The 72089-nt window shown below is 43.2% G+C and overlaps 1 long non-coding RNA gene and 2 pseudogenes across 1 annotated transcript; all 3 read right to left on the minus strand.

Annotated features, from left to right (window-relative positions):
* Positions 1–27452: 27452 nt before the first annotated feature.
* LOC118476798 (uncharacterized) lies at positions 27453–27978 on the minus strand (annotated as a pseudogene).
* A 932-nt stretch (positions 27979–28910) lies between these two features.
* Positions 28911–29825, minus strand: LOC109939367 (uncharacterized). The gene is made up of 2 exons (XR_002268373.2): positions 29628–29825; positions 28911–28951 (listed from the first exon to the last, which is right to left on the minus strand). It is a non-coding gene; the product is annotated as an uncharacterized lncRNA (long non-coding RNA).
* Positions 29826–29907: 82 nt separating this feature from the next.
* LOC103652017 (uncharacterized) lies at positions 29908–56655 on the minus strand (annotated as a pseudogene).
* Between the last annotated feature and the right edge of the window lie 15434 nt (positions 56656–72089).

Below are 72089 nucleotides of genomic sequence, written 5' to 3' on the forward strand. Positions count from 1 at the left end.
CTCTCCACTCCCATTGTGTGTTGTCTTATTCTGGTATTAGTCCGCCCGAGGCAAAGCTTACTCATGATGAGGCATGTGACCAGTTAAAAGGTCCTCTATCAGCAAGCCTACATCGAGACGGTCCTTAATCGACTCAGACGGAGACACTACACCGAGGCTCACTTCTCGTGCAAGTCACCCGCCCGGTCTCAGCTTTATCATTTCAACCCAAAGTTTGGTACCTGACAGAGGTACATCTTTTCCGATGTTGAACCCATCATGGCCATGATGGATCCACCATCATGTTTTATTTTTGAAAACATCCCATTCCACTTGAAGCATCATCTTTTGTCAAAACAAAACATTTTGTTTTCTAGAGCAAGACTAAGCATCAGAAAAACCTTTTTAAGAAAACATGTAATCAAGGAATGGTAAAAAGATTCAAGGAAGGAAATGCAACAATTGGTTTAACACCCAACTCCTATCACCTAATGCATCAGTCAAGTGATTAAGAGTTTAAAATAGCAAGGAGGTGGCAAATGCACTGGGGCTTGCCTTGAGTTGTAAGAGAGTCAGGTTCTGCTCCACAAATATCGAAATAAAAGCAGTTCCCGACAGGTGGGTCTTCAGGTGGTGGTGGTGCAACTCCTTCTTCTTCAACCACTACTTCTTCCTCGTTCTATATAAATAATTGTATATAACCATGAATGCTCATGTAATGCTTATGAAATGAAGTAATACAAAAGGTTTATCAAGTTGTATCTTGAATACAATTTTCCTTCATGGTACTCTAGGAAACTAGGGTTTTTGGAGTTAGTATTTTATTTCATAGAGTAGACACTACTTAGAAGATTAGAATTTTGGGGGTTTAGGTATCAAACATTGTCCAAATCATGTCTAATTTCTCTCATGGGTCCTAAATACCATATTAGGCTTATCCAAAAAGTTTAGTGATTTTTGGAGTTATTAAATAATTTCTAAAATTCCAGAGGTATAGATTTAAGCCCTTTTAAATACTACATAATTCCTTTTTTGGACTAAAAATCCTAAAACTATTTTTATTAAATACTATAGGAATTTAGGAGTCCAACAAAATTGGTCTCACATTTTAGCATTTTTCTAGAATTTTATTTGGATTTCCAAAATCTGGCAGAAAAAGAAAAAGAAAACTATTGAATAGTGTTGGGCTACAGACCAGCCCAAGTCAGCCCGTGTCTGGGCGGAAACGCGCCGGCGCGCGCCCGCCCCGGCTTTTTGCGCAAAGGTTCTGAGAAATTCAAAAAAAACAGAAACGCACCCACACACTGTTTCTATGTGTCGCTGACAATTACGAAAACCCCCTATACTTCTATTTCTTCATAGTTCTTGGTCCACGACAGGACCAAGCCGAACACCTGCCCGGAGTTGTGATTTCACGGTGATGGCGACCCGGACAGAGAGAAACAAGCTCAAAAACGTCAAGCACAAGTCTATCCGAGCAAAAACCCTCACTTAATTTGAAAGATTTGACCCTAATTGGAGCTTGTTCAAGGTCACGGCGGTGGAAAGACCCTGGTGATCGCGTTCTGGACAACTAACGACAGTGATGCTAAAATTGAAGCTCAGGTGAGCTTCACGGGTTCACCAGAGACTGTGTACACGTTTGAATTCGGACTTAACGGGGATAGGAAAGTGGGTCGACAGAGAGGGTGTCCGAGGCTGCGTTCTATGGGATGACTGGGTGTTCCAGAGTTTGGGCTTTGGTAAAGTTCAATTGGCTGACACCGTGAGCAACACGAGGTTAAAGGCAAGCTAAAACAAGAGGCAATTGGGTAGGTACTGACCCGAGGGGAGCTGGCCACGGATGGGACCTTCTTGGCGGCGGAAGTGACTGATCCCAGGGAAATTCGATGATCTCCAATGATGGTGGATAGAATAGGGTGGCAAGTGAGCTGTTAGCTTCATAACTAAGAGACGAAGAGCAGTGCATGGTCAATTTGGATGACGAGGGTGAGAGCGCGGTGAATTTATAGGTCTAGTGATCTATGGCAACAACCAAGATGAGAACCTTCACCGGAGTTTGCTGGCAACCAACGACGAAGTCGGGCGCGATACTTTTCTAGGGGTTTGACACGTCTTGCTGTGATAGTAACGCGGTCAAATCGATGATGCCGTGGATTAACGGAGGGAAGCAGCGCTGGTAACCAGGCACGGCCGCAAAGATCAGTGGTCGTGTGGCGGCCGGAATAGTTGCCCTCCACCGCTGCGATCTTACCCAATTCATGAATATTGTCATGAAGAGATGCCCGTCGAGCGCCTGACCGGAGCTTGGTGCGAACCACAACGCGGATCGGCGCCGGCGGCGAGGTGCTCTGCACCAGAGATATTTCTAGCACTGTAGCATCGCGATTGTTCTTCAGAGCAACTAACAAAGCACCATTAGGGGCAATTATCTCCACAATTTATGTGGCAACTTCATCACCCATCTGCATCAAAGTTGTGGATCTATAAACCATCTTCAATTTTGCTATAGCATCCCCAGCCGAATTCCTACTGGATGCTACTCAAATTTGATACTAAAATGATGTTAATGTCACTGATGGCCAAAATTCAGTTCGAGAGCTAACTGACAGCCCAATTTCAGGCCTATTTATATCTCATTTCTGTGCAACACTAGTGCTTGGTCACTTAATCAAATTTGTTCTCCTTACATAGCTCTACAAATTTGCTATACTGACCATTAGCAAAATCCTCAAGAATCCAAAGATGTAGAGCTCCAAAGTTAGCCCTATTCAACTGATTTTGGACTTAGGCACATGAGAGGTATAGAGTGTCTTTTTGCAAATAAGCCCAAATCTCATAATTTGATTTGCAAATCCTCAAATGTGTAAAATATATGATTTGAGGTGCCCTAATACCTTTGTTTTTGCACTTTTGTCCAAAAGTGCACCAATTTTACACTTAGCCCCCTAGGGTTTCAGTTTAGGGTTTTCCAGGGGTCTTTTCAGGGTTTTTGGCACTTTTAGGGTTTGGATGCCACCCAAGTCCTTCCAAGGGGATATCTTAGGGTCATTTGTAATAACTTTTGAAGTTTTCTCATGCTTGGGTTTCCCTTGTATCTATAAGCCCAGATTTTGGGTTAAGTACTTTTCACTAGAGTTAACCACACATCAAGTCATATCAATACAACATATTTGAAATTTTTACCTAGTGAATGCACTCTAGGTGTGATAAACGCATGATATGCTAATGCTCATGATGTCATGCTCAAGTTTTAGTGATAGTAACACCAGGGGTGTTACATCCTTCCCCCCATAAAGAATCTCGTCCCGAGATTTAAAAATCCTAGGGCAAGTAATGGAAAAGGAAACGCGTCATATTTTTATTTCCTTATTTCTTGTACAAGGCAGGGGATGGTATGGGGTCTACTCCTCTTTTACAACAATTGTACATATCTCACAAATTACATGAAGCTAAAAAGCCTGGGAAATTCTTTTCTAAAAAGTCTTGGGTTTCCCATGTAGCTTCATCTTCAGTGTGTTGATTCCATTGTATCTTATAGAATTTCATAACTCTTCTTCGGGTGACCCTGTCCTTTTGATCCAGGAATCAAATAGGATGTTCTGAATATGTTAAGTCTGGTTCCAATGTAACATCTGTCACATCAATAGTTCGATCTGGAACCCAAAGGCATTTCTTCAATTGGGATATATGGAACACATTGTGCATGGCAGAGAATGTTTCGGGTAGTTGGAGTCGGTATGCCACCGGTCCACATCTTTCAAGAATAGGAAACGAACCAATGTACCGGGGTGCAAGCTTTCCTTTTACACCAAAACGAGATACACCCTTCATTGGTGATACTTTCAGGTAAACATAATCTTCAACTTGAAAGTACAAGGGTTGGCGTCGTTTGTCTGCATAACTCTTTTGTCGAGCTTGTGCTTCTTTCAAATTATGTATAATTCGTTGAACTTTTTCTTCCATTTCTTTAACCATATTAGGTCTGAAAAACCACCTTTCCCCTGGTTCATACCAATTCAATGGAGTACAACACCGTCGTCCATATAAAGCTTCAAAGGGTGCCATCTTGATACTTTCTTGATAACTATTGTTATATGAAAACTCTGCCAATGGTAAATATTCATCCCATTTCTGTGGAAATTCTAGAACACATGCCCGTAACATGTCCTCGAGTATTTGATTTACTCTTTCAGTCTGCCCACTGGTTTGAGGATGATAGGCCGGACTGTGGAGCAACTTAGTATCCAGAGCTTTGTGGAGTTCTTCCCAGAATTTGGATACGAATTGCAGTCCACGATCCAACACCATTGTCTTTGGAACACCGTGCAAACTAAGAATACGGGCAATATATAGTTCCGCATATGTGGCCACTGTATACTTTACCTTGACTGGAAGAAAGTGGGCGATCTTTGTAAGTCGATCAATGATAACCCAGATGGAATCAAACCCTTTTGCTATCCTGGGTAATCCCACAATGAAGTCCATGCTAATGTCCTCCCATTTCCAAGTCGGGATAGGCAAAGATTGCAGTGGACCAGCAGTTTTCATATGTATGGCTTTGACATGTCTACAGGTGTCACATTTCGCCACATAGCGTGCAATTTCAATCTTCATCTTTGTCCACCAATAATGTTGCTTTAAATATTGATACATCTTAGTGCTTCCGGGATGAATGGAATAGCGACTAAGGTGAGCTTCATCCAAAATTTGCTTGCGGACTTCATCATTTTTAGACACAACTATGCGGTTATTAAACCATACTATGCCTTGATCATCCGTTCTAAAACAATTTGCTTTACCGGCTTTTATTTTCTCATGAATATATCTCATACCCTTATCACTTCTTTGTGCATCAATAATCTTTTGCAGAAGAACCGACTCAAGCTTCAATTGGTTTAAGGTTCCATGTTGAATCATTCCCAGGTTTAATTCCTCCATTTCTTGGCATAATGTGATGTTAGAAGTCATTACTATAAGACAATGGTAGGAAGCCTTGCAACTTAGTGCATCTGCCACCACGTTGGCCTTGCCTGGGTGATAGTGAATTTCTAATACATAATCCTTAATCAGCTCTAGTCATCTCCTCTACCTCATGTTTAGTTCTGACTGGGTAAAATGTACTTCAAACTTTTATGATTTGTATATATATGGAAGATATTTCCCAGCAGATAATGACGCCATATTTTAAGGGCATGAACCACACAGCTAATTCTAAGTCATGAGTTGGATAATGTTCCTCATGTCGACGCAACTGTCTTGAAGCATATGCTATAACTCGGCCCTCTTGCATTAAGACACACCCGAGGCCACTGCCCGATGCGTCACAATACACATCAAAAAAGGCTTGTCAATGTCCGGTTGAGCCAATACCGGAGCAGTGGTCAATAATACCTTCAGCTGCTCGAAGGCTTCGTTGCATCTTGAGGACCAGTTAAATTTTGTATCATTCTTCAGTAGACTTTTGATTGGCTTCACAAGCTTAGAGAAATCCAGGATAAATCTGCGGTAATAGCCAACCAGTCCAAGGAAACTTCGAACTTGATGCACAGTGGTTGGCGGTTTCTACTCTAGAATATCCTTGACCTTGCTGGGATCAACCGCAATCCCCTTTGCAGACAATACGTGTCCCAGAAATTGGATTTCATCCACCCAAAATGCGCACTTGCTGAATTTAGCATATAACTGATGTTCCCTTAAGCGCGTTAATACGATCCGTAGATGCTGAGCATGCTCCTCTTCATTCTTGGAATATATCAAGATATCATCAAGAAAGACCACCACAAATTTGTCCAATTTGGGCATAAATACCGAGTTCATTAGATATGTAAAGTGGGCAGGAGCATTCGTTAATCTGAAAGACATAACCAAATATTCGAATAATTCGTACCGCGTAGTAAATGCGGTCTTGGGTATATCTTCGGGTCGGATATGGATCTGATGATAGCCCGGATTGAGGTCAATTTTGGAAAATACTCGAGCTCCGGTAAGCTGATCAAATAAATTATCAATCCGGGGAAGAGGGTACTTGTTCTTGATTGTGACCTTATTAAGGGGTCTGTAGTCCATGCACATCCGAAGCGTTTGATACTTCTTCTTGACAAAGATTGTGGGACATCCCCAAGGTGACGAACTGGGCCGAATGAATCCCTTCTCCAGTAGATTTTGTAATTGAGTCTTGAGCTCTGCCAACTCATTTGGAGGCATTCGGTATGACCTTCTAGAAATAGGAGTCGTACCGGGCTTCAGTTCAATCACAAACTCTACATCTCTTTATGGAGGTAATCCAGACAGATCTTCTGGAAAGACGTCCGGGAATTCACATACTACCGGAATATCTTGGATTTCCGGTATGATAGCTTCATAGACACTGCCAAATGGTTTAGCTAGAATAGGGATGGACAGGAGAACCTCTTCATGGCCATAGCTCAACTTGATGGTTCTTAAATCAGTGTTGAGGATAGCTTTGTGCTAGGCTAACCAATTCATGCCCAAAATTACATCTATATCTTGGCCTTTTAGAATAATCATATTGGTGGGAAAATCCAGTTCAACCAATGTTATTGGCACATTGAAGGCCACTTCTTTAGTAAATATTTGTCCCCCGGGCGAATGAATAATAAACCCTTCCCTTGATTCAGTGCAAGGAATGCAATATTTTGCCACAAATTTCTTGCTTATGAATGTATGCGAAGCACCAGAATCAAAGAGAATGACTGCTGGGTGATTGGCCACAAGAAACGTGCCCATCATAACCGGCTCTCCCTCTGGTGTAGTGGCCACTTGAGTGTAATATATTCGCCCAGTCTTCTTAATATTCTTGCCCGCTGAATTATTTTCCATGTTTCCCTCGCCTTGATTTGAGCTCCCTAAGTTTTGCTGATTGTTGGATTTGTTCTGCCTCGGATATGGGCAGTCTTTGATAAAATGTCTAGACTTCCCACAATTGAAGTAGCCAGTTGTGGAACTAGGGAGGGCGGGGAAACGAGCACCAGGGGCACTCGGTTGATTTGTTGAAGTGGGGGCAGTGGTAGGGCGAATGAAGACAAGCTGTTTGAATGGGTAGGAGGGTGGACGAGGCGAAGAACGATTTTGATTGAAAGGTCAGATTACCAACCTCGTTCGCTTTTTAGGTCCCTGATTGGACCTGTCACCTCCGAATCCCTTCGATTTTCCTTGGCCTGTATTCTTAGCTTCTACTGCCAGCGCTGTGCTGACAGCCCTGCTGTATGTAAGATCTAGGCAGGTGGCCATTTTCCTTTGAAGTCGGTCGTTGAGGCCTCTCTTGAAGCAATTCTTCTTTTTCAAGTCAGTATTTACTTGATCAATTGCATAGTGGGATAAATGATTAAATTTGTTGAGATATTGCATAACAGTATCTCCTCCTTGCTTGAGTCACATAAATTCCTCCTGTTTCATGTGTAGCACTCCTTCTAGAATATAGTGCTCATGAAACGCTAACATAAATTTATCCCACGTGACCTGATGGCCGGCTGGTTGAATGGCCACAAAATTTCCCCACCAAGTACTGACAGGGCCTCTTAGATGTTGAGCAGCGAACAACGACTTCTGGGTTTCGGTGCAGCGGATTAGTCCAAATTTCTGCTCCATAACCCATACCCATTCGTCAGCTTCCAGAGGGTCTTTGGCTTTAACGAAGAGTGGGGGACGAGTTTCAGAGAAGTCCAAGTATGAAGTCTCACGCGGTCCCTGCGGAGGAGCCCTTCCACCATGTTGCTGGAATTGATTTCCCGCCATTTCGCATAAAAAGCGGGTATTGTCGGCGGTCGCATTCACCAAGGCAGCGATAGCCTCGGCCAACGTTGGCGGTACAGGCGATGGATTGGGCGTGTCTTCCCGACCACTGGAAGTACCCGCGTCGTCATGCGCACGAGTCCTTGATGGCATCTGAGGCAAAGAAATATTTGGAAAAAATATAACATGCTGATACATACCATCATTTTACATTACCAAGATGTAATGATACAGACTCAAATGTACAACATGACTTTATTACCTATTTTACATTAGTATTCTATCTAAACTATACTACTCTAGTATTTATCGTCTTTGGTTGCTTCACTGTCTGTTGTAGGGGACCGCTCATCAGCCAGGTTCATAGAAGGAGGGGGCTTAAAAAGGTCCAATTCCCCCACCAAGTCCTTCACCTGCTGTTCCTGAGGGTCCGACTCCCATTGCAACAAGGTCGGCAGGCACATCTGGGTGCAGTCGCGAATACAGTACATGGACTTCCTCATGTAAAGGATTGCAATACACCTGCAAGTTGTCAATGGCCGCACTAAGCTCTGCCACAAGAGCACGAGCTTTGGCTTCCCGGTCCCAAGCAATCGAACGTGAATTGACAGCCCAATCGATTGCCAAATCCCGTTCAGCAAGCTCGTCTTGCAGATGTCTGACGTCAGCTCTTAATTCATTCATACGCTGACCATCTTCTACCCACACCCTGTTTCAGTGACGTAGCTCCATCCGAAGCTGCTCCACTTGGGCTTCTAGGTCTCCGATGGGGTCATTACTGCCCCTGCTACTCCCTTCATGTCTTTGAGCCAACTGATGCCGAGGTACGCCAATAGGTCCAGTGGACTTACGCGCGGTTTTCCTCGTGCGCGGCGACATATGCCCATAAGGGGGAAACCTTTATTAATATAGTTTTTAAACATGATGCATGCATAATTACGGAATCAACTTTCGTTGATTCCCTACCTCCTATACATTACACTCTGTTACCTGGTTTTATAAGATGAGTACTTCAGAAAGTAGTAGGATAAAAATGAAAGAAATTTTCTTAGATAAGCCTTTGAAAATTCTTTTTGAAATGCCTCATAATATCTGAAGAGATGGGCTTCGCTCCGATACCAGATGTGACGGAACCTCCCAAGTCATTAGGCCCACCTATAGTTGTCCTTGTCCAGCAGACCTCTGACAACCCTGTAGATGCACCTGATCACTTGACAAGTTCGGTATCTGTATCCTTTACCATTCCCAAGAGCGTTTCACCCGTCACACAGATATTACAACACATCGGAGGAACGAATGAGCGGAAGCAATTACAGTAACTTAATTTACATTAAAATATAGAAAGAGTGTTGTTATTACAGACTAGCGGTATATAAGTGCAGACGTATTATTATTACAAACTCGGGAGGCAAAAACCCCTCCCGCTTAAAAGTATAATGTTTTTAAGGAGGACATCATCCTCCTGAGGCTTCACTCTTGAGATTCTTCCTTTGGCACCACCTTAGAGCAAAAGCCACAAAAGTTTGCTGCTTCTTCACCTACAACAACATGGGTTCGAAAACCCTGAGTACGAAGTGTACTTTCGCAAGTCTTACCCATAAAAATAAAAGACTCTCAAGGATATGCTAGCTTGAGGGAGTCAAGGTAAGGCTTAATCAAGAATCAAGACTCTGTTTGCAAAAATGCTTACTAATGGTAGATCCTTAAAATCCAGTTTTATTAACAAGTTAAGTCATTACCTGAATCTAGAGTTCTTTCTACCCTAGTTCAAGCACTTGGCCTATACTAGCCATCTTTTACCAACCCTTCTTGTTCACTGGAATGCTACGTATAGGGCAGTGACCAAGTCTTCATGTCTGAGAAGTAGCGGCGATCCGAATCGATTAATACCCAGCTAGGGATCTCCAATCACACGACATATGTAGCACTTAACCCTTGCATATGTCAAGTCGCCACCGGGGTTCTTAAGACCAGATCAGGTTCACGCCAACCGAGAGCACAAATACACCACCGTCCAGCCTCTTACCACGGAGGGTACACGCTACTCTCGCCATCTCTCCACTCCCATTGTGTTTTGTCTTATTCTGGTATTAGTCTGCCCGAGGCAAAGCTTACCCATGATGATGCATGTGACCAGTTAAAAGGTCCTCGATCAGCAAGCCTACATCGAGACGGTCCTTAATCGACTTAGACGGAGACACTACACCGAGACTCTCTTCTCGTGCAAGTCACCCGCCCGGTCTCATCTTTATCATTTCAACCCAAAGTTTGGTACCTGACAGAGGTACATCTTTTCCGATGTTGAAGCCATTATGGCCATGATGGATCCACCATCAAGTTTTATTTTTGAAAACATCCCATTCCGCTGGAAGCATCATCCTTTGTCAAAACAAAACATTTTGTTTTCTAGAGCAAGACTAAGCATCAGAAAAACCTTTTTAAGAAAACATGTAATCAAGGAATGGTAAAAAGATTCAAGGAAGGAAATGCAACAATTGGTTTAACACCCAACTCCTATCATCTAATGCATCAGTCAAGTGATAAAGAGTTTAAAATAGCAAGGAGGTGGCAAATGCACCGGGGCTCTGCTCCACAAATACCGGAATAAAAGCAATTCCCGGCAGGTGGGTCTTCAGGTGGTGGTGCAACTCTTTCTTCTTCAACCACTACTTCTTCCTCATTCTCTATATATAATCGTATATAATCATGAATGCTCATGTAATGCTTATGAAATGCAGTAATAGAAAAGGTTTATCAAGTTTTATCTTGAATACAATTTTCCTTCATGGTACTCAAGGAAACTAGGGTTTTTGGAGTTAGTATTTTATTTCATAGAGCAGACACTACTTAGAAGATTAGGGTTTTGGGGGTTTAGGTATCAAACATTGTCCAAATCATGTCAAATTTCACTCATGGGTCCTAAATACCATATTAGGCTTATCCAAAAAGTTTAGTGATTTTTGGAGTTATTAAATAATTTCTAAAATTCTAGAGGTATAGGTTTAAGCCTTTTTAAATACTGCATAATTCCTTGTTTGGACTAAAAATCCTAAAACTATTGTTATTAAATACTATAGAAATTTAGGAGTCCAACAAATTTGGTCTCACATTTTTAGCATTTTTCTAGAATTTTCTATGGATTTCCAAAATCTGGCAGAAAAAGAAAAAGATAACTATTGAAAAGTGTTGGGCTGCAGACTAGCCCAAGTCAGCCCGTGTCTGGGCGGAAACGCGCCCGCGCACGCCCGCCCCGGAGTTTTTGCGCAAAGGTCCTAAGAAATTCAAAAAAAAACAGAAACGCACACACACACTGTTTTTATGTGTCGCTGACAATTACGAAAGCCCCCTATACTTCTATTTCTTCACATTTCTTGGTCCACGACGGGACCAAGCCGAACACCTGGCCGGAGCTGTGGTTTCACGGCGATGGCGACCCAGACAGAGAGCAACAAGCTCAAAAACGTCAAGCACAAGTCTATCCGAGCAAAAACCCTCACTTAATTTGAAAGATTTGACCCTAATTGGAGCTTGTTCATGGTCACGGCGGCGGAAAGACCCTGGTGATCGTGTTCTAGACAACTAACGACAGTGATGCTAAAATTGAAGCTCGAGTAAGCTTCACAGGTTCACCAGAGACTGTGTACACGTTTGAATTTGGACTGAACGGGGATAGGAAAGTGGGTCGACAGAGAGGGTGTCCGCGACGGCGTTCTACGGGACGACTGGGTGTTCCAGAGTTTGGGCTTTGGTAAAGTTCAATTGGCTGACACCGTGAGCAACACAAGGTTAAAGGCAAGCTAAAACAAGAGGCAATTGGGTAGGTACTTACCCGAGGGGAGCTGGCCACCGATGGGTCCTTCGCGGCGGCGGAAGTGACCAATCCCAGGGAAATCCGATGATCTCCGATGATGGTGAATAGAACAGGGTGGTAAGTGAGTCGTTAGCTTCGTAACTAAGAGATGAAGAGCAGTGCACGGTCAATTTGGATGCCGGGGGTGAGGGCACGGTTAATTTATAGGTCCAGTGATCTATGGCGACGGCCAAGATGATAACCTTCACCGGAGTTTGCTGGCAACCTATGACGACGTCGGGCGTGGTCCTTTTCTTGGGGTTTGACACATCTTGTCGCGACAGTAATGCGGTCAAATCGATGATGTCGTGGATGAATGGAGGGAAGCGGCACCGGTGACCAGGCACGACTGCAAAGATCAGTGGCCACGTGGTGGCCGGAATAGTTTCCCTCCACCGCGGCGATCTTACCCAATTCATGAATATCGTCGCGAAGAGATGCCTGCCGAGCGCCTGACCGGAGCATGGTGTGAATCACAGTGCGGATTGGCGCCGGCGGCGAGGTGCTCTGCACCAGAGATATTTCTGGTACTGTAGCATCGCGATTGTTCTTCAGAGCAACTGACAGAGCACCATTAGGGGCAATTTTCTCCATAATTTATGTGGCAACTTCATCACCCATCTGCATCAAAGTTGTGGATCTATAAACCATCTTCAATTTTGCTATAGCATCCCTAGCCGAATTCCTACTGGATGCTACTCAAAATTGATACTAAAATGATGTTAATGTCAGTGATGGCCAAAATTCAGTTCGAGAGCTAAAAGGCAGCCCAATTTCAGGCCTATTTATCTCTCATTTTTGTGCAGCACTAGTGCTTGGTCACTCAATCAAATTTGTTCTCCTTACATAGCTCTACAAATTTGCTATACTGGCCATTAGCAAAATCCTCAAGAATCCTGAGATGTAGACCTCCAAAGTCAGCCCTATTCAACTGATTTTGGACTTAGGCACATGAGAGGTATAGTGTGTCTTTTTGCAAATAAGCCCAAATCTCATAATTTGATTTGCAAATCCTCAAATGTGTGAAACATATGATTTGAGGTGCCCTAATACCTTGGTTTTTGCACTTTGGTCCAGAAGTGCACCAATTTTACACTTAGCCCCCTAGGGTTTCAGTTTAGGGTTTTCCAAGGGTCTTTTCAGGGTTTTTGGCACTTTTAGGGTTTGGATGCCACTCAAGTCCTTCCAAGGGGATATCTTAGGGTCATTTCTCATATCTTTTGAAGTTTTCTCATGCTTGGGTTTCCCTTGTATCTATAAGTCCAAATTTAGGGTTAAGTACTTTTCACTAGAGTTAACCACACATCAAGTCATATCACTACAAAATATTTGAAATTTTTACCTAGTGAATGCACTCTAGGTGTGACAAACACATGATATGCTAATGCTCATGATGTTATGCTCAAGTTTTAGTGACAGTAACACTAGGGGTGTTATAGTATCTTTTGAGCCGAAGGCGAAAAACACCTTTCCTTCTTTTCGTACACAACGAAGCATGTCCTTGCACAAAATGTGTATGTTTGAAACGAAGCTTCTTCGTGTTCATCGAAGCAGTGTCATCGAAGCTGGAGTATTTCTGTTTGTGCTTCATGTTATGATGTTGGTGATCCTACGAATGTCTAAATGAATGTCTGTATGAATGCAATGAATGATGTAATGTAATGTGCAAATGAATGTGCCAAACACACACAAAGCCACACCCAGACTCTACATCCCCTTAGGAACGACTTAGGAGTCTTTAAGCTCTGCATCCCCTTAGGAACGACTTTGGAGCTTCTTCACCTTCTATTTCGGTGGTATTTAAGCTCTACATCCCCTTAGGAACGACTTTGGAGCTTGTTCACCTTCTATTTCGGTGGCATTTAAGCTCTGCATCCCCTTAGGAACGACTTTGGAGCGTCTTCACCTTATATTTCGGTGGTATTTGGCTCTGCATTACCTTAGGAACGACTTCTGAGCTTCGAAACTTACGCTGCGCTCCCTTAGGAACGACTTCTGTAGCTTCGAAACTTATGCTGCGCTCCCTTAGGAATGACTTTTTGCAGCTTCGTCATCCTTTGTGGTGATTTCAGCTCTGCATCCCCTTAGGGACGCCTTTTGAGCTTCTACTTGTTTTCTTTTGCACTCAATGGTGCAGGCTCTGATTTTACATATTACACCTTTGGGGGATTTTGGCCCTTGTATTCCGTAGGGCTAAATAAGAATGAAAATTACAAGCTATGGCCCCATTAAAAACCTTTCTCCCCTCCTGAAAGGAAAAGGGTGCCATAGGAAAAATAAAAAAGATTACATCAATTACGCATAGTACCGTCGAAGCTCATCTGCATTCCAAGAGCTAGGTATGTCGTTACCGTCCATATCCTTCAATCTGTAAGAACCGGGTCTTGACGAAGATACTACGAAGGACCTTCCCACTTTAGTTGTAACTTGCCCACTATATCTGGGTTGGCCACTCTCTGAAGCATCAAATATCCTGGCTTGATATTTTTCAATCGAACTTTCCTATCACGCCATCTTATTGTTTCGGCCTGATACTTATTGATGTGTTCTATGGCCTAAAGTCTGGTCCCTTCTATAGTGTCTTTTGTTGTTTGATAATCAGCTTCGTCCTCCACTGAAGCTATTGTTCTTATTGATCCTATCTTTGCTTCTTCTGGTGTTATTGCTTCGTCACCAAATAGGAGCTTGAAAGGTGTAAAACCGGTTAACCTTGACACGGTTGTGTTGTGGCTCCACACCACTTTAATCAAATCATCTGGCCACTTTCCTCTGGGCTGTTGAAGATTAACTTCATTATTCCTATCATTATAATTCCATTTGCTCTTTCTACCAACCCATTTGATTCTGGATGCCTTACTGATGCAAAATGAATTTTTGTACCAATTCGGTCACAGAAATCTTTGAACGTTTCAGCATCAAATTGAGTTCCATTGTCCACAATTATTGCCTTTGGCACACCGAATCGACAAACAATGTTTTGCCAAAAGAATTTCTGTACTATGGCCGAAGTTATTGAGGCTAAAGGCTTTGCTTCGATCCACTTGGAAAAATATTCCACTGCTACAACGACATATTTCAAATTTCCTTGTGCTGGTGGAAGTGGACCTAACATATCCAAACCCCACCTTTGCAGTGGCCAAGTTGGATGTATTAACTGGGTTAAAGACGAAGGTTGTTTCTGGTCTTTTGCACATCTTTGGCAATTTTCACATTTTTGAACCAGATCTGCTGCATCCGAAGCTGCCTTCGGCCAATAAAATCCTTGTATGAAAACTTTCCCCAGCAAAGGCCTAGACCCAATATGAGATCCACATAAACCTGCATGTATTTCCTTCATCAACTCTTGACCTTCTGTTCTGGATAAACACTTGAGTAGTGGAGAGCAGACTCCATATTTATATAACTCCCCTTCTATGATCACATATGGTCTTGTTCTTGCTTCCATTCTTTTATTATAAACTTCGTCATCCGAAAGACAGTTACCTTGGAGGAAAGATATAATTTTAGTCCTCCAGTCTTCACTATGTATAGGTGATATTGCAAGCACTGCCCTCTCCATAAGTTCGACTGAAGGTGCTTTTATTGTCTCAAAGAACACTTCCGAAGGCAAAGGGAGCCCCTGTGCCGCTGATTTAGCTAGCAAATCTGCATGCTCATTTTCCCCTCTTGGAATGTTTTTTACAGAAAATCCTTCGAAAGAAGCCTCCAATCTTTGAACTGCATCCAAATATTTTTCATGCTTCGGATCCCTTGCCTTGCTGCTTTTGTCTACATGGCCAGAAATAACTTGGGAATCAGTTTTAAGGATTGCCCTTCTTATTTCCATTGTCTTTAGCTTCCGAAGCCCTAACAGAAGAGCTTCGTATTCAGCAATATTATTTGTACAACTAAAGTCCAGCTTTACTGTGTAGCATGTCCTGAATTTAGAGGGCGCTACTAGAACAGCAGCCGCTCTAGCGCCGAAGGTTCCCCAAGAACCGTCACAGAATACCGTCCAGGCTTCGGCGTCTTTTGTTGCTTCTTCTCCTTGAGCCCCTGGCGTCCAATCAGCAATAAAATCTGCTAGCGCCTGAGATTGTATTGAGGATCTATGTATATAATCAATGGTGAATTCATTGAGTTCCGCAACCCATTTTCCAATTCTTCCTGTAGCTTCTCTATTTCTCATTATGTCCTTCAGAGTTAGTGATGAAGGGACTATTATATGATGGCTTGAAAGTAATGCCGAAGCTTTCTGCAGGCCATTAACACAGCATACAACACCTTCTCCAATTTTGTGTAATTTTTCTTTGATAAACTGAGTACTTCGGAGACGAAGTATACTGGTGCTTGTCTTTTTACTTGGCCATCTTGCTTCTCCTGTACAAGTGCCGCACTGACTGCAGAATGGGAGACAGTCACATACAGGAGTAACAGAGTTCCTAATGAAGGTGGAGTTAGAGTTGTCAAGTCTATCAAGTATTGCTTTAACTCTTTGAAAGCCTTCTGTTGAGCCGGACACCATTGAAAAACTTCGGCTGACTTTAGTATTTCAAAGAATGGTAGATTTCTCTCTGCTGACCTTGATATAAATATGTTCAGCGATGCCAGCCTTCCTGCCAATCGTTGGGCCATTTCTTTGAATTTGGCGGCTCCATCTAAAGGATAGCTTCAATCTTATTTAGGTTAGCTTAGATACCCTTTGTTGATACCAGACAACCAAGAAACTTGCCCTTCTTTACTCCGAAAACACACTTTTCTAGATTTAACTTGAGACCAGCTTGCCTGAAATTGGTAAACGTCTCTTGCAAATTGGCAATGTGATTTTCTTGTTTCGTGCTTTTTACTATGATGTCATCAACATAAGTTAGCACATTTCTGCCTATTTGAGAGTGAAGAACCTTGGCTGTCCTCCAGCATTCTTGAGCCCCTCGGGCATCCAAAGGTAACAATAAGTACCACTGGGAGTTATGAAGCTTGTCTTTAGCTCATCCTTTTTCTTCATCCAAATTTGGTGATAGCCAGAGTAGCAGTCCAATAAACTTATGAGTTCCAAAGAAGCTGCTGCATCTACAAGGGAGTCTATTCTTGGTAAACTCATCTTTTGGACATGCCTTGTTGAGATCTGTGAAATCAATACACATTCTCCATTTCCCATTAGCCTTCTTCACCATGACAATGTTAGCTTGCCATTCTGGATATGTTACTTCTCTGATGACACCAGCACTGAGAAGTCTCTTTACTTCATTCGGAGCACCTTTGGCTTTATCCTCAGACATTTTCCGAGGTCTTTGCTTTCTTGGCCTGAAAGATGGATCCACATTGAGTGAATGCTGAATGACATCTCTGTTAACACCACAGAGATCATTAGCTGTCCAAGCGAAGACATCTTTGTTGTTGAACAAATATCTTAGCAGAGTCTTTTCTTGTTCACCAGATAACTGAGATCCCAGCAGTACCCTTTGGTCTGCTATATCTTCACACAGGAGCATAGGCTTCGGCTAATTTGCCGAAGTAGCCTTCTCTCTTTTGTGCTTATATTGTTGACAAGCTTCGGATCCATCTATGTTATGGATCGCCTTTGAATCGGTCCAACTCCCTTCAGCCCTCCTAGCAACTTCTTGACTCCCATGAACAACAATGGGCCCTTGTTCCGAAGGTATCTTCATGCATAAGTATGTTGGATGAAGTATTGCTTCGAAGGCATTAAGCGTCCCTCGACCAATGATTGCATTGTATGGGTACTCCATGTCAACAATGTCAAAGATAACTTGCTTAGTTCTTGTGATGTGAATGTAACCGAAGGTAACTGACATTGTTTATTTGCCAAGTGCCACAATCTGTCTTCCTCCGAAGCCACAAAGAGGGTGTGTTGCATCATGAATCTTGTCTTCTGGTTCTTGCATCTGTCTAAAAGCCTTTGCAAAGATGATGTCCGCTGCACTTCCTATGTCAACCAGAACATTGTGGACCAGAAATGTAACACCCTAAAGTTTAATCATATGAAAATGAGGAAAATTCTTCGAGAGTTTTAAATCAAAACACCTTTCCATGAGAATATTCATAATTTCAAAGTTACTATTCCCGAAAGTAATATATTTTTTTACAAAAAAATACCTAGATAAACTAAATTATTCTTGGAGTGAAGTTATATGAACTATGACTAAACTAAATCTTAATATAATAAATCTTCCTAAAATTCATGGGATGTGAACTATTCTCTAGTTCATGATTGGAATCATGTATAAAAGAACCAAAATAAAACAAATATAAATATATATAGTTTTGCATCCATGCTGGTGTTTTATGTGTGCATCTAAAAGTAAAAAGTTTGGAATTCAACCTTGAGTTTGATTTGAATTTTAAATATAAATCAGGAAAAATAAATAAATAAAAAGAAAAAGAGAAGGACTCACCCTATGCTACCTAGGCCTCTTCATCCCTCGCGGCCCATCTCCCTGGATTCCACGCAGCCCACTTCCTTTCACTTCGCATCCCGAGCAGGCCGATCTCTCCAACGTGCCGCGCCGCTGAATTGATGGACACCTCTACGCGGGCCCCGCTGGCCAGTTCTTTCTGCCGCATGCGCTCAGGAGCATTGTGACTGCATGTGGGACCAACCTGTCGGACCTATCTTCTTTCCCCCCAACAGCTTTTTCGAATCCTCACGCAACCCACCGCGCAACGGACTCCAAATTCCTGGGCGCGTATTTGGCGGATGCCATTGACATGGGGCTCGGTCGTTCTCCCTGTGCGCCCTACATAAACTCTAGTCGTGCCGCCGCCTTACTCCCTCCTGTTCGTCCAGTTGCATCCAGTAGAAGAAAAACTCTCGTCCCCATTAGAGCTCAACGGTGCAGAGGAGAGAGAGGAAGGGGGAGGGAAGTGCGCAGTGGCCCGGTGTGGACAACAGTGCGGAGGTTCGCATAGGCAGGGCCACGGGGCGGAGCTCGTGCCTATTTGCCGCTGCGATACTCGCCGCTGGAGTTGCCCTTGCCGGGGGTGTTCCCTATGCGTACGACGTTGGGCGGACACAGCTCTACCACCGCGCGAAGAAGACCATGTGGGGCTGCCATAGTGCGAAGTTGTTTGTCCCTGTGCCGAACCACGGTATGCCACCATTATTTCCTCGCCGTTAGCCCCTCTGATGTTTTACCTTTCACGGCGGGAAGGCAGGGCGGGTCTGCCGTCGCGATGCTTGGCCAGCTGGGGCTGTGCGTCACGAGGAGGAAGACGCTAGGTTAGCGCTAGATCGTAGGATGGATGACTAGCTTAGGTATGGGGCATCTATTCGGCAGGGATCCGATCCGGACGGTTGAACTTAGATCCTAGGGCCAGGTATGCGTACCGGTTCACTCAATACGACATCTAATCAGGGCCCTCGGAATGAGATCTGATGGCCAGAATCCATCCATACTCTCAACAGCGACAGATTTACATATGAGACCCTCAGGATTCCCTAAATAGAACCCGCAATCCACCCAGGTGTTGTCAAAGTCTTGGGAAACTTTGCAAGTTGACCCTTGTGCTATTTGGTATTTGATGCGCAGTCCAGCAGCCAGGGAATTAAGAAAAACAGTATTAGAAGTTGATTTTAATACAAAAATAAATCCAGAACTTGTATAATTCATATTTAACTCATTTGAAGTCCAAATTAATCCATTCCAGCTCCTATAATTTTGTAATATTATTGTTTATCATCTAGTACCACTGATTTGACATGAAAGCCACTTTAAAATTTATTTCCTAATTAATCTTATATCAAATGCATAAAAACTTTGGAAATTCATAACTTTTCTGTTTTAACTCCGAATTGAACCGTTCGAGTTGCTTTAGTCTCATACAAATGTTTACTACACAGTAACAACATTTATTGTACCATGTCTCTTTCTTTTACAATTAGATCTTTATTCGACTTATGCTGGTTAGTGTAGTTAAACTGCTTATTATTATAATCCACTAGAATTTGATCTATGTTCAATTTATAACTTAGATTAAAGTTGAGATAATTATTTAAAGAATAACCTCTCATATGATTTATATTAACCAATTTATATAGTCTAATATTTTAATCACACATATCTTTTATAAGATCATAACCCTTTAATTGTAACTCCGATTTTAGTAGTTCTCGTTCCCGCGATCTGGTAGCTTCGCGTAGATCATTACTATTCAGTTTGTACTTATGTTTGGTGTGATGTTAATTTTGTCTATACCATGTTTGTTTGTATTGCTACAACTAGCATGTGGTTTTGAGGATCTGAAGAATCACCCTGGTAAATGGAATCTCAAGTGCCAGGCAAGTTGTGCCCTTGATCCACTTTTGTTACCCAATAATATTCTTTATTATCACTATTCATGCATAGGTTTAATTTTGATGGGACCCAATAGGTCACCCTAGACTGTTTATCTTTTAACCTTGTTTACCCCTGAATCATTGGATAGTTATGCTATTGCCTTACACAGTTTTCGGGTCAATATTTCATTATATCCATGTTCCTATTTATTCTGTTATGTTATTTATGTTCATGATAAGATCATTATGTTAATGGGAACATGGAGCGACCACCCGAGAAAACAGTGCTACCACAAGGGTTTAATGGGACGCCCTTGGCTAATTAATTAGGAAAGCAAGTGGATGACTACCTTACCCGAAAGGGGCAAGGGCAGTAGGGGAGTGGTCAGTGTAGGGAGGTCCTTGGGTTGATTTTGCTGCGATGGCGGTCAGGCGAGGGATTCCTGCACTGGAGCTTCCTATAAACTGTAGCGGGTTTTCTGAAGCTAGTGGAATTTTGTAAAGGCCTCGTAGTGTTACCCTGCCTCGCTTCCTTGGTAGAGGTGTATGGGATTCATGACCCCTTGGCAGATGGGTAACATGACTTGTGGGTAAAGATGTGCAACCTCTGCAGAGTGTAAAACTGGTATACTAGCCATGCTCACGGTCATGAGCAGCTCGGACCCTCACATGATTAATCTACGGAATTAAAACTCAATTTGTCATTTGCATCGCATTGGGATTATTTTATTATTACTTTTACTTATTATTACAAAGGTTTGGTATTTACTTATACTTAGTAATTGCTAATAAAATTTTGACCAAATAATAAAAGCAATGCTCAGCTTCAACCTTTATTTTGTTGATAAGCCTTACACTTCATGAGCTCCCACCTTTGGTGAGTTCATGCCACATTATTCCCCACAACTTGTTGAGCGATGAACATGTGTGAGCTCACCCTTGCTGTCTCACACCCCCCACAGGAGAAGAACAGGTGGTTCAATAGGAGCCGCATATCGAGGAGTTTGATTCGGTCTAGGTGGCGTCTCCTAGTTGACTTTCTAATGCCAAGGATGGATTTTAGATCCTTTTATATTATCTTTTATTTTGTAAGACTTACACTATGTAATAAATACTCTGATTATTGTGACATTTATCTCTATACACTCTGTTATTATACATGTTGTCTTCTTTGGCGCATGTATGAGATGCACCCGGCTTGGTCCCTTAAAGCCCGGGTGTGACAGAAGTGGTATGAGAGGAATGTTGACTGTAGGACGAAACCTAGATAGAACTGGACAACTATTACCTACTTACCTTACTCTGATTCTTTTCTAAACTTATCTTAATCTTTTCTTGTCTATTTCCGCTATACTCTGATTATTCTTACTTGTTCCTTCTAAAGACAAAAGTGGATTTCACACTTTGAGATCCTATGCCTAAAGTGACTTTAGGAATAGGAGACCTACTCTTAGGAACAAAAACAAAACTATTTTTATCTATACGCTTGAGTGTTTGTCCTTATGATATTTGTCCGAATTGGATCTTTGATTGAGTGTGATAAGTCGTGGAGTAACGTCCACAATTACATCTACATATAATTATAGGCATAAATATAAATAAATAAAATTCATAAGATAACTAAACAGCCTAGATTACCCTCCATTAAAGTGTATCTACTTTAATGGATCCCTCTTAACTTAAATGAATTTGTCTTATCCTCATAGGTTCATATTGTGTTAAAAAAATCTCTTATCCTCTAAAACTGTTTATAAGATAAACTAGACCAACTAAAAATACCCCATTAGCATATATCAAGCCTAATGGATCTCTCTTATCTTAAAAGACTCTTTCTTATCTTAATAAATCTATCTTATCTTAATAGATTCTCTCTTATCTTGATAGATCCATTTCATCTTAAAAGATTCTATCTGATCCTTAAAGATTCTTTCTTATCTTAATAGACCCATCTTATCTCGAAAAGGTTCTAGCCTATCCTCATAGATCTAACTAATCTCAAAAGATTCTAACGTACCCTAATGATATATATCCTACCCTGGTAGATCTATCTAACTTAAACTAAGTTTAATCTAGTTATATCCAATCTAATCGAGACCCTACCTAATCTAATAAGGTCTAATCTATGTTACAAGTATTAACTAAACCATATTCCTATAAATAGGTTTTAAATCTAAATTGGTGTCTTAGACCAACTCGTTCGTGAAACCATAACCTAGCCTATGTTATAGGTTTCCCAACCCATTTATCCCAAAAGCAAAGTAAAACTATGTTTAACCTGCCTACCCCATGTACCTACAATTGTTATCTCAAGTCGGATAATGACATCCAACACCATAACCGATGGTCCTCAAATCTGACCCAAGAAGAAGGTTAACCTCGACGATGAAGGATATGAGTAGAAATAGATCTTCAGATGAATCAAGATCCACCGCCCAGAATGAAAAGTCTCCCATGCTTTCCTTTACCCCCAAATCTATGTCTACACTTACGTAATAGCTAAAACCTGAGGTACCCTTGTTTTCTATGCCACGCATGTTAATGGCACGAAATTTTAGGTGTATAAAAAATACCAATTGGAAGTTCCACTTAGAAAAAAAGATACTAGAATTTCATAAGGACAAAGTCAGCTTGATATGCTTAACTAAATGAGATTCTTGAATAGAATCATGGAATCTAATGTGATCTAATCTAGTATGATCTAATCTAGTGTGGTCTACTTAAACAGATTAGTGATGCTGGTAGAAGATATTAGATCCTACTAACCAGGTGTTAACTTAACTTAGCACATTAAACCAACTCAACCATGAGCAAAAGAGTTAACCCAACCCATAGAGTCATGATGAATGGTATAATCTATCTATCCTCACCTAACATCAAACAGACTTTTAAACTACATCATGGAGTCTATCTCACCCATATCTATCTCATCTTGATAGGTTCTATCTTACCTTTGGAAATTCCCCATATACAACTAGATATCCCAATCTTGACATAAAACAAAGATTAAACCCTACTAAAGAATCTTCAGATCATAACCGGTTACTAGCCTATTCATTTTACTAACCAAATAATTTCCCTTGCAAAACTATTTTGCCATATGCTTCTAACTCTCATGGTCAATGCGAGGAAGAGAAGATTATCAAGCAACAACAAACATAATGAATCCTCCAAATCCTCCACCGGTTGGAATCGATCAAGTGGTTGCCACCCAAATGATGATAATACAACAAATGGCAAACATGGTTACCGAAATGCAAAATCAGATAAGACAAGAATGTGAGGAAATACGCCAGGACCGGCTAGAGATACGTCAAGAAATAAGGCAACCACGGTTGGAAAGACAACGACAACAACAACCACTACCTCCACCACCACCACCAGCTCCACCAAGCTACATAAACATATATATATATATATATATATATATATATATATATATATATATATATATATATATGTTACCACTATTTGTAGGATCTAAATGTTACTTTAGTTAGTAAATGGTTTGATACTATTTCAGGAGGAATAATAAGGTCTAATTGACCCCATGTGTTGCTAATAAAGTATGCATCATGCTGAGATTTTTGTTTGTGCATATGTTTTGAGATAACTTGGTTATACACCCTTTCCTTACAAATCTCGAGAACGAGATTTCTTCGAGGGTTTTAAATCAAAACACCTTTCCATGAGAATATTCATAATTTCAAAGTTACTATTCCTGAAAGTAATATTATTTTTTTTACAAAAAAGATACCTAGATAAACTAAATTATTCTTGGAGTGAAATTATATGAACTATGACTAAACTAAATCTTAATATAATATATCTTCCTAAAATTCATGGGATGTGAACTATTCTCTAGTTCATGATTGGAATCATGTATAAAAGAACCAAAATAAAACAAATATAAATATATATATATAGTTTTGTATCCATGATGGTGTTTTATGTGTGCATCTAAAAGTAAAAAGTTTGGAATTCAACCTTGAGTTTGATTTGAATTTTAAATATAAATCATGAAAAAAAATAAATAAAAAGAAAAAGAAGGACTCACCCTGTGCTACCTGGGCCGCTTCATCCCTCGCGGCCCATCTCCCAGGATTCCACGCGGCCCACTTCCTTTCACTTCGCATCCCGCGCAGGCCCATCTCTCCATCGTGTTGCGCCGCTGAACTGATGGACACCGCTACGCGGGCCCCACTGGCCAGTTCATTCTGCCGCATGTGCTCAGGAGCATTGTGACTGCGTGTGGGACCAACCTGTCGGACCTATCTTCTTTCCCCCAACAACTTTTCTGGATCCTCGCGCAACCGACCGCGCAATGGACTCCAAATTCCTGGGCGCGTATTTGGCGGATGCCTTTGACTTGGGGCTCAGTCGTTCTCCCTGTGCGCCCTACATAAACTCCAGCCGTGCCGCCGCGTTACTCCCTCTTGTTCGTCTAGTTGCATCCAGCAGAAGAAAAACTCTCGTCCCCATTAGAGCTCAACGGTGCAGAGGAGAGAGAGGAATGGGGGAGGGAAGTGCGCAGTGGCCCAGTGCGGACAGCATTGTGGAGGTTCGCGTGGGCAGGGCCACGCGGCGGAGCTCATGCCTATTTGCCGCTGTGATACTTGCCGGTGGAGTTGCCCTTACCGGGGGTGTTCCTTGTGCGTACGACGTTGGGCGGACACAGCTCTAGCACCACGCGAAGAAGACCGTGTAGGGCTGCCATAGTGTGAAGTTGTTCGTCCCTGTGCCGAACCACGGTATGCCTCCATTATTTCCTCGCCGTTACCCCCTCTGATGTTTTAGCTTTCATGGCGGGAAGGCAGGCCAGGTCCGCCGTCGCGGTGCTTGGCTAGCTGTGGGTGTGCGTCGCGAGGAGGAAGACGCTAGATAAGCCCTGGATCATAGGATGGACGGCTAGCTTAGGTATGGGGCATCTGTTCGGCGGGGATCCGATCCAGACGGTTGAACTTAGATCCTAGGGCCAGGTATGCGTACCGGTTCACTCTATACGACATCTAATCAGGGCCCTCGGAATGAGATCCGATGGCCAGAATCCATCCATACTCTCAGCCGCGATAGATTTACATATGAGACCCTCATGATTCCCTAAATAGAACCTGCAATCCACCCAGGTGTTGTCAAAGTCTTGGGAAACTTTGCAAGTTAACCCTTGTGCTATTTGGTATTTGATGCACAGTCCAGCAGCCAGGGAATTAAGAAAAACACTATTAGAAATTGATTTTAATACAAAAATAAATCCAGAACTTGTATAATTCATATTTAACTCATTTGAAGTCCAAATTAATCCATTCCAGTTCCTATAATTTTGTACGATTATTGTTTATCATCTAGTACCACTGATTTGACATGGAAGCCTCTTTAAAATTTATTTCCAAATTAATCTTATATCAAATGCATAAAAACTTTGGAAATTCATAACTTTTCCGTTTTAACTCCGAATTAAACTGTTCGAGTTGCGTTAGTCTCGTACAAATGTTTACTACGCAGTAACAACATTTATTGTATCATGTCTCATTATTTTATAATTAGATCTTTATTTGACTTATGTTGGTTAGTCTAGTTAAACTGCTTATTATTATAATCCACTAGAATATGATCTATGGTCAATTTATAACTTAGATTAAAGTTGAATTAATTATTTAAAGAATAACCTCTCATATGACCTATATTAACCAATTTATAATATAGTTTAATATTTAAATCACACATATCGTTTATAAGATCATAACCTAATTGTAACTCCAATTTTAGTAGTTCTCATTCCCTCGATCTCGTAGCTTCGCATAGATCATTACTATTCAGTTTGTACTTATGTTTGGTGTGATGTTAATTTTGTCTATACCATGTTTGTTTGTATTGCTACGACTAGCACGTGGTTTCGAGGATCTGAAGAATCACCCATGTAACTGGAATCTCAAGTGCCAGGCAAGTTGTGCCCTTGATCCACTTTTGTTACCCAATAATAATCTTTATTATCACTATTCATGCATAGGTTTCATTTTGATGCGACCCAATAGGTCACCCTAGACTGTTTATCTTTTTACCTTGTTTACCCCTGAATCATTAGGTAGTTATGTTATTGCCTTACACGGTTTTCGGGTTAATATTTCATTATATCCATGTTTCTATTTATTCTGTTATGTTATTTATGTTCATGATAAGATCAGTCTGTTAATAGGAACATGGAGCGACCACCCGGGAAAACTGTGCTACCACAAGGGTTTAATGGGACGCCCTTGGCTGATTAATTAGGAAAGCTAGTGGATGACTACCTTACTCGAAAGGGGCAAGGGCAGTAGGGGAGTGGTCAGTGTAGGTAGGTCCTTGGGTTGATTTTGCTGCGATGGCGATCAGGCGAGGCATTCCTGTACTGGAGCTTCCTATAAACTATAGCGAGTTTTCTGAAGCTAGTGGAACTTTGTAAAGACCTCGTAGTGTTATCCTGCTTCGCTTCCTTGGTAGAGGTGTATGGGATTCATGACGCCTTGGCAGATGGGTAACATGACTTGTGGGTAAAGATGTGCAACCTCTGCAGAGTGTAAAACTGGTATACTAGCCGTGTTCACGGTAATGAGCAGCTTGGACCCTCACATGATTAATCTATGGAATTAAAACTCAATTTGTCATTTGCATCGCATTGGGATTATTTTATTATTACTTTTACTTATTATTACTAAGGTTTGGTATTTACTTATACTTAGTAATTGCTAATAAAATTTTGACCAACTTATAAAAGCAATGCTCAGCTTCAACCTTTATTTTGTTGATAAGCCTTACACTTCATGAGCTCCCACCTTTGGTGAGTTCATGCCACATTCACTACAACCTTTTAGGCCTTCTGTGACATAATGATTATGTCACTAACTAGTGTTTATTTGTCACAAGTTATGTTTTGGTGACGTCATTGTGACGAAAAAGCCATCGTCATAGAAGATGCATGTTAAATAGAGTACTATGACGATGATCAAAAAATCGTCATAGATTATATGACGCATACTAGCTTCGTCACTAAATCTATGACACTCTATTTTGTCATAATTGCCCCTAAAAACATCACAATCGTACTGACATGCATTGCCACGTGGCTAATGGTGATGACGTGGTATGTGACGTGGCAAAACATTTATGACGAAATTTTTGTCATAGATTCGATGACGTGGCATAATTGTTGTGACGAAGAATTTCATCACAAATTGAAAGGTGTTGGCCGCTTATGTGGCAATACATTTGTGACAAAAAGTTTCGTCATAAAATGTGATGACACGACAAGTGATGTGCTGACAAAGCATTTGTGACAAATATAATCATCATCGCAAGGAATACATCATATGCATTCATATCGTCATAGAATATTACACATCAGAACCAAAATATCATATGAATTTGTTCGACATAAATATTTTATCTAGAAGAGAATAATATAACTTTAAAACATATATCTGTAAATCCTTTAACTTAAAATCCAAAACAAATCCAATAACTTCAACTCAAAGTATTAAACATTAAGCATAATTGAAAAATGATCCTATAACTTCAAATCTAGAGCTACTGTAACTAGCCACTATAACAGCCATAAGGCTGCAGGTCCTATAGTGGTCAACCAGACTTATGATGGAGGCACTTAGCCTCGATTGAAGCTTAATAGTTGACGAAGGAGGTTGTTATTTTCTTCCATCGACCTCTTCATACTATCAATGGTCTTCTGAGATGCTTGTGCTTGAGCCTTCAAGGTTTCCACTTCTTCCCGAAGGCCATCTTTTTCTTGCTTCTCGGTCTCCAGTTCATCCTGAAGTTGTTGAACCTTTGCAGAAACAGTCGTTGTGGAGCTTTTCTTGGAGGCGGACTTAAGACCAACATTGCGTAGGAACACACTGGAGCCTGGTAGCACATTAGAAACAACTTATATAGGAGATTTTGGTTGTTGTCCATCCTGAACTGGTGCTGCTACCATTTCTTCCAAGTCAACCTAATATAAGATTTAATGATTATTCATCAGTATAGTATACCACAAGTTGCAAGTTGTTAGTACAAACATGAAAGGAAAACAAGCACTTACAATAGCTTTATGAACATTTTCACTAAAACCTTTCGTTTTGCTACAATGCATCTCCGTGAAAAGATCTATTGCACTAGGTTCCGTGTCCTTATATTTTTCTTGCTTCTGAAATGATATAAAATGAGTTCGGTGAGAATGAAGGTCTTAAAATAAGGTACAGGTAGGTTTTCAAAATAACATATTAAAATGCATTTTAGATATGAACAGTGCTAAAGCATTTAAATAAAACTGTAAATGAAGCAATCAGGAACAACTATATGAGCAAACAAAGATGTTTCATTGTGCTTTGGTATACATAAATAGAAACATAGATGTTAGAGTCGATTACTGCATATCTAAATGCTTTAGCAAGCTATATATATATATTTAAATGCTAGAGAGATGTTAGAGTCGATTACAAAAACAGAGATGTTAGAATCGAATACAGAAATAGAAAAACAGCAAGCTATACATTCTCTGTTATTATTGTTCTATCTATCTAGTACTTGCTGAATATATAAATGGACTTTTTGCAGAAAGAGCATGAGGAACTGCACAATGCTCAAATAAGGAGGATTAGGAAACTTGTAGGTACCGTAGCTACAACCTAAAACATTATAGTTTGGTGGATGACCTGTTAATAAACTATTAACAATACAATAAAAATGATTTAGGAGACATGCTCTCTAATTAATGGAAGCAAGCACATATAATAACCACCTCTTTAAATGGTTATGGGTGTTCATTTGCAGCATTACACATTCATAGATTATTAAACTATGCACATAAAATAAAGGTTGTTGCATAATCAAGAAATGTAAGTGAACACAAATGTAATAACCAGGGGCAACTATATGAGGTAACATAGATGTTAAACTGACTCTATTGGCAATATTACACATTCACATATCATTCAACTATGCAGATAAGTAAACAATGGTTATTTTCTTACCAATACAAAAGCCTTTGCAATGTAGGATCGAGAGCCTGTGCATTGTTGATACTGTACTTTTTCACGATTAAGTTTGTTCTTCACACAACTTTCCTTTGTATCAAATAAGCATGTAAAAATAATATAGACTTAGAATATGAAGCTGGAGTAAGAAAAAACAAACATATGATGTGGCAACAGAGTAAGAAATCATGTCAGGCATAGGGTTATGCAGAAGCCACCATTCTAGATCATGCCACACTGCTACAAACGTGAATACATGGAAAACTCACTCTTATTGCATAATATAGTATAAGCAGTTTATTCTCAGGTTCAAAAAAGATATACCAACGCCACAATCACATCATGTATAGACTAACATTTTACCAAAAATAGGCACCTGTCACATTGTATTTCCCTTTTGCCATTAGTTTTGGCTAGCCAAACAAAACTGCCGCCCATGCAATGCTTATTTAACTGTGTAAACAAATATATGTATAACTTGTTGTTTTTCAGGTCAAAGAAATATGTCAGTAGCAGTTGCAGTAACAATGGAGTACTAAAGCAGTTCCCTGATGCAATACAAGTCTACTCCTAGTCAAGTAATATGTCAAAGATTTGCAGCAACTAGCAGGCTGACCTAGTACTATATATGCAACAGATCAAAGAAACATGTGTTATTTATAGAATGATCAATGGACTGGCCATCACACTATGTTCCAAAGACGATGTTGATTCATAGGTTGGGATAAGCATAAAGATGTAGAAAACGTCTGGATATTGCAAGTACCTTGTGATTTGGGGTAGACCACTTCTGCACCAACTTTCTCCAGTCGTTGTCAGACATGATTGGAATAGGTGATGTAGTCCTCACTTGATTAGCAGGTATCCCATTGAAGTACTTCTGTTTCAGTCTATAACTCATTTGGCGCTGTCCACTCTTTAGCATGTCTAGACATGCATCTTCCACTGTCTTGCTCTCACTGTCCACAGTGAAATTAGCCTAGTAAAGAAATAATTGTTGTATGAGTCTTGATTGAAAAGGCCAATGAACTTTATGACGAGTAAAACTAACTTACAGTAACTTTGCCAATATTGTTTCTTATTATAGGTTCATTCTCTCTCTTCTTGTATTCCTTCCAATGGTTAAATATTGGAATGTGCTGCCTCAATGTGATTCCACCCTCTGATGCAAACTTAACAGCTTGAATAGGTGGTTCTGGCCTTTTGTTCCCTTCAGTGATTTGGATTGGAATCTTGACTCCCAGTCCTCTGCTTAACGTTTCAAGTTGCCTGCCCATACTTTTTCTCCTTGGTATGATTTCTGTTGTTTGTGGTCATGACAAAAAATGTACATTATCTTACACAATTAGTGTCAAATATAAATAATTATAATTGTGTAGACACAGATTGTTTTTATATGAGTAATGTTGCATATAAAACTAAACATTAGTTGTGATAAAACATAATACAACATATGAATAATTGAGTTCAAATTGAAGTTGTACCCAAATGGGGTAAGTATAGGTTCTGTCACACCCGGCTTTAAGGAACAAAGCCAGGTGCATCTCATACATGCGCCAAGAAGACAACATATATAATAACAGAGTGTATAGAGATAAATGTCATAAAACATCAGAGTATTTATTACATAGCGGAAGACTTAATACAAAATAAAAGAATAAACATAAAACGAACTAAGGATCGTCGGCGCCAATGTCAACCGAGAAACGCCACCTAGATCAGATCAAACAACTCGCCTTGTGGCTCCTCCTGAACCACCTGTTCTTCTCCTGTGGGGGGGGTGTGAGACAGCAAGAGTGAGCTCACATACGTTCATCGCTCAACAAGTTGTGGGGAATAATGTGGCATAAACTCATCAAAGGTGGGAGTTCATGAAGTGTAAGGCTGATCAATGAAATAAAGGCTGAAGCTGAGCATTGCTTTTATAAGTTGGTCAAAATTTTATTAGCAGTTACTAAGTGTAAGTAAATATCAAACCTTAGAAATAATAAATAAAAGTAATAATAAAATAATCCCAAATGCAATGATATGACAGATTAAGTTTAAGTTCCATAAATTAATCATGTGAGTGTCCGAGCCGCTCATGACCGTGAGCACGGCTAGTATACCAGTTTTACACTCTGCAGAGGTTGTGCATCTTTACCCACAAGTCGTGTTACCCATTTGCCACAGAGTTGATCAGACTCCATACACCTCTACCGAGGAAGCGAGGCAGGGTACCACTACGAGGCCTTTACAAAGTTCCACTAGCTTCAGACTACCCGCTACAGTTTATAGGAAGCTCCAGTGCAGGGTTCTTGCCTGACCGCCATCGCAGCAAAATCAACCCAAGGACCTCCCTACACTGACCACTCCCCTACTGCCCTTGCCCCTTTCGGGTAAGGTAGCCCTCCACTAGCTTTCCTAGTTAATCAGCCAAGGGCGTCCCATTATACCCTTGTGGTAGCACTGTTTTCCCGGGTGGTTCTCCATGTTCCCATTAACATAATGATCTTATCATGAACATAAAATAATGAACATATAATAGCAAGTGTAAAAATGAGTGATGAATATCTCTATACCCAAATCCACATAAAGCAATAACATGTACTACCCAAAAACTTAGTAGTAAAACCAGTGGTGAAGCAAGATATAAAGATAGTCAAAATCTAGGGTATCCTATTGGGTCCCATCAAAATTAACCTATGCAGATCATTATGAATAATAAGAACATGAATGGGTAAAAGAGGTGATCAAGGGCACAACTTGCCTTCAACGAGCTCCTGCTCAGCAGTCTCTACCAGCTGAACCTCAGAATCCTCTGTAGCTTGCTCGTCTACTCGCATCAACACAATACATACATAGTATAGCAAGAATTAACATTACACCAACCATGTAAACAAAATACACAGTAATAATCTAGACATTAAAATGAGATCATAGGAACTGGAATCATTAAATTTGGAGGTCATATGCATTTTCCATGAATTATACAAATTATATGAATTGTTTTTATATTAAAAACTCATTTTCTAATTCATTTTCTTGATTTTATAACTCTCGGGACGGGGCATCAAATATTGAAAACTGCAGGGGCTCACTGGTAACTTATCCTAGACTCAGTGAACAATGCCACCAGGACGACGGGTTTATTATTAAATTGCCCAGGGACTCTTTAGCAAAATTACACGGCCGAAGCGGTATGGTGTGATATGGACCGTTGGATCTGAGATCGAGCGCCCAGATTAGATCCGGTGGCTCGCAAGGCGGCAAGTGCTCCCAGACGTTGGATTCCCCACTGGCGGCCCTGATTTAAAATCCTATGACCTAATCTCAGTCGTCCGCACCAATCCAACGGCTCGCGAGCGTCTTCAACCTCACGACCAAGCCACGGAGGCACCGCCTAGGGGAAAGCACGGTGGACCATCACCGGAGTCCGGGCTACACGCCCCAAGAACCCACCCTAACCCCAATCTATCAGAAGCTAGACTATGGCACGGCAATAGCGAACACGGGGGAGATAAAATTACCGAGGATCGGGGCGCGTGGGCGAGTTGTCCACGATGAGGGTCGACTCACGACGAGGGAAGAACTCTGATGAGGAATTCACGAGATCCTGCCGGTCCCCAACGCCCGTGAATGCACCGCACTGGTTCCCAGAGCCGCTGCGACTTCGCTCGATCGCACCACCAGGGCAGGGCACCGATCCCCGCAGTCACCCGATGGCAGCGTGGATTCTCTCCTCCCAGGGGTCGTGGCGGATTCTGGTGATCAGGCTAGACCTAGGCTTAACGGGTCGAGGGAGGAGGGATGGTGACCCGACTTTTATCACCCAGAGAGGTCGGCCAGAACGGTTGAGGCGGCTGGGAGCTACGCTGGTGGAGGCTGCGGCGAAATCGCGGGGTCGTTGCAACGAGCGAGAGTTGGAAGATCTACAGGGCTGCGGTCGCGGGCCCACCAGTCAGCCAGAAAACGGATTAGCGGGCGCGTGCGGCAGAGAGAGAGGATCCGATGAGCGGGGGAAGGACTGGCTAACGGAGCCCACACGTCAGTCTCTTCCACAGGAGAGCAGTGGGGTCACTGCTGGGCCGCGTGGAAGAAAGGTAAGGTGGGCCGCGCGGGAGGTGGAATGGGCCGAGAGCGATGTTTTGGCCCAAGCGGCGTTTTCCTCATTTTTCCTTTTTTTATTTCTAAGTTTAGTTTGAATTCAAATTTAAATTCGAGTTTGTGCCAAATTCCTTCTCATTTATTTGTGTGAAGTTAAACTAACAATTTTAGAGATATAATTTAGATATGATATATATTTTATATCATATCTCTTCTTCTCATTTTATAAAACCCTAATTTTAATTTAGGGTTTGATTTAACTTCTAGCATTTATTATCTTATTATCCTTATTATTTTATTAATGCACAAACATATAAACTCCAACATGAGGCACTTTCTTTTATTTTAGTGTCTTTGGTTTGATTTAATCACTCTTCATTTTATGTATGCTCTTTTCATGATGCAAATGAGGCACATAAAATAAGATAATCACTATATAATCCTTTTATACAATTATACAATTTTGAGTATTACAAATCCTACCCCCCTTAAAAATAATCTCGTCCTCGAGATTTAGGAAGATCTAGGGAAAAGATGAGGAAAATCTATGCGAAGCTCTTCTTCTCTTTCCCAAGTAGCTTCGTCCTCACCGTGGTGACTCCATTGTACTTTGCACATCTTTATCACCTTATTTCTTGTAACTCGAGTCAAAGTGTCCAGAATCTTGATTGGGTACTCCGCATAAGTCAGATCATCTTGAACACTAAGGTCCTCCATTGGTAGTTGCTCCTCAGGTACCCTGAGGCACTTCTTTAGCTGGGACACATGAAACACATCATGTACATCTGACAGATGATCGGGTAACTCCAGTCGATATGCAACTTCACCCACTCGCTTTAAGATCAAGAAAGGTCCAATGAAGCGAGGGGACAACTTTCCTTTAACTTTAAATCTCCTCATACCACGGATTGGTGACACCTTCAGATACACGTGATCACCCTCCTTAAACTCCAGTAGTCTTCTCCTATTATCAGCATATCTCTTTTGCCTTGATTGTGCAATTCTCAAATTCTCCCTTATCATTCGAACTTGTTCTTCTGCCTCTTGAATAAGTTCAGGCCCAAAGAACTGTCTTTCTCCAGTCTGATCCCAATACAGGGGAGTCCTGCATTTCCTGCCATACAAAGCCTCAAATGGTGACATCTTCAAACTGGCCTGGTAGCTATTATTATAAGAAAACTCAGCATAGGGTAAGCTCTTCTCCCAACCGCCACCATGCTTGAGAGCACAAGCTCTTAACATACCTTCCAGCACTTGATTAGTCCTCTCTGTCTGTCCATCAGTCTGAGGATGGTAGGCTGAACTAAAATTCAACTTTGTATCCAAGCTCTCATGCAACTTCTTCCAAAACCGAGAAGTAAACTGTGATCCTCGATCAGACACGATCTTCTTAGGCACTCCATGTAAACAAACTATCTGAGTCATATACAATTCTGCTAGCTTGGCTCCCGTGTAATTAGTCCTCACGGGTATGAAATGAGCCACTTTTGTCAATCTGTCCACAATTACCCAAATAGAGTCATATCCTGCTGGAGTGCGGGGTAGTCCAACAATGAAATCCATACCAATTTCTTCCCATTTCCACTCGGGAATCTTAAGCGGGTGCAATAGTCCAGCTGGTCTTTGATGTTCGGCCTTAACTCTTTGACACACATCACACTTAGCCACATGGGCAGCAACATCTCTTTTCAGTCCATACCACCAATACTTTTGCTTCAAATCTTGATACATCTTGGTGCTACCAGGGTGGATAGAATAATCAGAATCATGAGCTTCTTTCAATATAGCCTCACGAAGGCTATCAATCTCCGGAACACATATCCTATCCTTGAACCATATAGTACCTTGCTCATCCTCCGTGAATTCTGGAACTCGACCTTCCGTAATAAGATCCTTAATCTCTTGAATTTTAGCATTACCAACCTGACCTTTACGAATCTCTTGCTCCAAGGTAGGTTCCAACTCAATGGTAACTCCTTCAGTATGAGTAACAATTCCCAAATTAAGTCTCTCAAAGTCTTTTGCTAATTCATCGGGTAGTTGGACGACAAAAGCGGAGTGAACATGCTCCTTCCGACTCAAGGCATCTGCAACCAAATTCGCCTTGCCCGGGTGATAGTGAATCTCCAAATCATAATCCTTAATGAGCTCCAACCAACGGCGTTGCCTAAGGTTGAGATCCTTCTGAGTGAATATATACTTCAAACTCTTATGATCCGTATATACTTGGCACTTAGTTCCCATAATATAATGTCTCCAAATCTTAAGTGCATGCACAACTGCTGCTAGTTCCAAGTCACGAGTGGGGTAGTTCAATTCATGTTTCCGCAACTGACGAGACGCATAGGCGATCACGTGTCCTTCTTGCATGAGTACACATCCCAATCCTTGTCCACATGCATCACAATAAATGTCAAATCCCTTCTGTAGATCTGGCATAACCAACACTGGGGCGACATCAATCTCTTCTTTAATTGATCGAAGCTATCTTGGCACTTCTCATCCCACTTAAACTCTCTTCCCTTCTCCAGAAGCGAGGTCATAGGCTTAGCAATCTTAGAAAATCCTTCAATAAATCTCCGATAATATCCTGCAAGTCCCAAGAAACTCTGAATCTCCATAACTATAGTGGGCACTCTCCACTCCATTATCTCCTTCACTTTAGCAGGATCCACTGCTATTCCTCCATTAGAAATAATATGTCCAAGGAATGGCACCTCGCCAATCCAAAACTCACATTTGCTATACTTGGCGTAGAGTTGATCATCTCTTAGCTTCTGTAGCACCAATCTCAAATGTTCCTCATGATCACTATCACTCTTGGAATAAATAAGATTATCGTCGATGAATACTACGACGAATCTGTCCAAATACTCCATAAACACCTTATTCTTCAAATCCATAAAGTAGCTGGTGCATTAGTTAGTCCAAATGACATAACAGTGAACTCATATAATCCATATCGAGTCGAGAAAGCCGTCTTGGGAATATTCGATGGTCTAATCCTCATCTGGTGGTAACCAGATCGGAGGTCAATCTTTGAGAATACCCTAGCATCTCTCATCCGATCAAATAAATCCTCATTGCGGGGTAACGGGTACTTGTTCTTCACAGTGACATCATTAAGTGATCTATAGTCCACACACATCCTCTGGGATCCATCCTTCTTCTGTACAAATAGAACCGGTGCTCCCCAAGGTGAGGAACTCGGACGAATGTAACCAGCCTCTTGTAATTCCGTCAACTGCTTCTTCAGCTCCTTTAACTCTTCTACCGACATCCTGTATGGTCGCTTAGATATAGGGGCAGTTCCAGGTAGAAGATCAATCACAAACTCAACTTCTCTATCTGGTGGCATCCCTAGTAACTCCTCTAGAAAGACATCCGGAAAATCCTTAACCACACGGATGTTGTCACCAACAAACTTCCCATCGACTAAGAATGCCGCTAGTTTGGTGGTGGTAGTTACTGCAATTCCAACTTCAAATCTTTCTCCTTTGGAACTGGTGAGTTCTTTGGTTCCTTTAGCACAGTGTATAAACTGCCTTTGCCTTTCTTAACCATGACATACCAAGGATCACGTCTATAGTGCTCTCTTCTAACACTATAGGTGTAGCCTATCTAGGTTAGAAACACAGGGTAAGAAGGGAAGAATTGTAGACAAGGCGAGTAATTACGAATCATGTTACTTTGGGGGATTCATTAGCTAAGTGTTGCCTACTAAAGCTAATTCATTAATTATGGTGGTACATGCTAAAATGCCCGTCTATACTATTTCAATCAATCAAAGAAGCAAATCAGTCATTGATCATCAGAACAATCAACCAGCATTTTTTAATAGAGAAAATAATTTTAGTTTTGTCTCAGGTTTCCTATCTCTTAAAAGATCATAAGTGTAGGATTCCAAGGTGTGAACTCCATCTTGTCTCAGAGTAGAGAAGGTAAGAATGATCAGAGTAGAACAGTAGAAGGTGAGGCATGATCAAGATAAGTGTAGAAAGAATTAGAGTAAGGTAGGTAGGTAAGGGTTTGTCCATTTCTATCTAGGTTTCGTCCTACAGTCAACATTTCCTCCGATACCACTTCTGTCACACCCGGCTTTAAGGAACAAAGCCAGGTGCATCTCATACATGCGCCAAGAAGACAACATATATAATAACAGAGTGTATAGAGATAAATGTCATAAAACATCAGAGTATTTATTACATAGCGGAAGACTTAATACAAAATAAAAGAATAAACATAAAACGAACTAAGGATCGTCGGCGCCAATGTCAACCGAGAAACGCCACCTAGATCAGATCAAACTCCTCGCCTTGTGGCTCCTCCTGAACCACCTGTTCTTCTCCTGTGGGGGGGGTGTGAGACAGCAAGAGTGAGCTCACATACGTTCATCGCTCAACAAGTTGTGGGGAATAATGTGGCATAAACTCACCAAAGGTGGGAGTTCATGAAGTGTAAGGCTGATCAATGAAATAAAGGCTGAAGCTGAGCATTGCTTTTATAAGTTGGTCAAAATTTTATTAGCAGTTACTAAGTGTAAGTAAATATCAAACCTTAGAAATAATAAATAAAAGTAATAATAAAATAATCCCAAATGCAATGATATGACAGATTAAGTTTAAGTTCCATAAATTAATCATGTGAGTGTCCGAGCCGCTCATGACCGTGAGCACGGCTAGTATACCAGTTTTACACTCTGCAGAGGTTGCGCATCTTTACCCACAAGTCGTGTTACCCATTTGCCACGGAGTTGATCAGACTCCATACACCTCTACCGAGGAAGCGAGGCAGGGTACCACTACGAGGCCTTTACAAAGTTCCACTAGCTTCAGACTACCCGCTACAGTTTATAAGAAGCTCCAGTGCAGGGTTCTTGCCTGACCGCCATCGCAGCAAAATCAACCCAAGGACCTCCCTACACTGACCACTCCCCTACTGCCCTTGCCCCTTTCGGGTAAGGTAGCCCTCCACTAGCTTTCCTAGTTAATCAGCCAAGGGCGTCCCATTATACCCTTGTGGTAGCACTGTTTTCCCGGGTGGTTCTCCATGTTCCCATTAACATAATGATTTTATCATGAACATAAAATAATGAACAGATAATAACAAGTGTAAAAATGAGTGATGAATATCTCTATACCCAAATCCACATAAAGCAATAACATGTACTACCCAAAAACTTAGTAGTAAAACCAGTGGTGAAGCAAGATATAAAGATAGTCAAAATCTAGGGTATCCTATTGGGTCCCATCAAAATTAACCTATGCAGATCATTATGAATAATAAGAACATGAATGGGTAAAAGAGGTGATCAAGGGCACAACTTGCCTTCAACGAGCTCCTGCTCAGCAGTCTCTACCAGCTGAACCTCAGAATCCTCTGTAGCTTGCTCGTCTACTCGCATCAACACAATACATACATAGTATAGCAAGAATTAACATTACACCAACCATGTAAACAAAATACACAGTAATAATCTAGACATTAAAATGAGATCATAGGAACTGGAATCATTAAATTTGGAGGTCATATGCATTTTCCATGAAGTATACAAATTATATGAATTGTTTTTATATTAAAAACTCATTTTCTAATTCATTTTCTTGATTTTATAACTCTCGGGACGGGGCATCAAATACTGAAAACTGCAGGGGCTCACTGGTAACTTATCCTAGACTCAGTGAACAATGCACCAGGACGGCGGGTTTATTATTAAATTGCCCAGGGACTCTTTAGCAAAATTACACGGCCGAAGCGGTATGGTGTGATATGGGCCGTTGGATCTGAGATCGAGCGCCCAGATTAGATCCGGTGGCTCGCAAGGCGGCAAGTGCTCCCAGACGTTGGATTCCCCACTGGCGGCCCCGATTTAAAATCCTATGACCTAATCTCAGTCGTCCGCACCAATCCAACGGCTCGCGAGCGTCTTCAACCTCACGACCAAGCCACGGAGGCACCGCCCAGGGGAAAGCACGGTGGACCATCACCGGAGTCCGGGCTACACGCCCCAAGAACCCACCCTAACCCCAATCTATCAGAAGCTAGACTATGGCACGGCAATAGCGAACACGGGGGAGATAAAATTACCGAGGATCGGGGCGCGCGGGCGAGTTGTCCACGATGAGGGTCGACTCACGACGAGGGAAGAACTCTGATGAGGAATTCACGAGATCCTGCCGGTCCCCAACGCCCGTGAATGCACCGCACTGGTTCCCAGAGCCGCTGCGACTTCGCTCAATCGCACCACCAGGACGGGGCACCGATCCCCGCAGTCACCCGATGGCAGCGTGGATTCTCTCCTCCCAGGGGTCGTGGCGGATTCTGGTGATCGGGCTAGACCTAGGCTTAACGGGTCGAGGGAGGAGGGATGGTGACCCGACTTTTATCACCCAGAGAGGTCGGCCAGAACGGTTGAGGCGGCTGGGAGCTACGCTGGTGGAGGCTGCGGCGAAATCGCGGGTCGTTGCAACGAGCGAGAGTTGGAAGATCTACAGGGCTGCGGTCGCGGGCCCACCAGTCAGCCAGAAAACGGATTAGCGGGCGCGTGCGGCAGAGAGAGAGGATCCGATGAGCGGGGGAAGGACTGGCTAACGGAGCCCACACGTCAGTCTCTTCCACAGGAGAGCAGTGGGGTCACTGCTGGGCCGCGTGGAAGAAAGGTAAGGTGGGCCGCGCGGGAGGTGGAATGGGCCGAGAGCGATGTTTTGGCCCAAGCGGCGTTTTCCTCATTTTTCCTTTTTTTTATTTCTAAGTTTAGTTTGAATTCAAATTTAAATTCGAGTTTGTGCCAAATTCATTCTCATTTATTTGTGTGAAGTTAAACTAACAATTTTAGAGATATAATTTAGATATGATATATATTTTATATCATATCTCTTCTTCTCATTTTATAAAACCCTAATTTTAATTTAGGGTTTGATTTAACTTCTAGCATTTATTATCTTATTATCCTTATTATTTTATTAATGCACAAACATATAAACTCCAACATGAGGCACTTTCTTTTATTTTAGTGTCTTTGGTTTGATTTAATCACTCTTCATTTTATGTATGCTCTTTTCATGATGCAAATGAGGCACATAAAATAAGATAATCACTATATAATCCTTTTATACAATTATACAATTTTGAGTATTACAGGTTCTCAATATATATTTGTGACTCGCCAAAAGCATTCATGATATTATCCTAGTAATGATAGATATTGTAGTCCAAAAAGTTAAGATGCCCACTTGCCTTGATTCCCAGTGTGGTTATCACCCTCCTGTATCTGGAAAGTAGGTTGTGCAACAGTATCATGTCTTGGATGGGCTCATTGTTTGTGGCAGTATTGGAACTAGGATGTGTAGGAACAATAAGGTTGTGGGTCAAATCATGGTTTGTGGTGGCACTTGAACTGGGTTGTGTAGAAACATTTAGGCTATGGGTAGACATTTGGTTTACTTCAGCAACTCTTTGTCTAGTGACTCTAACTGGTCGTTCCTGCACAGGTGCCATAATTATTTTATTTCCTCTTGTTACTTTTGTTGACATATGTTCACCATCATTGGAGATGTGGGTAGGGACACCTTTACGAGCTTGGAATTCCTAAATATATGTACAACACAATAAACATGTTCATATCAAATTATTTGTGAACCCAAAAGTAATGATAGATAATGTGAGGAAGCTAAGAGAGTAATCAGTACCATGCCAACATCCTTTTCACCAGAATCCTCAACGTTCTCACCATAATATAAAGAACCTGATTCCTGAAGATTGCCTTGTTTGTTGTTTGCAGTTGTTGCGGTGATCATTGTTTTTAATTGTCCAAGGCCTAGCCGTTGAAACAATTGATTGTTCTTCATCATATTCACAGCCCTCATTTTCTCGTATTCAGTACGAGGGTCTTCTGTACATTTAAAATGAAAATGAATAAATGAAAAAGGTATCGAACACAATAAAGAAGAAATTGTAATGCGTCAATTATATTCAACACTTGATATCTTGTGTCAATTTCTTGGTTGGTCCAAAACGTTATATATAGATGGATAAAGTTCTCCACCCAATGTTAAAAAACATCCTGTCTAGTTTGACAATGAATAAAATCGATCTAGCTATGTCTAATTGAAAATTTGTATTCTGAAATATTGAGCATTTGCAATTGGCGCATATAGCCAAGAGATCTAAGCAACCAGAAAATATTGTTGAATGTCTTTAACTTATGGTCTTAGAATGTCTTTAATTATCATTAGTTCATTACTCACGGTACTAATGAAATATTACTCAAAAACATGCTTTAACTTATGGTCTTAGAATGTCTTGAATTATCATTGGTTCATTACTCACAGTACTACTGAAATATTACTCAGAAAATTCAATAGTATTTTTAAATGTGTTGCCTTAAGGCTACAATCTCTTAGTTTGCAAGGCAGTTTTCATAATGATTGAAATTTAATAGTGATAACACTTTAAATCTGCAACTAGTACAAAATGAACTTTTACTTAATATGAAATTATCATTTAGATTATGAAATGTGCATGCACAACCTCAAACCAACATAATATTGTTATGACTTATATTACCGTTTTTTCTCACGCGCGCAAAGGGTGCGCCATTTACTAGTTAGCAGGAATTGCAGGGAATAGTAGACACACAAGCAACATCTTAACCGATCACACCATGGTAGTAGGCTAGCAACTAGATACTAAAATAGCTAGAAGTTTCTAGTATATACGTGACATGAGCAGTCGCAATCTACATCATGATTCTACCCAGATCCAAAGCTTATGGAGGTTCGAGGTTGGGCAGGAAGCAGGTAGCGCAGAGAAGTTGCTGTGTGTATGCCAACGGCAGCGAGCACCTTCTCCCTATCACCGGCGGAGAAATTGCCGAGCGAGGAGGCCGCTGAAGGCTCGGAACGAGTCATTCGTGCGACCATAGTGGAAGGCAACGGTAGGCGGAGGTTGCGGTAGGTGATGGCAGTTGCGGCTAGTGGAGACAGTGAAGGCAAAGGAGGAGGCACCGCGATGGCGAGGACGAGTCAGGCGACAGAGAAGAGGAGGCGACAGATGGTGGAGGTATGGGAGGCGGGAAGGATGGGGACAGAGCTCATGAGTCGTCATGGCCATGGAGGAGAAAACCTTCCCAAACCAAGATCCCGCTGCTTCACGAACTGACGAACAGAGAGGAGCAACTAAACAAAATTACCTTTGGAATTCCGTGAGGGCCATGTGGATCTCGTCCCGGGAGGCATCGTGGGGAGGTCACCGGACCACGGCAGACGACTGCTACGAGGGAGGGTAAGGAAGAGAGGTCAGGTGAAGAAGATATGTGTAGGGAGGTTATGCGAGGACGTCCAGCCATTTCGGAGTTAGGTGAAGAAGATAGGCAAAAAAAATAAAAAAAGGAAGCCGACTGCTACGAGGGAGGGTAAGGAAGAGAGGTCAGGTGAAGAAGATGTGTAGGGAGGTTATGCGAGGACGTCCAGCCATTTCGGAGTTAGGTGAAGAAGATAGGCAAAAAAAATAAAAAAAAGGAAATAGCTGAATAGAGTTAATAGGAGTCGAACCTACCACCTCAGGTGGTTCCTATACAGAGCGGACCATTACACTATGTGAAGACTGGTGATGATGTAACGGAGCTAGTCTTATTTGTTAGTAGCAGTTGTAGTAAAAATGGAGAACCGAAGTAGCATCCATCAAGTCTGCAGTTTTAAATGGAGAACTGATGCAATACAAATCTGCTCCCAGTCAAGTAACATCCAACAATCTGCAGTTTTAGAAACACAAGCACATATGCTCCCAGTAACACACAACCATCCAAGCATTTTTCATACTATGTTTTACTTAATAAGAATAGGGAATCATATATTAACAGTGATGTACAACCCTTCAGTTTTGAAGCATTGTTTCTGGGAGACCCTAAATTAGGTACACAAACAGCATTAATAAGAGGAGAAAAAGGCAGGATTCAAAACTCAACAAAACATGTTTCAGATTTCAGTTTTTACACAACTTGTCTTCACACAACCTGTCAAGAACTTGTTTTCAGAAAATTCAGTTTTCAGTTTTTACACAACCTATCAAGAATCTGTCTTTACACAACACTTTAAAGAGGGGTCCTCATTTTGAATCTGTCTTTACAGAAAATTCAGTTTTCAGTGAATCTATTTTCAATTTTCAGTTTTGTAGTTTACAGTGAACCTGTTTTTAGTTTTCAGTGAATCTGTTTTCAGTTTCCATTTTACAGAAAAATCAGTGAATCTGTTTTCAGTTTTCAGTTTTGCAATTTATAGTGAATCTGCTTTTAGTTTTCAGTTTTTAGTGAATCTGTTTTCAGTTTTCATTTTACAGAAAAATCAATGAATCTGTCTTTATAGAAAACAGACACAAGAAAGTGCATAAATAAGATTTTCAGTCTAATATACAACCGCACCATTACGAACACTGCACAACCTTCAGTTTTTACAGAAAAGAGACATACACAACTTGCATAAACTTCAGTCCTCAGTCCAACACACTACAATTGAAAACAGAACTCAGAGTGTCCACAGTTATGTCTGTTGCTAACTCATTCAAGATCACCCATCTAGTCGTCATCGCTATTATCATCAACAACATTTGGGATATTTCTCTCGTCATTATCACTCGCATATAGCCATCCTGTTTCATCTTCTTCGTCCTCAAAATAATCTTCTTCATCCCTTTGTCTATGTAGATCTTCAACTACACTTGCATCTATAATATCAACATTTTGTACCCAACAGTATCATTGTTTATATCCACTTTAGTATGCTGAATATTAGAAGCAACACATTCATCGTCTTGGTAAGCTGTGAACAACTCTCGTACCATATCAGGCAATCTATCTTCTAGGTTTTCAGACTCATTCAAACTAATATCCTCATTCATACAATATTGTTCTTCTAGATGGTCAGCTTGTTGATTTATTACAGTATCAAATTGTGCCTCCCCATGATGTATCCACGTAGTGTACGTGCTTGCCATGCCATGAATATGTAAATGATCCTCTATCTTTGACTTTGGTCTGGCAATCCGATTCAAACACTTTCGACAAGGACATAGTACCTCATCAATATCTGCAAAATGCTCTGAAATTAACTTCATGAAACTTTTCACTCCTGCGATATGCTGCTTGCTGAAACGCCTACTATTAATCCAAGATCTGTCCTTCTACAAACACAAAAAAACATGTGTCAGTGTATGTTGTTGTTGATCAATTGTGCAAAAAAAATTCTCAACACTATATGTTATTGCTAATATGAAATTCTGAATTAAGGTACAACCCATATATCTACGCCAAACATAAATCAAGTCCATAGATAGCATACCAACTAAAGGTATATACTAAACATTAATTAAATTCCAAATTTTGTGAGAGCAGAAATTTATAGATGCTTATTTTCTTATTTTGTTTTTCATGTTGTGGTAATATTTGGTAATCCAATTAATTGAATGAATATAGACTTTGCTAGTTAACATAATTAAACAATACAAAAATCAATAGAAAACAACAAAAGTAAGCAACACAGACTGAAGCAGGAAGGGGAAAGCGTCGAGGCTCACCAACCAAATCACTAGAGAGTCGGCGCGCCGCTGTCCCGCCGCCGTGCTATTCGTCTATGCCCTGTCGTCGTGCCGCTTGCGGCTTGCCTGCTTGCCACACACTACCTCCTGCTCCCCTGCCTACGCGCAGCCGTCAGCCGCTGCGCTGCTCACCGCTTGTAATGCGCACTGGCGCCGTGCCCTGCGTGGTGTGCTAGGCCACCAGAGAGTCGGCCTCTCGCCTCTCTCCTCTACCTCTCACAAAACCCTAGGCAAGTACCAACGCTCGACGGCTCGAGTCTGCAGCAGTAGCATCCATGACAGAACATAAGTAGTCGCGTGAATTCAACCGGTAGCGGCCAGGAACGAGCCGAGCATACGGATAGGATACGATGTCTTACGTCCATGCAACAGATAATAGCAGTCCGAATGTTAACTAAACAAAAAAGATGATATTAGTGCAATGGGTGAAACCTTACAATGTAATCGATTGGTCTCAGGTTCGATCCCTGTTGCTATCTCTATTGCTTGTATTTTTTATTTTTTCACATAAAATCAATAGAACGCTAATCTAAATTCTAATTGCTGGCAATATTATTTTATATTTTTGTTTCATGTCATACCAGCATCCAAATATGCCACGCAGCCACATATATAATTGCACTTGTGCAAAAAATATATTTTATATTTTTGTTTCATGAATTAAAAAATTATGACAAAATATGAAATGACAACATATGGTCACAATCATGGTACAAAAGGGTACTATGACGATTTACTCTTATGATAATTGCGTATTGTCATTAAATACCGTCACAAAGATGTCGATGTTCTAGATTATGACGATTTTAATGATAGAGATTTTTTTGCGTCACTATATTGGATCACCTCTCAGAAAACGTCATAAACAGAACTAATTTACAACGAAAGTATGTAGTGTCATTGTATATTCGTCATAGAAGGCATAAAATCTTGTAGTGATTATTCCCCACAACTTGTTGAGCGATGAACATGAGTGAGCTCACCCTTGTTGTCTCACACCCCCCCCATAGGAGAAGAACAGGTGGTTCAATAGGAGTCGCATATCGAGTAGTTGATTCGGTCTAGGTGGCGTCTCCCAGTTGACTTTCTGGCGCCAAGGATGGATTTTAGATCCTTTTATAATTATCTATTATTTTGTAAGACTTCCGCTATGTAATAAATACTCTGATTATTGTGACATTTATCTCTATACACTCTGTTATTATATATGTTGTCTTCTTTGGCGCATGTATGAGATGCACCCGGCTTGGTCCCTTAAAGCCCGGGTGTGACAAGAAATCCCTTGATGACACAAGATATAACCATGGCATCATTGTGAGGATAGTCTTTAAGCTGAAGATCCTCCTGGGAGAAGGTGATTGGGATATGAGACCACTTGGATCTGATGAAGGGTCCTTGCACCCCAACATGCTGCACTCTTCTCTGTGCTTCCTTCTTCTGCTTCTTATTAGCTGGCTCTGAGCTTGAACCGCCTGTGATTGGAAGCACCAGCTTCGTAACCGAAGGTGCTACAGCTTGGTTGTTATACGAAGCCATTGTCACAATAGTGGAAGTGAGTTCACCGGAGGTGGGCGCCAATGTTGGTCACTTGTTCTCGAATGCTATGAGTTAAGAACAAGGCAACACAAATGTTAATGATTAAAGACCTTCGTCCTTCGAAGCATTATCTCTCTTAAGACATAATGATCTTCAGACGAAGGTCATGAAGGACATACCTTCATCATTCCAATATGTAAGAATATATATAGGAACATATGAAACATAAAAAGAGCATGAATAATTACATTAATCATTAGATTATTCATTTTGTCATTATATAATCATGAATAAACATCAATGATATCAAATTACATTTATACCTTCGGCTTGACAGAAGGTAAAAATCCGAGTGACATGCAAGCGATTACAAGTCAACGTGAACAGTACGGGGGTACTGTTCATCTATTTATAGGCATGGGACACAGCCCGGACAAAATTACATTCATGTCCTTGATAACTAATCAAAACCATGACACAAACTATCAGGGACTATGCGGTCTTTTCCTCTTTAAGTCGGTGCCACCCTTCGTCTCAAGCGTGTCATCATGCCGAAGCTCTTTCAATTGTAGCTTCGGCATACATCTTCATGTCAAGCCTGCTTGCATGTCATCTTGTCGAAGGTATTTTTGCTTAGAGGACCTTCGGCGGAGAAGAAGGCCCCCAACAATCCCCCTTTGGCATTAATCGCCAAAAACAGAGAACTTGAGGGCCCTTTTAAACTTTCTCCCAAGTGGTAAAATAAATATGAGTGAAGGGTCATACCAATTGAGAGTTACATGAGTAATGACAAAGGGTAAATTATACCGTCAGAGTTGGAGTGGAAGCCTTGCCTTTGCTGGATACTCCATTTCCCTTTCAATCTAAGACTAACCATAGAAATATACTTGAAAGCATATTAGTCTTAGCCTTGGCACAAGAAGAATATGAAATATGCCTTTCTACCAAATGAAAGAGACATGATGAAAGGTATATAAATTCTCTGTATGTGCAATGTTTCAATCAAAGTTCCGAGAATCAAGTATATTTAGCTCATTCCTAAGTTTGCTAAAGGTCTTTTCATCTAGTGGCTTGGTAAAGATATCGGATAATTGGTTGTGGGTGCTCACATAATGTAACACCCTGAATTTCGGAGTATAAAATTTCTTTCTAAATTACCAACCAAATTTAGTTGTTACTCTTCTCTCTCTGTCTCTAGTTTCTCTCTCTCCTTTTCTTTTTGTAGAATTATTTTAATTAGGGAGGGATTATTTATTTTATTTTGTCCAAACCATATGAGTCATGAAATGTTGCATTATGTTGAGCTCCAAGTATTCTTTGAATTGTTGCACGTGTTTGATTTGGTTTGAATTTGAAACTTGATTTGAACTTGAATTGAAAACCCTAGAGAAAAAATATAGAAAAGCAATTAGAAATTCCCTGGAAAATAGAAAAGCAATATTGGACCAACTAGCCTAGGCCGACCCAACCCCCGCGCGCGCTCCCGCGCTCGAGCGCCCGCCCACGCTGACAGGTGGTCCTGTTTCGCCCGCGCGCTCTCTCCCCTCTCTCCCACTGCGCGGTGGGCCCTTTCCGTCAGTGTTGACCGTTCGTTCATGGATTTCCATCTCGCTGCCCCGTGGATCCCACCCGTCAGCCCCCTCAGTCGTCCCTAACCTCTCGCCCACGCCCCCCGCCATGGACGCGCCCACGACCGCGCGTTCTCCGGCCACGTTCTCACGCTCGCGCCCCTTTAGAAGCCCGCACACCGCTCGCCCACTTTCCCCCATTCATTTGCGCCTCCAGCCGAGCTCTCTCGCCCCCTCCCTCGCCCTGCACACATAACCAGGGCGTCCGCCGCCGCTCACCGAAGTTCACCGCCCGTTCTGCGACCGGCGTTGAACCCTTGTCGCACCCTTTTTCTCGGTAAGCTCTACCGCACCACCAGTAGATCGAGACACCCCTCTGTTCGCCCCTAACCCCTCTAGTTTGTCCAGTTCGCATTCACCGGAGCCTTCCCCATGCAGTCGAAATCCGCCGTGGTCGACCTGAGGCTCCACCGCATCCCCGTCGTTCCCCAAGCACTCCGAAGCTCGCACTCGAGGTGAGCAACCTACCCATACCTTTATTGCATCAACTACCGCCCAGTGCCCGCGAAATTCTTTGCCGGAGTTGACCCGCACCACCGTAGGCTACCTCGCCGTGTTCTGTGCCCTCTGCTACCCCCATGTCGGTTTTGCGCCCATGGCTGGGTTCGCTAGATCGCCCTAAGCGCGCTCGAGCTATTCCCCAAACCCCTAGAGCCCTGCCGTGGCCATCCCCCTCATCTCCGGTGAGACCTCGGCACGGAGTCGAGCGGTGCCACCCTCATCCGTAAAACCTTCTCGGCGTTGATATCCACTATCTGATCCTGATCGTGTGGTCTAGATCACCGGGTACCGGTTCGCACCTACACGCCCTGTCCCCAGGCCCGCTAGTTAGTGCCTGCGCCCCCTGGCGCTGGGCCCGACTAGTCAACCCGCCTTTCCCTCTGGTCGCTGACAACCGTCCCCGCCTGTGAGTCTCGCCCGCGCCCATGCGCACGTCCGCGGGTCTGATCCTGGCCGTTGCTCGCTGATCCGATGGCCGAGATCACTCCGTACCCCTTCGCGTGAAACTTTAGCTAAAGGGACACTCGGGTTTTAGAGAATTAACCCATCGTCCTGAGTTTTTGCGCGCAGACCCCTGGTTTCTTTTAAACAGCCCCCTGTGCTTTTAAATAATTACAGAATTAGACCTAATTTCATATTTTAAACATCAAAACTTGTTTATTTCATATCTTTTTCATATGAACTCCAAATTTAGTGGTTCAAATTGCAAAATGTTCATAAGAATATTCTCTGTCGAAATAAGTTATGTTCATCTATAGTCTATACACTTTAATTTTATACCTAGACTATAAGTTAGTGTATATGTTGATTTATTCCCTTAATAAAATAAATAAAAAGGAAAACCCTAGGGGTAAATGGATGTTTAATCTTGTTAGGTTAATAATGTGTAATATAAGAATTAATCTCTGGTTTAACTTTTAGGTCTCAGTAAAATGAATAGTATTAGATTATGTAATTATGGACAACACTTAAAGGGTAATCAACTCCTAAATAAGATTAGTTCATTTTATAATTTGATCTCTTTTTTCTTTAATTAGTACTATACCTTTTGAGATATGTTCCAATGTTTGTACATGATTGGTGTGCTGTTCATTTGTCATTTACCAAATGTATTGAATGCATGATCGTTTTATTTAGACAACGAGCAACTTGTGGTTCCTAAGTGTGTTGCCGAAGATCTCCCTGAGCAACAACCTGGTGAAGGCAAGTGATAGTAGACGCAGCCTGATCTTCCGTGAGATACGATAATGTCACACCCGGTTTTAGAAGGCAAACCGAATGCGAACCATGTACGTGCCATGATCAGGAATTCACGTACACAGCAGTCACACAGTGCTAAAATTATGACATAAAAGAGGGTATAATAGTCGATTACATCATGATGTCCGAGACATCCACATAGTCTTTAACAATAATCAAAGTGCGAAAAAGAAACGTAGATAAACACGACCTACACAGGCAGCCGACTGAGGGTTTGCTGCTAACCCACGCCTAGAACACATCGTACTCTTGGAAGTCCTCCACGACTTCATCTTCACCTGAGCAGTGGTTGCAACGCGGACAACCTGGGGGGGGGGGTTTGGTGTGTAAAGCAAGGGTGAGTACACATCAACATACTCAGCAAAATGTCCCGTTTGGCTATAGTGGACTAGCTTTATGTGGAGTTAAGTCAAGCGATTGCTTTTAGTTGGTCAGGTTATTATTTACTAGTAGAAAGCCAGGTTTTAGCATTAACCCAAGTTATTAACCCAGATGTACCCTTTCCAAACGGAAAGAATACCACTTACCATTACCATAGTCATAACCAAAACCATCATTCTCATCACCACCTGTAAACCAAACATCTCTGATCAAGCATCTCTAATCAATGGAGCTCCCTTGGCCGCTCATAACCGCGAGCACGGCTGATATATCAGTTTCATAACACTCTGCAGAGGTTGCGCACTTTACCCACAAGCCGTGATTCCCTCTTGCCTCGGGCCGATCAAACCCTTAAACACTACCAAGGTGAATAGGTAGGGTCTCACTACGTAGCCTTTACAATGATTCCCTGGGGCTGTAGCCGTCAGTTAGGTTTCCTAAATGCACCGAACTACTCCCCAAGGGGCGAACCAACCTTGGCAGAGCGAGCCGCATACACCGAGCCCCATTAACGACATGACAGCAAAGCGAACTACACCCTAGTTCATCTAATTACTCAGCTAAGGTTGTCCCACTCCACCCTCATGGTTGCACTATTTTCCCGGACGGTCATCCAACGAACAGGTCCTTACGGAGAGGCACTCGAGAAACAGACCGAGTCCCCTAAAGGGCCACAAGTACCATCATCATAATCAAAAGGGAAAACAGCGTATCATAGATAATCTCATCATGTTGATTCATTAATGTGAAGCGCTAGCATAAAGCTAAACTGAAATAACCCAACCAGAATAGGTAAACAAGGACAAGATAGACAAAAGCTAGTCAATCCTTAGGTATAAATGTGTAAATGCGGGAAGTGAATTATAAGAATTAGTAGGACATAGATGGGTCAAGGGACACTTGCCTTCACCAACCGACTGCTGCTTAGGGTCTTCACCTGCAACTCCTTTGGACTCCGCCAACTGACCATTATCTATATGAGTTCAAACATACATTCCACACATTTAATACAAAGAAAAGTACACCATACAATAGAGTGCAACAAATAGACAGACGTTCGACACAGGGCTCAGACTTACGACTAAGCGAGAAAGAGAAAGTAACGGTCGAGGCTACGGTCGAAGAGCGATCACGTCACATGATTATAAATTAAATTACACATCTGAACAGAATGGTATTAATATTGCCATCGCGTTTAGCATAAGATAAAGTCATGTTCCATATTTAATTATTATGAACAGATTAAAATAGATTAAAAGGATTGTCACGCGGCGGGACGCGCGACACAACACTTAAATTGAATTAAGAAATAAATGACTCGTCGCGCGACGGAGCGCGCAACGAGACACTTGCAATAATTATAAAGAGACGTTAGGCGTCGCGCGACGAAACACACGACGACATACGTTAACTGAACTGAATTTTAAACGAAACATCGTGTGACGAAGCGCGCGACAAAGATCATTAACAAAGGTGAATTTAAAATGAATCATCGCGCGACAAAGCGCGCAACACAGCACATCGACTAAACTAAAATTGAAAAAGGGATTAAGTTGAAAGTCGAACGCCACGCAACTACAGTTGCGCGCGCGAACACGCCTCGCGTGCCGGGGCACGCGAGCGCGGGGTCGCGGGGCATGCAGGCGCACGGGGCGTGAGGGCGCGGGAACGAGCCGCCATGGGGCGCGAACGCGCAGGGGCACGGACGCGGGGGCCACGGAGCCGAGCCGCCACCGGCCGCGGGGCGAGCCGCCGGGGGCGCAGGGCGCGCGGGCGCGGGGCCGCATGGGGGCGAGCCACCAGGGGCGCAGGGCGTGGCGCGAGGCACGCGGGCGAGACGTCGGGCACGGGCCGCCGCCGGGGGGTCGCGGACGCGGGGCTGGGCCACCGGGGGGCGTGCACGACGGGGGCAGGGCCACCGGGGGGGGGGGGGGGGCGACGGGGCAGGGGCGCGCAGGGAAGAAGAAAGGGGAGGGGGAGGGGAAGAGAGAGAGGGAGAGGGGAGGGGAGCTCACCTCGAGGATCCAAATTCCGGCGATCACCGTCTCCAAGACCTAGGGCACCATGGGGAGAGAGAGATATGGGAGAGAGAGAGGTTGCTGCGCGGGAGAATTGAAATGAGGGAAAGAGACCAGAGGAGGGGGGCGCGCGCATGGGGAGGGCACGGACGCCAGGGGCGCACGGGCCGAGACCGAGCCGGGCCATGCTGGGTCGGGCTGGGCTGGGCTGGGCCGCACCGCGGGGCAAAAATCCCATGGCACACACAACCACAGATCAGAATTCAATTCGTGAAGCAAAATCCGAAACGAAACTAAGCAACTCACGCGATTAAGCACGAAATCAGACAAAGAAATATGATTCGGCATGATGCAACACTCATGTCAACTTTGGTTTTGTTTACACATGACACGGACACCAGTCGCTATATTGCTTTGAAATTGGGAAGAAGGAGCGAAACGGGGAAAGAAAAGAGAGTAACGCCTGAATTTGGTGAGTAAAAATAAGAAAAAATTCTACCCCCAAATTCAAGGCGTTACAAACCTATCCCCATTAAAAGAATCTCGCCCTCGAGATTCAAGGTTGGCCAGCAAAGAGTTCAGGATACTTGGCCATCAGATCATCTTCACGCTCCAAGGTTGCTTCTTCCTCAGAGTGGTAACTCCATATGACTTTTCACATTCTGATAGTTTTCCTCCGAGTGACTCTGTCTGCGGTCTCAAGAATCTGCATTGGCTTCTCTATATAGGTCAAGTCCTCCTGGACTTCTAGACCTTCCACTGGCAACTGCTCTTCTGGCACACGCAGACACTTCTTCAGCTGAGACACGTGAAAGACATCATGCACTGCTGACAAGCCTTCTGGCAAACTGAGCTGATAGGCCACTTCTCCATGCCTTGCGAGAATCCGATACAGACCAACATAGCGGGGTGCTAGCTTGCCTTTGACTCCGAATCTTCTGACTCCTCTGATAGGCGAAACCTTCAGATAGACAAAATCTCCGACTTCGAAACTTAGTTCTCTCCTTCTTGTGTCTGCATAGCTTCGCTGCCTTGATTGTGCTATCTTCAGGTTCTCTCGAACCATCTTGATGTTCTCTTCAGTTTCGAGCAGAATGTCTGGCCCGAACACTTGCTTTTCTCCAGGCTGATCCCATTGCAATGGAGTTCTACTACTCTTCCCATAAAGTGCCTAAAATGGTTACATCTTCAAGCTGGCCTGGTAACTATTGTTATAGGAGAACTCTGCATAAGGTAATCTCTTGTCCCATCCGGACTAATCTTGCAACGCACAAGCTCTCAACATGTCCTCGAGGATTTGATTAGTTTTTTCAGTCTGACTGTCTTTCTGCGGATGATAAGCTAAACTAAAATTCAGATGTGTACCCAAGGCTTCATGCAACTGCTGCCAAAAATGAGAGGTGAACTGCGTTCCTCTATCTGACACTATCTTCTTTGGCACACCGTGAAGACAAACGATACGGGACATGTACAACTCTGCCAATACTGCACTGCTATAGTTGGTCTTGACGGGTATGAAGTGGGCTGACTTGGTTAAACGGTCCGCTACTACCCAAATGGAATCGTAGCCGGCTCGAGTGCGAGGCAATCCGACTATGAAGTCCATTCTGATTTGATCCCATTTCCACTGAGGGATTCGCAACAGTTGCAACAATCCAGCTGACCTCTGATGCTCTGCCTTGATCCTTTGACAACTGTCACAAATGGCCACATGGTCTGCGATCTCCCTTTTCATTCTGTACCACCAGAATTTCTTCTTCAGATCCTGATACATCTTCTCACTTTCAGGGTGTATAGAATAAACTAACTCATGAGCTTCCTTGAGGATCAACTCCTGAATAGACTGAACATTGGGAACACACAAGTGGTCCTTGAACCATATCACACCTTCTGCATCTTCTCGAAAATCTTTACCTCTTCCTTCTAGAATCAGTTGCCGGATTTCACTGATATTCTCATCATTCTTCTGTGCTTCTTTGATTGTTACTCCCCGCTTTAGGGTAGGCTCTAACTCAACTGTTACTCCTCGCGTATTGTTCAGAAATCCGAGGCTCAACCTGTCAAACTCTTTGGCCAACTCAAAAGGCATCGGATGAGCGACCATCAGGTTGACTTGACTTTTCTTGCTCAATGCATCTACCACTACGTTTGCTTTGCCTGAATGGTAATGAATCTCCAATTCATAGTCCTTGATCAACTCTAGCCATCTTCGTTGCCTCATATTCAGCTCCGACTGAGTGAATATGTACTTCAGTCTCTTGTGGTCTGTGTAAACATCGCATTTCTGCCCATACAGATAGTGCCTCCATGTCTTCAGTGCGTGAACCACTGCTGCCAACTCTAGGTCATGGATTGGGTAATTCTTCTCATGAACCTTCAGCTGTCGGGACGAGTAAGCCACAACTCTTCCCTCCTGCATCAACATGCATCCCAAACCAGTGTAACAAGCGTCGCAATACACCGAGGAGGGCTTGTGCACATCAGGCAAGACTAAGACAGGCGTTGCAATCAACTTCTCTTTCAGCGCTTCAAAGGCCTCTTGACATTTCTGGGTCCACTTGAACTCAACTTTGTTGCCTAGCAAAGCTGTCATTGGTTTCGTGATCTTTGAAAACCCTTCAATGAATCGCCGATAATATCTGGCCATTCCAATGAAGCTCTTGATTCCTCGAGCATCGGTTGGTGCTTTCCAATTCAGAATGTGCTCCACTTTCTTTGGATCCACAGCTAATCCTTCTTTGTTGATTATGTGACCCAAGAATAGGACTTCATCAATCCAGAACTCGCACTTGCTCAACTTTGCATACAACTGGTGCTCTAGCAATCTCTGCAATACCATCTTCAAATGATTTGCATGCTCTTCTTCACTTTGAGAATATATAAGAATGTCATCAATAAATACCACCACAAACTTGTCAAGATAATCCATGAATACACTGTTCATCAGATTCATGAAGAAGGCTGGTGCATTCGTTAGACCAAAAGACATTACAGTGAACTCATACAACCCATACTTGGTAATGAATGCCGTCTTCGGAATGTCTGAAGGTCGAATCCTGAGCTGATGATAACCTGACCTCAGATCTATCTTTGAAAACACGTTGGCTCCTCTCAACTGGTCAAACAGATCTATTCTGGGCAAGGGGTACTTGTTCTTGATTGTGACCTCATTCAGAGCTCGATAATCAATGCACATCCTTCTAGTGCCATCTTTCTTCTCCACGAACAGGACAGGGGCGGCCCAAGGCGAGGTGCTTGGCCGGATGTAACCTTTCTCTGACAGCTCATCGATCTGCTTCTTAAGTTCAGCTAACTCTGGTCCAGATACTCTATAGGCTCTTTTAGAAATGGGGGTGGTGCCAGGAAGAAGCTCTATAGCAAACTCAACTTTCCGCTCAAGTGGCATATCTGGTAAATCTTCCGGAAACACATCTATAAATTCTGACACAACCTTGATAATCTCGAGTGGATCTGCTTCACTGCTATCAACAGCCATCTGACAACAACTTCCTTTCTTTGGCTCAGGTGGGACTAACTCGGTCACCACTTCCTCTCCTAGTGGAGACATCAACTTGATTGTCCTCTTATCACAACTGATAACTGCCGGATACTTATCCAGCCAATTCATCCCTAGGATGACATCTATTCCCTGAGTACCCATTTCTATGAGATTAGCGGGAAATGCTATCCCCCTTATTTCCACACTTACATTCAAGCAAATGCTATCGGCTCAAATTCTACCATCGGCTGAGTCGATTTGGATGGGGGTTGACATCGTAGTGATTGGAAGATTATGCGCTTCTACCCTAGATGCAGTAATAAATGAAGGCGTTGCTCTAGTATCAAATAACACTTCTGCAACATGGGAGTTGACTGGAAACATACCTACTGTCATATCGGGGGTTTCCTGAACTGCTTCAGCCTCCAAGTGATTCAGTCTCCCATGGTTGTAGCGTGGCTGAGAGCGGTTGCCTGCTCCAGGCTGAGACACATTCTGCTTTGCTGGGGCACTGGGGCCTGACTGCTGCTAGGCTGCCTTCTTTGGACATTGCATCACCCAATGGCCTTGCTCTCCACAGTGGAAACATGCTCTGTTTCCACCCTGAACTGGTGCTGCCTGACTGCTCTGGTTGGTTGCTGGGGCGGGAAGACGAGGTGCCTGCTGATTGTGCCTCTAGAAATGACCTCCTCCTGACTGGTTGTTCTGGCGATTCTGCTGCTAGTGCTAAGGGTACTGCCTTTGGAACTGCTGCTGCTGAGGTGGGCGCTGGTTCTGCCTGAACTGCTGAGGTGGGTTGCCTGAGAAACAAGGGCGATTGCTGCTTCTAAGCTGGGGCCCACTGATCTTACACTTGCGATCGTCCATCTCCTTGCGCTTCTTCTCTGTCAAGATCGCTCTGTCGATCAGGTGCTGAAAAGTGGGGAAGGTATGATTCATAAGATGATACAGTAGAGGGTCGACTAAGCCTCTCAAGAAGCGATACTGCCTCTTGGCATCTGTGTTGACATCCTTAAGAGCATAGCGGGACAGCTGCAGAAACTTGTATCGGTACTCACTGATGGACATAGGCCCTTGCTTGAGTGCCAGGAACTCCTCCTTCACTGTCATCAGGCCTGCTGGAACATGGTACTGGCGGAAATTGCCTCTGAATTCCTCCAAGGTGATGGTGTCGGGGTTGGCATGGGTAGCGAGATAAGTCTCCCACCAAGACTGAGTTGCTCCTCTCAATAGACGAGGACCATACAAAACCTTCTCCATGTCGTCGCACTGAGCTGTGTGCAACTCCCGCTCCATTGTGCGCAGCCAATCTTCATCATCCATGGGGTCAGAAGAATGAGCGAACGTTGGGGGATGACCTCTCATGAATTCAGCACGCTTGTCCCTGGCATCTGAGGCATCTGAGGTTGAGGTGGTGGCTGCTGCTGCTGAATGGCGGCCAGAGTCTGACCGATGGCTTGAACTGCCTGAGTCTGCATCAAGAACATCTGCTCAATCGTCATCGGGGGTGGTGGTGGCAGTTGCTGTTGCTGGGGTGCCTCATCTTGCTGAGCTGGCCACTCCTGCTGAGCACGCCTTCCTCCTCTGCGCCTGTTTTCTGACATCTGCAGAATGCAATCACATATCAGAACTTATCTTGCAAGCTTGCAGCATAAGAAAATAGTATAGAATCCTTCCACCATACTGAACAGATGAACACCTTCACTGATCAACAACACAAACCAACACAGCTTCTCAGATAAAGAGGAAAGTAGAACAAAAGGGCTTCCCAACTAGGTAACTAATTTTTTATTAACATTTAACAGGTAAACCAAAGTGCAGGGGATACCTACACCCTGGCGACAGTCATTACAAAGATCCAAATCCAACATAGTTCATCATGACAAACATAAAGGCACAGGATAAGCAAACTACCCTGTCTAACTAAGACTAACTAAGAGTAAGACTAATGCTAAGACTATAGCTTCTATGCGTATATTTTCGTATTAATTACAAGATCTGACGCTGATGATCTATGGTTCTAAATTTATCTTGGTCCTGCAGTTGGGGTCGCCATAAGTCTGGTGTCCACGCCGAGGTGAGCGGTACGGGTGCTGAGTCCCGACGGGAGCGGGGAGCCATCCTCTAGGTGACGATGCTTCGCGCGCTCAGCCCGCAGCTAGGCAACCTCAGCACGAGCCCTACTCAGCTCATCTAATGCATGGTCTAGCTCCGTGTTTAGCACGGCGGCTAGGTTGACTGTGCTGCTCAACCTAGGATTATCCTCACCGACAGGTGAGACAACCACGCCTCCTGTGCTGCTAGATGGGCGACAGGGGTAATACTTCAGGTTGAGACCATCGGCTACCCCGCCGAGCACTGAGCAGTAGTGCGAAAGCGCACGCCGTGCGACATCTTGCATGGCCGCCTCAGTTGAGTCCCGCTCAGAGATAGAATAGTGCTCTGAGCAGACCTCCGCACCCCGGATACTGTTCTCCAGACGATGCACGAAGCAGGTCGCCTCCAAGTAGTCCGGGTACACCCTGCGACTATGCTGAAAGACCACACAACGATACTCGATGGACCAAGTACGCCGGTCGAGTGCCTGGCGTAGCAGGGTGTCGAGCGCATCGTGGAAGTGACACCCGCGAGCAGCGTCATGAGTGATGGGCCGAGAAACCCATCCTTCCGGCTCCTGGTCGGCTGAAAGGTCAGTGCTGAAGCTCGAGCTGCTGTTGCCACCTGATAGTCGCTTAGAGGGGGGGTGAATAGGGCGAAACTGAAATTCACAAATATAAACACAACTACAAGCCGGGGTTAGCGTTAGTTATAAGGAACGAGTCCGCAAGAGAGGGCGCAAAACAAATCCCAAGCGAATAAGCAAGTGAGACACGGAGATTTGTTTTACCGAGGTTCGGTTCTTGCAAACCTACTCCCCGTTGAGGAGGCCACAAAGGCCGGGTCTCTTTCAACCCTTCCCTCTCTCAAACGATCCACGGATCGAGTGAGCTTCTCTTCTCAAATCAAAGCCGGGAACAAAACTTCCCCGCAAGGGCCACCACACAATTGGTGCCTCTTGCCTTGATTACAATGGAGTTTTGATCTCAAGAACAAGTGAGAAAGAAAAGAAGCAATCCAAGCGCAAGAGCTCAAATGAACACGGCAAATCACTCTCACTAGTCACTAGGGTTTTGTGTGGAATTGGAGAGGATTTGATCTCTTTGAATGTGTCTAGAATTGAATGCCTAGAGCTCTTGTAGTAGTTGAGAAGTGGAAAACTTGGATGCAATGAATGGTGGGGTGGTTGCGGTATTTATAGCCCCAACCACCAAACTTGACCGTTGGCTGGAGGCGTCTGCTCGATGGCGCACCGGACAGTCCGGTGCACACCGGACAGTCCGGTGCCCCTGCCACGTCAACACTGCCGTTGGATTCTAGCCGTTGGAGCTTCTGACTTGTGGGCCCGCCTGGGTGTCCGGTGCACACCGGACATGTACTGTTTGATGTCCGGTGCACCGGTATGGGCGTGCCTGACGTCTGCGCGCGCTGCGCGCGCAATAAATGCACCACAGGGAGCCGTTGGCGCTGCAGGGAGCCGTTGCTCCGCTGGCACACCGGACAGTCCGGTGCACACCGGACAGTCCGGTGAATTTTAGCGGAGCGGCTGCCGCGCGAAACCGAGGCTGGCGAGTTCCTGAGGCCGACCTCCCTTGGCGCACCGGACACTGTCCGGTGTACACCGGACAGTCCGGTGAATTATAGCTGAGTCGCCTTGGAAATTCCCGAAGGTGGCGAGTTTGAGTCTGAGTCCCCTGGTGCACCGGACAGGTACTGTTCACTGTCCGGTGGCACACCGGACAGTCCGGTGCGCCAGACCAGGGGTCCCTTCGGTTGCCCCTTTGCTCCTTTGTTGAATCCAAAACTTGGTCTTTTTATTGGCTAAGTGTGAACCTTTTACACCTGTATACACTATACACTTGGGCAAACAAGTTAGTCCAAAGATTTGTGTTGGGCAATTCAACCACCAAAATTATATAGGAACTAGGTGTAAGCCTAATTCCCTTTCAATCTCCCCCTTTTTGGTGATTGATGCCAACACAAACCAAAGCAAATATAGAAGTGCATAATTGAACTAGTTTGCATAATGTAAGTGTAAAGGTTGCTTGGAATTGAGCCAATATAACTACTTACAAGATATGCATGGAATGTTTCTTTCTTTATTTAGCATTTTGGACCACGTTTGCACCACAGGTTTTGTTTTTGCAAATTCTTTTGTAAGTCCATTTCAAAGATCTTTTGCAAATAGTCAAGGGTGAATGAATAAGATTTTGCAAAGCATTTTCAAGATTTTGAAGTTTTCTCGCCTTGTTTCAAATGCTTTTCCTTTGACTAAACAAAACTCCCCCTAAATTAAATCCTCCTCTTAGTGTTCAAGAGGGTTTTGATGAAGATTTTTGAAATCCCCCTTTTGAACATAATAGGATATCAATTGATAAATACTTTTGGAAAACACTAAGTTTTTTGAATTTGGTGGTGGTGCGGTCCTTTTGCTTTGGGCTCCTTTCTCCCCCTTTTTGGCATGAATCGCCAAAAACGGAATCATTAGAGCCCTCGAAGAGCTATCTTCCCCTTTGGTCATAAATAAATGAGTTAAGACTATACCAAAGGCGAAGTCCTTTTGCTTTGAATTCTCATTTCTCCCCAAAGAATAGAGAGATGCTTGGAGTGATGGCGAAGTATGAGTTACGGAGTGGAAGCCTTTGTCGTCGCCGAAGACTCCAATTCCCTTTCAATATACCTATGACTTGGTTTGAAATAGACTTGAAAACACATTAGTCATAGCATATAAAAGAGATATGATCAAAGGTATATAAATGAGCTATGTGTGTAATCTAGCAAAAGAAGTTGCGAGAATCAAGAATATTGAGCTCATGCCTAAGTTTGGTAAAAGATTGTTCATCAAGAGGCTTGGTAAAGATATCGGCTAATTGATCTTTAGTGTTAATATAAGAAATCTCGATATCTCCCTTTTGTTGGTGATCCCTAAGAAAATGATACCGAATGGCTATGTGCTTAGTGCGGCTATGCTCGACGGGATTGTCGGCCATTTTGATTGCACTCTCATTATCACATAGCAAAGGGACTTTGGTTAATTTGTAACCGTAGTCCTGCAGGGTTTGCCTCATCCAAAGCAATTGCGCGCAACAATGACCTGCGGCAATGTACTCGGCTTCGGCGGTGGAAAGAGCGACCGAATTTTGCTTCTTTGAAGCCCAAGACACCAAGGATCTTCCCAAGAACTGGCAAGTCCCCGATGTGCTCTTCCTATTAATCTTACACCCTGCCCAATCGGCATCCGAATAACCAATCAAATCAAACGTGGATCCCCGAGGGTACCAAAGCCCAAACTTAGGTGTATAAGCCAAATATCTCAAGATTCGTTTTACGGCCGTAAGGTGGGATTCCTTAGGGTCGGATTGGAATCTTGCACACATGCAAACGGAAAGCATAATGTCCGGTCGAGATGCACATAAATAAAGTAATGAACCAATCATCGACCGGTATACCTTTTGATCCACGGACTTACCTCCCGTGTCGAGGTCGAGATGCCCATTTGTTCCCATGGGTGTTTTGATGGGCTTGGCATCCTTCATTCCAAACTTGCTTAGGATGTCTTGAGTGTACTTCGTTTGGCTGATGAAGGTGCCCTCTTGGAGTTGCTTTACTTGAAATCCTAGAAAATACTTCAACTCCCCCATCATAGACATCTCGAATTTCTGTGTCATGATCCTACTAAACTCTTCACATGTAGACTCGTTAGTAGACCCAAATATAATATCATCAACATAAATTTGGCAAACAAACAAGTCATTTTCAAGAGTTTTAGTAAAGAGTGTAGGATCGGCCTTGCCGACTTTGAAGCCATTTGCAATAAGGAAATCTCTAAGGCATTCATACCATGCTCTTGGGGCTTGTTTGAGCCCATAAAGCGCCTTAGAGAGCCTATAAACATGATTAGGATACTCACTGTCTTCAAAGCCGGGAGGTTGCTCAACATAGACCTCTTCTTTGATTGGTCCGTTGAGGAAAGCACTTTTCACGTCCATTTGATAGAGCTTAAAGCCATGGTAAGTAGCATAGGCTAATAATATTCGAATTGACTCAAGCCTAGCTACGGGTGCATAGGTTTCACCGAAATCCAAACCTTCGACTTGGGAGTATCCTTTGGCCACAAGTCGTGCTTTGTTCCTTGTCACCACACCATGCTCATCTTGCTTGTTGCGGAAGACCCATTTGGTTCCTACAACATTTTGATTAGGACGTGGAACTAAATGCCATACCTCATTCCTAGTGAAGTTGTTGAGCTCTTCTTGCATCGCCACCACCCAATCCGAATCTTGAAGTGCTTCCTCTACCCTGTGTGGCTCAATAGAGGAAACAAACGAGTAATGTTCACAAAAATGTGCAATACGAGATCGAGTAGTTACCCCCTTATGAATGTCGCCGAGGATGGTGTCGACGGGGTGATCTCGTTGGATTGCTTGGTGGACTCTTGGGTGTGGCGGTCTTGGTTCTTGCTCATCCTCCTTTTCTTGATCATTTGCATCTCCCCCTTGATTGTTGCCATCATCTTGAGGTGGCTCATTTGCTTGATCTTCTACTTCATCAACTTGAGCTTCATCCTCATTTTGAGTCGGTGGAGATGCTTGCGTGGAGGAGGATGGTTGATCTTGTGCATGTGGAGGCTCTTCGGATTCCTTAGGACACACATCCCCAATGGACATGTTCCTTAGCGCTGTGCATGGAGCCTGTTCTTCACCTATCTCATCAAGATCAACTTGCTCTACTTGAGAGCCGTTAGTTTCATCAAACACAACGTCACATGAGACTTCAACTAGTCCAGTGGACTTGTTAAAGACTCTATATGCCCTTGTGTTTGAGTCATAACCAAGTAAAAAACCTTCTACAGTTTTAGGAGCAAATTTAGATTTTCTACCTCTTTTAACAAGAATAAAGCATTTGCTACCAAAAACTCTAAAATATGAAATGTTAGGCTTTTTACCGGTGAGGAGTTCATATGATGTCTTCTTGAGGATTCGGTGTAGATACAATCGGTTGATGGCGTAGCAGGCGGTGTTGACCGCCTCGGCCCAAAACCGATCCGAAGTTTTGTACTCATCAAGCATGGTCCTTGCCATGTCTAATAGAGTTCTATTCTTCCTCTCCACTACACCATTTTGTTGTGGCGTGTAGGGAGAAGAGAACTCATGCTTGATGCCCTCCTCCTCAAGGAAGCCTTCAATTTGAGAGTTCTTGAACTCCGTCCCGTTGTCGCTTCTTATTTTCTTGATCCTTAAGTCAAACTCATTTTGAGCCCGTCTCAAGAATTCCTTTAAGGTCTCTTGGGTTTGAGATTTTTCCTGTAAAAAGAATACCCAAGTGAAGCGAGAATAATCATCCACTATTACAAGACAATACTTACTCCCGCCGATGCTTATGTAAGCAATCGGGCCAAATAGATCCATGTGGAGTAGCTCAAGCGGCCCGTCGGTCGTCATGATGTTCTTGTGTGGATGTTGAACTCCAACTTGCTTCCCTGCCTGGCATGCGCTACAAATCCTGTCTTTCTCAAAATGAACATTCGTTAATCCTAAAATGTGTTCTCCCTTTAGAAGCTTATGAAGATTCTTCATCCCAACATGGGCTAGTCGGCGGTGCCAGAGCCAACCCATGTTAGTCTTAGCAATTAAGCATGTGTCGAGTTCAGCTCTATCAAAATCTACCAAGTATAGCTGACCCTCTAACACACCCTTAAATGCTATTGAATCATCACTTCTTCTAAAGACAGTGACACCTACATCAGTAAAAAGACAGTTGTAGCCCATTTGACACAATTGGGAAACATAAAGCAAGTTGTAATCTAATGAATCAACAAGAAAAACATTGGAAATAGTATGGTCAGGTGATATAGCAATTTTACCCAATCCTTTGACCAAACCTTGATTTCCATCCCCGAATGTGATAGCTCGTTGGGGATCTTGGTTTTTCTCATATGAGGAGAACATCCTTTTCTCCCCGGTCATGTGGTTTGTGCACCCGCTGTCGAGTATCCAACTTGAGCCCCCGGATGCATAAACCTACAAAACAAATTTAGTTCTTGACTTTAGGTACCCAAATGGTTTTGGGTCCTTTGGCATTAGACACAAGAACTTTGGGTACCCAAACACAAGTCTTTGACCCCTTGTGCTTGCCCCCAACATATTTGGCAACTACTTTGCCGGATTTGTTAGTCAACACATAAGATGCATCAAAAGTTTTAAATGAAATATCATGATCATTTGATGCACTAGAAGTTTTCTTTCTAGGCAACTTAGCACGGGTTGGTTGCCTAGAGCTAGATGTCTCACCCTTATACATGAAAGCATGATTAGGGCCAGAGTGAGACTTCCTAGAATGAATTCTCCTAATTTTGCTCTCGGGATAACCGGCAGGGTATAAAATGTAACCCTCGTTATCCTGAGGCATGGGAGCCTTACCCTTAACAAAATTTGACAATCTTTTAGGAGGGGCACTAATTTTGACATTGTCTCCCCTTTGGAAGCCAATGCCATCCTTAATGCCCGGGCGTCTCCCATTATAAAGCATGCTACGAGCGAATTTAAATTTCTCATTTTCTAAGTTGTGCTCGGCAATTTTAGCATCTAGTTTTGCTATATGATCATTTTGTTGTTTAATTAAAGCCATATGATCATGAATAGCATTAATATCAACATCTCTACATCTAGTACAAATAGATACATGCTCAACAATAGATGTAGAGGGTTTGCAAGAATTAAGTTCAACAATCTTAGCATGAAGAATATCATTCTTATCTCTAAGATCGGAAATAGTAGTATTGCAAACATCAAAATCCTTAGCCTTAGCAAGCAATTTTTCATTTTCATTTCTAAGGCTAGCAAGAGAAACATTCAATTCATCAATCTTAGCAAGCAAGTCAACATTATCATCTCTAAGATTGGGAATTGAAACATTACAAACATGTGAATCAACCTTAGCATTTAAAATAGCATTTTCATTTCTAAGGTTGTCAATCATCTCACGACAAGTGCTTAGCTCACTAGATAATTTTTCACATTTCTCAATTTCAAGAGCATAAGCCTTTTTAACCTTAACATGTTTTTTGTTTTCTTTAATTAGACAATCTTCTTGGGAATCCAAAAGGTCATCCTTTTCATGAATAGCACTAACCAATTCATTCAATTTTTCCTTTTGAGCTATGTTAAGGTTGGCAAAAAGGGAACGCAAATTATCCTCCTCATTACTAGCATTGTCATCACTAGAGGATTCATATTTAGTGGAGGATTTAGATTTAACCTTCTTTTTGCCGTCCTTTGCCATGAGGCACTTGTGGCCGACGTTGGGGAAGAGAAGTCCCTTGGTGACGGCGATGTTGGCGGCGTCCTCATCGTCGGAGGAGTCGCTTGAGCTCTCGTCGGAGTCCCACTCGCGACAAACATGGGCATCGCCGCCCTTCTTCTTGTAATACCTCTTCTTCTCCTTTCGCCTCCCCTTCTTGTCGTCACCTCGGTCACTGTCACTAGATATAGGACATTTAGCAATAAAATGACCGGGCTTACCACACTTGTAGCAAACCTTCTTGGAGCGGGACTTGTAGTCTTTCCCCCTCCTTTGTTTGAGGATTTGGCGGAAGCTCTTGATGACGAGCGCCATTTCCTCATTGTCGAGCTTGGAGGCGTCGATTGGTTGTCGACTTGGTGTAGCCTCCTCCTTCTTCTCCTCCGTTGCCTTGAATGCAACGGGTTGGGCTTCGGATGAGTCGACAAGCTCGTTGATTTTCCTCGAGCCTTCTATCATGCACTCAAAACTTACAAAATGCCCGATAACTTCCTCGGGGGTCATTTTAGTATATCTAGGATTACCACGAATCAATTGAACTTGAGTGGGATTAAGAAAAATGAGAGATCTTAAAATAACATTTACCACTTCGTGATCGTCCCACTTCTTGCTCCCGAGGTTGCGCACTTGGTTCACCAAAGTCTTGAGCCGGTTGTACATGTGTTGTGGCTCCTCTCCTTTGTGAAGCCGGAACCGACCGAGCTCCCCCTTGATCGTTTCCCGCTTGGTGATCTTGGTGAGCTCGTCTCCCTCGTGCGCGGTTTTGAGTACATCCCAAATCTCCTTGGCGCTCTTCAACCCTTGTACTTTGTTATACTCCTCTCTACTTAGAGAGGCGAGGAGTATTGTTGTTGCTTGAGAGTTGAAGTGCTCGATTTGGGCCACCTCATCCTCATCATAGTCCTCATCCCCTACGGATGGTACCTGCGCGCCAAACTCAACAACATCCCATATGCTTTTGTGGAGCGAGGTTAGATGAAATCGCATTAAATCGCTCCACCTAGCGTAATCTTCACCATCAAAAGTTGGTGGTTTGCCTAATGGGACGGAAAGTAAAGGTGTATGTTTGGAAATGCGAGGGTAGCGTAGGGGGATCTTACTATACTTCTTGCGCTCTTGGCGCTTAGAAGTGACGGAGGGCGCATCGGAGTCGGAGGTCGATGTTGATGAAGTATCGGTCTCGTAGTAGACCACCTTCCTCATCCTCTTGTGCTTGTCGCCTTTCCGATGCGGCTTGTGGGAAGAAGATTTTTCCTTCTTCTCTTTGTGGTGAGAAGAAGATTTCTTCTCCTTCCCTTTGTTGGAGGAGCTCTTCTTCTTCTCCCTCCTTTTGGTGCGGGATTCTTCCGATGAAGTGCTCCCGTGACTTGTAGTGGGCTTTTCGCCGGTCTCCATCTCCTTCTTGGCGTGATCTCCCGACATCACTTCGAGCGGTTAGGCTCTAATGAAGCACCGGGCTCTGATACCAATTGATAGTCGCCTAGAGGGGAGGTGAATAGGGCGAAACTGAAATTCACAAATATAAACACAACTACAAGCCGGGGTTAGCGTTAGTTATAAGGAACGAGTCCGCAAGAGAGGGCGCAAAACAAATCCCAAGCGAATAAGCAAGTGAGACACGGAGATTTGTTTTACCGAGGTTCGGTTCTTGCAAACCTACTCCCCGTTGAGGAGGCCACAAAGGCCGGGTCTCTTTCAACCCTTCCCTCTCTCAAACGATCCACGGATCGAGTGAGCTTCTCTTCTCAAATCAAAGCCGGGAACAAAACTTCCCCGCAAGGGCCACCACACAATTGGTGCCTCTTGCCTTGATTACAATGGAGTTTTGATCTCAAGAACAAGTGAGAAAGAAAAGAAGCAATCCAAGCGCAAGAGCTCAAATGAACACGGCAAATCACTCTCACTAGTCACTAGGGTTTTGTGTGGAATTGGAGAGGATTTGATCTCTTTGAATGTGTCTAGAATTGAATGCCTAGAGCTCTTGTAGTAGTTGAGAAGTGGAAAACTTGGATGCAATGAATGGTGGGGTGGTTGGGGTATTTATAGCCCCAACCACCAAACTTGACCGTTGGCTGGAGGCGTCTGCTCGATGGCGCACCGGACAGTCCGGTGCACACCGGACAGTCCGGTGCCCCTGCCACGTCAACACTGCCGTTGGATTCTAGCCGTTGGAGCTTCTGACTTGTGGGCCCGCCTGGGTGTCCGGTGCACACCGGACATGTACTGTTTGATGTCCGGTGCACCGGTATGGGCGTGCCTGACGTCTGCGCGCGCTGCGCGCGCAATAAATGCACCACAGGGAGCCGTTGGCGCTGCAGGGAGCCGTTGCTCCGCTGGCACACCGGACAGTCCGGTGAATTTTAGCGGAGCGGCTGCCGCGCGAAACCGAGGCTGGCGAGTTCCTGAGGCCGACCTCCCTTGGCGCACCGGACACTGTCCGGTGTACACCGGACAGTCCGGTGAATTATAGCTGAGTCGCCTTGGAAATTCCCGAAGGTGGCGAGTTTGAGTCTGAGTCCCCTGGTGCACCGGACAGGTACTGTTCACTGTCCGGTGGCACACCGGACAGTCCGGTGCGCCAGACCAGGGGTCCCTTCGGTTGCCCCTTTGCTCCTTTGTTGAATCCAAAACTTGGTCTTTTATTGGCTAAGTGTGAACCTTTTACACCTGTATACACTATACACTTGGGCAAACAAGTTAGTCCAAAGATTTGTGTTGGGCAATTCAACCACCAAAATTATATAGGAACTAGGTGTAAGCCTAATTCCCTTTCACCACCTCCGTCGTCTGGGTCTCCTCCAGCAGCTACTCAAGCGGCTGGGCGGTCAGTGGTGGTGCAGGGGGCGCCTCCAGTGGGAGCATAGGGGAGCAGCTCCTCACAGACTCTATCTCCTGCTGGAGCGAGAAAGAAGAACCCTGTTGCTCCAGCTCCTGTCGTCGACGCTCCTGCTCCTCGTGTATTTGGTGGTGCAGCCTCTCGAAGTGGCTGGACTGAACGGTCACTGGACGGCGAAGCGGACGCTCCGCGAGACGAGAGGGTAAGAAGGGGATGACAGACTTCCGTGCGGTGTGTCTAAGATGAGCCATCTACAAAAGACACCGTAAGCATAAGAGTGAGAACAGAACTAATATGACCAGCAAGTAAACCATAAATAAATAAATAAGGAATGAGAATAAACAAAAGTTTTAGCAAGGTATAATATATATAGTAGAACATAGGTTTGGTCGATGTGACCAACTTTTGAAGGGATACCAAAGTCAAGGTGAGAATAGGGGTCTATAATCCTTAGAACGACCATTATACTCTAGGTTAGCTGATAGAAGACGTGGCCCGATCTTCCGTGAGATACTATAACTTGATTGAGTGGAGATCTCGACGTTGATGATCCAAGGCTCCGAGCGAACGGTTCCTCGCAATCACTACACCACGGCTCCATTGGTTATCACCCGTGACACACGAATGACCTCGCCACGAAGGCTTATCCCTGCAAGCGCAATCAATAACACAAGCAAGAACAGGAAAGAAATGCAACCAAAATTGTATTGATTACGGGATGGGGTCTCACAAACCGATGACGGTGATACTGTTCGATGACAGAATTGATCTAAGCAAAACTCAAAACCTAATGTGGCGGTGGCTGCTGAATAAATAGAGTATTAGGGCGTGCGTGACCCCTGAACTCGCCCCTAATGGGCTTCGACGCGATACACGGCCCAACGGCCCAACAGACGGTGTCGCAGTACCAAAACAGAATCTGAACGCTGAATTGTTTCGACGATTTCCGTTGACTCCGGATGAATTTTAAGGTGGAACTAGTTGGGTTGGTTGGATAATCTCCTTATCTTTCCAACCATATCAAGTCTGTCGTAATCGGAGTCAGGATGCATCCTGGGCCTCCATTTTAGTGCAGACTGGTCCTAGAACCCGAGATGGAGTCGCAGCCGAGTCGGACTTGATCTCCTTCCTGTTGTGGCCGCCCTTGCTGCTCCTCCTCAACACCTTGGCCTTTTCCAAGTCCTTGCTGGTCCTCTCCAAGGTACCTAATCATTAAAACATCCATGGCCCCAAGCGTAAGCTCTGAAACACAATTGACTAGGGTAGAACGTACCTAGAGATTTAGCTGTCGTGCACGAGATCATGTTATCGGTCCATTCATTGTATGTATAGAAGTGATGTCCTCATCATCCTCCTCCTCTTGAATTGGAGTCATCCTCGACTCGATCTCATCTTCGTCACCCATATATGGCTTCAAATCTAAAATGTTAAAGGTGGAACTAACCCAAAAATCTGGAGGCAACTCAGGTGGTAATCCAGGGGGTATCTCAGAGGGAAACACATCCATATACTCTTGCAAAACGTTAGCAATAGCCGGTGGCAAAGCAATAGACGTATCCTCAATGGAATAGAAAACATTTTTGCACACTAAGGCATAGCAAAGTCCAACAGAGGCATGTAACTCATCAAGATCAGATTTAGTGGCTAGCAAAGTAGGAGTTTTTAACTTAATAGGTTGCTGATTTTTAGAGTTCAAAACACTTTTTTGCTTAGCATTAGTCTTTTTGTCATGTTCAAAGTGGACCATTTCAGTGGGAGTCATAGGAAGCAACATAACTTTCTTTCCCTTATGCATGAAAGTATATTTATTAGATCTACCATGGTGAATAGCATCAGTATCAAACTCCCAAGGACGTCCCAGTAAAAGAGAGCAAGCATCCATAGTCACCACATCGAAATCAGCAAAGTCATGGTAAGAGCCAATAGAAAAATGCACCCTTGCTGTTTTTGCTACCTTGAACTTACCGCTGTTGTTAAACCATTGAATGTGATAAGGGTGGGGATGCTCTCGTGTGGTCAAGCCAAGCTTCTTGACCACCTCAGCGTTCACCAAGTGGTTGCAGCTACCACCGTCAATGATGGTATGTACACGGCAGTCCTTGACGACGAGGAACATGTTGAATAGGTTGTGGCACTGTCTATTGTCGTCGTCACTAGCTGTGGCACTCAAAGCTCGTTGCACAATCAAGGCCTTATAGGTCTCGGTCGTTGTTGTACTAAGAACCTCTTCATCACCATCATAAGTCTCTGCAATGTTAGCTCCAATAGTATCTTCATCTTCAACATCAGAAGCGCTAACATACCCACCATCACCAGTAGCAATGTATGCCCGTTTGCTGGGGCAATCTCGCTGAATATGGCCAAGTCCCTGGTGTGGCAGAACCGCCCGAATTGTTCCTGCTTAAGTGTCTAAGTCACGCCTCAGGGGCTGTAACACACTTAAATCGGAATAACCCGTCAGTTCCTCAGATCTAGTCTGATAAAGCCACTTAACCAGGATCAAATACCACATACTCACTCGAAGGTGAGTCACAGAAGAAATTCAATAAAACAGGAATTCCCAAATTAAAGTACTGAATTATTACATAAATCAGAGTTTTTCAAGTAGATGGTAAAAGTTCATAAAATAAGATGCAGCGGATAATCGATGTCGTCGATAGCGAGGGAATGGGCAAGGCGTAGCCCACTACTCCTCGTGCTCCTCTCCTGTCGGAGCAGCATCCCACTCGACCGTCCAACCCGATGGTAGGGTGGTAGGCCAAGTCACACCATCAACCATATCCTGAAGCGTACCTGCAAAAATTATGCCACAAGCAAGGCTGAGTATACTAATACTCAGCTAGACTTACCCGGTGTGAGGAAACTACTCCTCTACCTCTAGACCATGCAGCTGTTTGGCTGAGGGGTTTGGTTTGTCAAAAGCACTAGCTGAGTCTAAAATCAAATTTTAACTTTTCAATTTCTAGTATCATTATCTTAGCTAAGTGTGCTCCTTCTAAGCATACATGGTAGCAAGCATTTAATACAATCAACAAATTAACTCGTGTAACCTCATTTCACTTTTTACTCAATGTAGTACAAGGGGTCAAGCAGTCTCATTAGCTGCGAGAAGCAGACGATTCAAATCGAGTTTTTATCCTTGCAAGGTAAACCTAAACACACGACATGTCAGGGTACTCCAACCCCATACATGTCAACCGTCCCCATCGATTCCCCGTTCGCGTCCAGGCCTCACCGCCTTGGCATACAATGCTCCACTGACCCCAGCTGCCGCCGTGCAGTGACCGCACTTGTACCCACCATAACTAGCATGGGAGGCCCAGTCTCAGGTCACGTGAGGGATAAAGTCCGCTCCCGGCTTCACTCAGGTACTAGGTTTACCGGTTACCATATTTCCCGACATGTGCTTAGTACGTTCAAAAGCTTGACTCAGGTATCCACACATTAATCCTTAATTCCTTTTTCCCGTCTCATGGACAAGGCATCCTCCCTGGATCCAAGTCCATAGACTAACATAGATCCCGTTATCAAGATGAATACAATCAATTCCTGACCTCGCGCGAGTGCTAGAAATATCACTCGACTTCTACCGAGATCCTGATTAGCAAAGCAGCTACTCGACCTAGCATACTAGTATCCATCTCAAAAAGGAATCCTAAGTTCATGCAACTAGAGGTTTCAAGCAACTCCTACACTTAAGTGAACATTACAATCCTATAAGCATTAAGTGTAGTAAAGTAGCATATAATAGTACGGTTATGCATAAAACGGGGCTGGCCTTCAATAGCTAGGGCTGCGGGGAGATCCTCGATGGCAACCTCGGGAGCTTACTCCTGGTCTTCCTCTTGGACAGTTCCTTGCTCGGGGATGAGCATGTACTCTCCATCAGTGAGATTACAATCTAATGAATGCAATGAGTAAGATACATGCATGATATGATATGTGCTTTAGCAATTAAACTTTGATGGTGAATGATCCACTTAATTCAGATAGAGTTTAATCTTGCTACTGAAGATTTTTGGTGGTATAGTTAGTATTTTAGATCACACTCAGTTAAACTAAGTGGTAAGTCCATTTTGGTGTTCCACTGAATTCTTTTTAAAGCCTTAGTGAGAATTTGTCAAGATTTCAAGTTGAACTTATTGGGGCGAGGTTTATCTTTCATTTCTTTCCCTTTATTTCTTTTATGTTTTTAAAGTGGGTTTGAACTACAAGTTGTCTTAATAAATTTCCAAAATTTATGTAAACATTACAGTGGCTTCTTACTGGTGTATAATTCGCTGTCCTAAAATTTGGGGCTTAAAGAGTGGATAGTTCTCTCTGGACAAAATTATCAAATATTAGGGCAGAAGGGGTGCTTTGAACAACACCTATCATTTAACAGTAGGTTATTCTCTAAGACTTATTTTTACTGGCATTTAGATGTTACAACATGACTTTGCACAAATTTCTAGCCATTAATACTTATTAGTTATTTTGCTATGATTTTCTAAAGTTT

Source organism: Zea mays, chromosome 3 (assembly GCF_902167145.1).
Source record: "Zea mays cultivar B73 chromosome 3, Zm-B73-REFERENCE-NAM-5.0, whole genome shotgun sequence".
NCBI classification, from domain to species: domain Eukaryota; kingdom Viridiplantae; phylum Streptophyta; class Magnoliopsida; order Poales; family Poaceae; genus Zea; species Zea mays.